This window comes from Peromyscus leucopus, chromosome 4 (genome assembly GCF_004664715.2).
Source record: "Peromyscus leucopus breed LL Stock chromosome 4, UCI_PerLeu_2.1, whole genome shotgun sequence".
Lineage (NCBI taxonomy): Eukaryota > Metazoa > Chordata > Mammalia > Rodentia > Cricetidae > Peromyscus > Peromyscus leucopus.
The window spans coordinates 3,977,245-4,030,972 of record NC_051066.1 but is presented as its reverse complement, the minus strand read 5'-3'; the positions used below and the strand labels follow the sequence as shown (position 1 = coordinate 4,030,972).

The 53,728-nt window shown below is 43.8% G+C and overlaps 1 protein-coding gene across 1 annotated transcript; it reads right to left on the bottom strand.

Annotated features, from left to right (window-relative positions):
• Positions 1-2,779: 2,779 nt before the first annotated feature.
• Rab14 (RAB14, member RAS oncogene family) lies at positions 2,780-24,663 on the bottom strand. Its single transcript, XM_028886090.1, has 8 exons — positions 24,309-24,663; positions 15,959-16,017; positions 14,872-14,925; positions 13,430-13,607; positions 10,150-10,216; positions 6,271-6,358; positions 5,900-5,930; positions 2,780-4,991 (listed from the first exon to the last, which is right to left on the bottom strand). The coding sequence occupies exons 2-8, from the start codon at positions 16,008-16,010 to the stop codon at positions 4,814-4,816; spliced, it is 648 nt and encodes a 215-aa protein (XP_028741923.1). The 5' UTR covers positions 16,011-16,017; positions 24,309-24,663; the 3' UTR covers positions 2,780-4,813.
• Positions 24,664-53,728: the final 29,065 nt, after the last annotated feature.

The following is a 53,728-nucleotide window of genomic DNA, read 5'->3' as shown; positions in this document are numbered from 1 at the left end:
AATCATGAATTGTTTTATGGAACTGTATATGTGAAAATGGAATTACTTATGGAACTGGTTTTGTCACAAATGGAACTGTTTAAACAGAAAAGTGTGGGTTTTCTAACTAGGCTTGAGATTTTGCTTAAAAAATTATAAAGAAGGGGGCTGGAGAGATGGCTCAGAGGTTAAGAGCACTGCTTGTTCTTCCAAAGGTCCTGAGTTCAATTCCCAGCAACCACATGGTGGCTCACAACCATCTGTAGTGAGATCTGGTGCCCTCTTCTGGCCTGCAGGGGTGTGTGCAGACAGAACACTGTATACATAATAAATAAATCAATCTTTTAAAAAAATTATAAAGAAAAGGGAGTTAATATTCCTTAGTCTATTTAATTTAAAAAATTGTTGAGTGGATTAATTTCATGTTTTGTTAGTAAGAAATGCAAATGGGGTATACTAAGAGACTACTTTTAAAGTGTAAAGAGTTTTATTAAGAAACTGCTTTTGCCGGGCGTTGGTGGCGCACGCCTTTAATCCCAGCACTCGGGAGGCAGAGGCAGGCGGATCTCTGTGAGTTCGAGGCCAGCCTGGGCTACCAAGTGAGCTCCAGGAAAGGCGCAAAGCTACACAGAGAAACCCTGTCTTGAAAAACCAAAAAAAAAAAAAAAAAGAAACTGCTTTTGGATGTTTTGTTAAAAGTTTTTGAAGTGTTAATTAATGGTTAGATTGAGAATATTGCTTTCCAATATGGGTTTGTAGGGATTGTATAAGTTTGGGTTTTTTCTAACTAGGTTCAAGATTTTGTTTTAAAAAATTATAAAGAAAAGGAGTTATGAGTGAATTAAGGTTGAATATATATTTGCAGAAATTATGTTTAACCTATTGATATTAATGCACCCTGGTTTTGTGGAGTTAAGGAAATACTTAAGTTTGAGAATACATCACAAGTTTTTCCTATGTTCTGTTAGCAAGAAAATTCAAATGATTTTATTAGACGTTAAAGATGTAATATTGAGAGAATTGTAACTATGGATAGCAATATTTATGTTAACTTGTTACTGGTAATGAAGAAATAAGGGATTCTTTAAGTTTGCAATTACAGTAAGAGTTTTTGGTTTAGAAAGGGCTGGATGCAGCCAAAGACTGCTGTAGTCACCTTGGACCTAATCCAAAAGAGAAATGCCATCTTTGAGTTATAACAGCTATGCAGATTGCTGTATGCTATTAATAACGAGTTTTTTTATATATATATTAAGAAAGGGGGACCTGTGGGAGCCCGTTTTCAAGTTCCTCGTGGCTTTACGCAGCAGGTTCGCATAGAGGATGATTAGGACCACGGGCCTGAGTGCAGGTGTCTGAGATGGTCTGCACTTGGCTGTGCTGGGGGAGGAGGCCTTTTGCTCCACTCCTTGGCGTCTCTATAAATACCCGGGGGCAGAGACAGTCAGAGCCCATTGGAATAGGTTCCAGGCCCTCTCGAGGCTATCCTTTATTTTCTATCTGTTCATCTCCACAATCTAAATACTTCTAATATTTCCTGCTGCTTGAACTCAAGAAAACTCTGGGGAGCTGTGGGGTTGGTGGGTAAACACCCCACACAACACAAAACTTTTGTATTCCAAGGAGTGCTTTCACTTTACATCTTTACAAAATGCTTAAAGGCATGGACTAATAGCAATTGTTGACATGGTTTGGGAACACAGTTTTCTGGGCCTGATCCAAATGAAGGTAAAGTACCCTCTCAAACTGCCACATGAATCCTTAGTCTCTATTCCCACATAAGTTGGAATGGGAATTATCTGGAGTTTTTGTTTTTCTGTTTATGGTGAGGGAACTTCAACCATCTATTTCTTTTAAGGCCACATTTAAAACAGATGTGCAGGTAAAAAAAAGTTCCCAAGCTTATTGAGTAGAGAAGGTGAGGTAATGAATGAAACCAAACACCTGATTTCAAAAAATTATCTTTTCCACAGCTGGGTGCTTGTCCTGTATGTGCAAAGTCCTGGGTTTGATCCACTGCACACACCAAAAACGTGCCTCTAAAAGAACTTTGGGTTTTTTTTGTTTTGTTTTTTGAGACAGGGTTTCTCTGTGTAGCTTTGCGCCTTTCCTGGAACTCACTTGGTAGCCCAGGCTGGCCTCGAACTCACAGAGATCCGCCTGGCTCTGCCTCCCAAGTGCTGGGATTAAAGGCATGCGCCACCACCGCCCGGCTCTCTAAAAGAACTTTGTACAACCTTTTACTAGTACAAAATGACCATCACCGACAAATTCTCCATGAGTTATTGCATCCAACACTATTACTTGAGAAAACAGCCCACCGCTGTGCTGGAGTACTGATGCACAGTACTAGTGCATCAGTAGTACTAGATGAGTACTAGTTCCCACCAGAGCGGTTCCTCTTCAGTGAAAGTAGGGACATCAGAGAAGCAGACCCACACAAGCTCTGGTGGGTTACAAATGAACAAATCCACTCTGCCCAGTGCTAGCACACTGATGTTGCAGGATGACAATCTGCTCCTCTAACGTCAGCTCCCAAGTTTATTACACAGCAGTTACACATGTAAATGGAATTTGGCCCCACGTGCAGTAAAGGGAGAACACTATTAACCACCAACATGCTGGCCTCAAAGATACAGGGATGATAATATACAGGGATGGGACTGCAGCTCAATTAGTTTTATGAGCTACACAGACCTCACCATACACTAAAGCACAATGCTGCAATAAAACCTTGACAGTTCATACCCAAATATTCATCTGAAGAAAGTCTTTACAGCTCAAAAATAATGCAACTACGTTCAGTTTAATCTAGATACAGGTACTTTATTTACAAATATTTAGATAATAGCATTTTGTTACATCAAATGAAGAGTACAGCAGTCTGAATAAATCTGTCACAGAAACAATCAAGACCCACTGTAACTGAGAGTCAGGGCATTGTACCTAAAGAAGCCAAAGTCTTTAGTTTGTGATTGCTGCCACCTTCTATCTTGACGGGTGATTTGTTTTGTTTTTGTAGATATATACACACACCAGCAGGTCATGGTCCCTGGGCAAATCCCTTGTGATATAACAGTTTAAGCAAATGGATCGCTCTAAGTCTTTAACAGAATATACCAATCGACTCCAGGAATCCTTGAAGTTAAACAAAGACAAAAGATGAATCCACAAAGAAACCGAACCCTATTTTCTGCACATTCCAGTTTTGGCTTTTATTGAATATCAACTATACAAAACTCTGGAACTACCGCATGTTTATAGTCCAGAAGATGTACTTTACATTAGTGTCTGGTAAAGGGATTTAAAATGTGAATGTTAAACACAGCATTGAGCTGAGAGCATTTTTATGTGACTTGCTTGGGCTTCCCTGCCTGCACTTCCAATGACCTCTTGATCCCCAGCTTCAACTCTGCTAGAAACCAACCAAGAGTGAAGAACTGAGTAAAGCAGATGCCGTCTAAAGGATGGTTTCTCTTGCGAGGTGTTCTTTTTGTGGCCAGACCACCCAGTGCAGAGCACTAACTTACTTCTTGTCAGCATTCCCTCTTACTAGACAGTTTCCGCCAACAAGACATAAAATAGCCCCTCATCCTATGAACACAAGGGATTGTATTAAATTATTTCACCATAGTGTTAAAAATGCACAATTTAAAATCCCTTAACAGCAGACCTGTGGTTCTGGCTATCTGGTCCAGAAGTTGACCATTCCAAGATAAAGGTATAAAAGCTTAAAATGTGCAATATTAGACCCAGCCTTCTTCCTTTTTCTATACAGTAAGGCAAGAATGCAGCCTGTAACACAAAATGTTTACAAAAAGAAAAGCAGGTTAGCACATTGTTGATTACACAAGAACAGTTAAGAAAATCGGCAGGTAAGCCACAGTGCAAAGACGGGACAGAATCCACTAGTGTTTCCGCTGATGCCAGGAGCTCTTTTCAGCATTAAGTCTGTCCCCAAACACTGCCAGCACCAACGAGTGGAGCCGGTGTTACATGTGAAACTGCAGTTGTGTCTATTTCCTCGTGTGAAATGGAAGAGAGTAACATGGTCACATATAGATCACACTGTACAAACTGGTATTTTATACTGTTCCAATGCCAGTAATCAATTTATTTTCTTCATTAAAATAATATACACAGAAGGTATTGTTAGTTTAGGTTCCTTCAAATTTTATACATATTTACTTTCTGTTAAAGAGAAAAGGATAAAATGATGTGAAAAAAAAGATAAAGCTATTAATTAAGCACAAGAAAAGATAAATGGGTATTTTTTTCCCTGTGCAAGGCTAAGACAGAAGCAAACCCCATCAAGAAAAATGCCACCCCTACAACAGGGAATTTATGCAACAAAAAACAAAAGCAGTTGCAGACCCCCTTTTCTTTACAATTGGAAGTCATTTCACAGCAATGAACTTTCTGGCTACAACAGACATACTTGAACAGTTTAAAGATGCGAGGGAGAAGGCTGAAGAGATCAAATTTAAACCGTACAGTGAGTGAGACAAAGCCTCGCCAGAGGGGAAGGTAAAAATCGAGTCCGCGTCAGTGCTCAGTTGAAATCCTATATTGGTAACAAACCTATCACAAGGACAATCAAAGGGGGAAGTCTAGATTTACCATGCAGGAGAGATTATTACTCTACTTGCCTTTGATAACCTGATTACATCTAGTTGTTTAGCAGTTTAGTATTGTTAAACTGTTTTTACAAGAGTTGTTTTTTCTTTTTCAATTAAACCCAGTAAGATGTACAGAAGACAAGGAGGCAGTAAAAAGTACTGCTTCCAACAGACAGATGTGAAAGGTCAAATGAAGGGCCAGAGCAAAGAGGTCACTAGCAGCCACAGCCTTCTCTCTGGGGCTGGGGTTCACTGGTTAGCCGTCCTCCCTGCGGGGCTGAGGGTTTGTGTTGTACCCCAGACTCAGCAGCATTCAGATCCAGGCTTCCGTCCTGAATGTTCTGATAGATTTTCTTGGCAGCCTCAAGAAAAGCATCTTCTACATTCTCTCCCCTAAGAGACAATCAACAACTTTATTCACAACCCACAGCTTTCTAGAAAACATAAGGCATTTACACTGACCTTCTGCTAACCTTTAGTGAACCGCCATGATGTCTTCCACTTAGCCACTGTCATCTAATAAGAGATTACCAAAAACTGAGCTAAGAGAACAGGATGGGAAATGGCTTTGGTGGTGAGCACACAACACAGCACTGAGCTAGTCTAAGCTCATTGGCATATTTAGTCTTCTACTCCTGCAGTGCTACGCTGTATATCACATGACAACTGGGATGGCCACTTCAGATGAGAGCACGTTCTCACCAAACATACTGCGGAGGACAGGATCCCAGGCTTTCCACTCTATAAACAGCCATGTGGAAACAATGCTATTTTTATCATGAAATGGACGGTGACATAGTTGTGCTTAATCATGGTCACACTTCAGTTCTCTTGGGACTGACGGCAGAGGTTAAGTAAACACAAACAGGTTGGTCTGCCCTTGCCTGGTGTGATACAGGAGGACTATGGCAGTGCTGGGATCAATGCGGGGACTCCAAGGACGATCAGAAATGGTCTCTGGGTCTCGTCAGTCACTGAGTATGTCCTTGAACCATTTCTTAAAGTGATCACAAGTGCTGGGTGAGCATGTTGGCCAACCTCAGCTGTGAAAGTCAAACACTTGTGAAATGTAAGCAGTTTCATTTATTAACCCGGGTTACCAACGGGCACAGTAAGGTACAACCCTCTAAGTAAAGAACTTCACATCTGCTTACTGCTTTTCCTGTCATGGCACTGCATACCCTCGCTGCACGGTACAATTCACACGCATGTCTACAGAGGCCATCCACTTACACAGCACATGGTTCTACTCAGAACCTGCATCTAACTGAAAACATGATCTACATTTTAGCCATACTTACGTTTTTGCACTTGCTTCAAGGAACAATAAGCCTAAAAATAAAATGGAGACTATCATGAGGACATTGCAGACTGCCAAGAGCACTCTCCAGTCACATGTGACAAGGCCCTCCCCCTCTGCAACTGTCAGTACTGCAGCCACAGTACTTGGGAAGAAGCCCTCATCTGAGGGCAGGGCAGAGCTGTACTGGTCATTCAGTAGCTGCACTACTACTAACATGCATCATAGAAACAAACACCGGATTTCCTCACTGAGAGTTCCAAACAGTCTACACTAAAAAAAGAAAAAAGAAAAAACTATCCAATAACTTGTATGATCAAAATCACCTTCCCTTTAATACTTTCCCAAGGATGAACATTGTCTTAAACCTACCGTTTTCTTCAGCAAACTGTTTGGCTTCTTCATAGGTAACATCTCTCTGTGCTTCCAAGTCTGCTTTATTTCCTATGAGAATTATTACCTAGTTTGTGAACAAAAGAAAAGATAACTTAGAACACAAATGACGATTAAAATTCTCAAATACAAAAGTCTTGACTATAGGAAAAAAGGAGCCCTAAGTACCCTGGACTGCAGACCCATAAAGGTCTGCACTAGGAAGGACTCTGGCAGCAAACTAGGCCAGGGCTTGACAAACTGCTGAAAGAGGAAAGGTGTATTTTCAGGTTTGTGTTCTCCAACAGCTTTTGCTGAACATTAGTGGAGTGTTTTGTTTTCTGATTTTTGAAACAAGAGTTTCTCTGTGTAACAGCCCTGGCTGTCCTGAAACTTGCTCTGTAGACCAGGCTAGCCTCGAACTCACAGAGATCTACCTGCCTCTGCCTCCTGAATACTGGGATTAAAGGTGTGTAGCACCACCACCCAGCCTTGAATATTGTTTTTATTGTTGTTACAGATCCCTTAAAAACAGAAAAGCATTCGGACTGATGGAAATGCTAGCTCTCCCCTCCCCCAACATGATTTGAGTGTATTTCTTATGGGATGCACTCTCATGGAAAGGACTTTCTTAATTGTGGATGTGAATACATTTCTCAAATAAAAGTTTAAAATTGTAAAATAGTTTTATAATAAAGTATTTACATTAATTATTAAAAAAAAAAAAAAAAAACAGAAAAGCAAACCATTCAAAGATAAGCTATTAAGTGAATACGGCCCACAAGCCAGTTTGTTCATACCTGGTCTAAGCCAAAAAATAGTATTAGTAAGAATGCCCTAGAATTAATTACAAAAGTAACACAAACATGATCATTCCCTGGAGAAGGTTTGTGGCTTTCAGATTCTGGAAAGATTCTGGGACCCGGAGGAAGCTTAAAGACCACTAGTTCAATTCCTTCTGGAGAACAATAATTATCTTCCCTTAAATGCAATTATGGCAAAGAGAGTTGGCAAAAAGGGCATTAGAACCCTAAGAGAAGGCAAGCTGTAACCTAGAGACAACACTGTCCTAACTGACACTATCCCAGGAGAGGTAGAAACTTCTAGCAATTCATCACCAATGTTTGTGTCTGTGTGTGGAAAAGCTGGGAATGGGGTACATATGCAACAGGTTCAAATCCTGGGTAAAATATCACACCCTATTGTCTACTTTGGAGTCACCTATACGAGTAAAATTCTGTTAAAATTAAAGACAATAAAGGTAGCCTGGGGAAACAAAGGGCTAGGAATCAATGATTTCAACAAAAGGGAGCTTCTCAACATTTTTTTCTACATAAAATTTGTACATGGTTCTTTCTTCCACTTTCAAATGTCTGGGTCCAGTGAACTAATCTTTCCTGAGTATCAATCATTTCCATACAAGTTAACTTGTACAACAAAGAACATTCTTTAAAGAGCCAGTGACTACTGAGAAGGGAAAATAATGCTCATATACAATTCATAGTCACTGAACAATAAAAAAATCAATTGCCGGGCGGTGGTGGCCCACGCCTTTAATCCCAGCACTCGGGAGGCAGAGCCAGGCGGATCTCTGTGAGTTCGAGGCCAGCCTGGGCTACCAAGTGAGTTCCAGGAAAGGCGCAAAGCTACGCAGAGAAACCCTGTCTCGAAAAACCAAAAAAAAAAAAAAAAAAAAAAATCAATTAAAAAAAAATCAAGCCTCGTATAGGGCCATTACAAGACAGTTACCTGGAGTGTGGGCAGAGCACTGACCTAGAAGGCACAGAGCTCTGGCTCTAATGCCCAGCACTCCACCCCACCGGCACCCTCCTCAAGAAGTGGGTTTTCTTCTTTCCTCTTTCCCAACTACATGTCAACCTACAGACTTCACTGCCCATCTGAGAGGCTATAGTCGACTAACAACAAAGAGCACAAAAGACTAACAACCACAAGAAATATATCATTTTTATTTCAAAACCAAAGGCAATTTCATAGAAAACAATAGTTTGAACTGGGCTTCAAGACATTTTTCTTCTTTTTGAAGATATGGTTAGATTTCAAAGGGTATAAATTGAAAAGACGTGGCTCACTACATTTCCATGGGCCCTCTACAATGAATTTTGTAATGAATTTTTAACAGTTTACTTGGGGGAAAAACAACTAGACTTGGCAAGCTACAATCATGATGTCTGATGCCCCTTTACCAGTACTCTTCAATGGCTACAACTATGGAGCCACAGTATACTCACAAAGCTGGAAAACTGACTTGTGTGTTGTGGCTGTATCCACGAGTGGTTCTGTGCAGTGTCACCACAGTTGCATGGTGTCACCACAATCAGGGCACAGAACTATCACATCATCACCAAGAAACTGTTCTGTGCTGTTTCTTCAGCTCTATCACCACCCACCCCATCACTAACCAACCCCTGGCCACCACTAATTTGTTCTCCATCAATCTACAATGCTGTCACTTTGAAATATGTCAATGGACTCACAGAATATCTAGACTTTTGAGACTTTTTAAACTCAGCCAAATTCTCCTAAGTCATTAGAGCAGATGCTGTTGTCACAATTCCTTCCTCCGTGTGCCAAGGGGTATTCTACAGTGTGGATGCGCCAAACTGTTTGCTGTTCACCTGTCTGTAGGCAGTGGGACTGCTTTCAGTTCTTCGCTATCACAGAAAGTGTGGTACATTTATCCAAAGGTCTGTATACACAGCAAGAGTGAGTTTAGTATGAATGGAGATGAAGCCTTAGACTCGACACAAATGGGCCTCTTACCACATGCAGGAGGTACAGAGAGAAGTGAGAGACCTGACCTCCCAAGTTCCTGCAACACCCTCCAGGGACCCTCAGACACCCTGATGCCTGCAACGCTAGTTTCTCCAGAAGGTCCTGCCCGACCTGCTCACTGGCACTGCACCAGTCAATGCATTTCTAATTCATCAGATTTCAGCAGATCTGAGACGTGTCTGTAAACCTGAAAGTTCTCTCTCTGCTAGACAATAACCCCTTGAGGACCAGAGACAATGTCTAACTTTGAATGCTGCGGAGTCTAGCATAGTAGCTGTCCTTTAACATGTCACTGTCTTCTCAGTCTGATTTAGAAGTTATAATTACTTAAAGTAAGTGGAATACTTAAATTGACGTTTTATTCAGATAATTAAGATTCACATGCAATTATAAAAAAAATCGTGAGAGCCCTTGCTCAGTTTCCTCCAATGGTAGTATTTCACAAACTTAATGCAAATGCTTCTTAAATTATAATTTCAGATTAAAACATCTCCACCTGAGAGTGCCACTTCATTCATAGCTTTTTTTTTTCAGATCCAAACATAACAAGTATAATAAAATGGAAAACTTGGAAACAACTAGAACTGAAAAAAGTTTTATTCAATGAGCTTAAGAATAAAATAAAGGCCTTTAATCCCAGCACTCGGGAGGCAGAGGCAGACAGATCTCTGTGAGTTTGAGGCCAGCCTGGTCTACAGAGTGAGTTCCAGGACAGCCAGGGCTGTTACACAGAGAAACCCTGGCTCGAATAAATAAATAAATAAAAGAGGAGAGGGAGAGGGAGAGGGAGAGGGAGAGGGAGAGGGAGAGGGAGAGGGAGAGAGAGAAAGAAGACAAGATAGACAGACAGACAGACAGACAGATAGATAGATAGATAGATACTTGGGGCTCCAAACATAGTTTCATGGCAGATCATCTGCTTAGCATACATGAAGCCTGGATCTCTAGCACCAAAGAAAATATGAATGAATGAGGGAACCGTCTCTTATTTATAGTACCCAAATAACAAAAGCTCACTAGTAAAAAGGGCTTGCCTGTTTGGGTTGACTGATTTTAAATTTCTTATACAGTGAGGTGGTGACTTACAGTGTTTGGATTGGTGAGATTCCTTGCATCTGTCAACCAGCTGCTTAAGTGGTTATATGTACTTCTTCTGTAAAAATTAAAATTAAAATTACAATTGCCATTTATACAGAAAAAAGAAGACAGTCAGATATGATGTGTCACACACTTGTAATCCCAGCAATTAAAAAGCAGGGGCAAGGCAGAAGTGACCTGAGTTCAAGGCCATCATGGCCATAAATGAATTCCAGATCAGCTTGTACTACAGTGAGACCTTGTCTCAAAAGACATGCAAGCAAACACTCGACTTTAATTGGAAGATCCAACTACAAGTATTTCTACTTTGACCAGATAGTTACTCCAGAGAATGACTGTAAAACAGAACCAACATAACTCTAAGAAATCTAGCCAAACTTTGTTTCGCTTTTTGAAACAAGGTTACACTATGTAGTCTGAGTCATCTTCCCTCTCCTAGATAGCCAACTTTATCTCAATCCTCCCAGGTCCTGGATTACAGGTGTGTGCCATCCTACCTGGCCATAAATTCATTATTTTTAAGTAGCTCAATATCCAACTATACTAATGCTAACACAAGTATTTAAAAGCATACACATAAACACACCGATATACAAGCAAGGAACATACAAAATTGAGAATCATGACTTGCAATTTAGTCAAAACTAACATTCCTTGAAATCATCCATGTTTTTCAATCACAAAATGGAGAAAAATACCAAAATGTCTAGCCAAAAATATACTGAGAAAAAAATATTTCTGTATCTACCTTCAAATTATAATTTTTCAGGCAGAAGTAAAAGACAGTCATACTAAATTAGTACATAATTCCTCTTTCTCAAATTGTCCTTTTCCTTTCTTTTTTCAGAGAGTGTTTCCCAGGCTGGCTTCCAACTTATGATCCACCTGCCTCTACCTCCTAAATGCTGGAATTACAGGCATGTAGGAACCATGCCCAGTTTACTAATTGGGAGTAAGCCAACGCACAGATCAAAAAACTTTAAAAAGGCATTTAATACATTCATCTAGAAATTCAGGCCCTCAGCTACCAGAAAGTTAGTTTACACTTCATAACTCTTATTTACAGCAGTTAAATAATCTGCAGATTCAGACTGCAACATTCTTCTACTTCATCTGAGCAAGTTTAAAAAGCAGTGTCAGCCAAGCAGTGGTGGCGCACACCTTTAATCCCAGCACTCAGGAGGCAGAGGCAGGCAGATCTCTGTGAGTTCGAGGCCAGCCTGGTCTACAGAGTGAGTTCCAAAACAGTCAGGGATACACAGTGAAACTGTCTCAAAAAACAAAAAAAAAAAAAAAAAAAAAAAAGGACTGTGTCACCTGCACTAGTTCAGTTGGCCCTACCACAGTGAATAAATCCAAACACAGACAGCCTCTGGATTAGGCCGTCAGCGCTCTACTTCTTCACTTCAGAATCCATGCACTGAGGTATTAACTGCATCCTGGCTGTTTGGCAAAACAACCAACAGGATAAGCTCCACTGTCATTTAGGAAAGTGACTTGTAACAGTCGCTGCTAATGCCAAAGCTAAAAGATATAATTAAAGCAGGAACTTATAAGTTGCAAAATGTCAAGGATCAATAGAAAAAATTGGTAGAAAATAGTGTCATGACTCTACTACCTACAAACCTACTACTCACCCACAAACCTAACACTTAAAATTTCACTTTTCAGTAAATTATATTGAGATACAATAAACCACCATAAACCCTTTAAAAATACAATTTACTTTTAGTATCACCACTATCACATTCTAGAACATTCACAGAACCCCAAAAGAAAACTCTAGTGCCCAATACCTGCCTATGCCCTTACAATCTTCTTCCTGCCTCTGCGTTTGCCTATTCTAGATAAATACAGACTCATAAGGGGCCTTTTACACTTCCATAGAGCATGTGCCAGGCATCCTTTACTACAGCTCAAAAGAGCTCACTGTGTGGATACAGCACCTGATGTGTGTCCATTCCTTCAGCTGATGAACAGTTCTGCGGCTCCATAAAGTGCTTTAGATCACTTGAATACACATCAATTTTATCATAGTATTACTACACTTAAAAAATACGTATAAAAGGAGAACAAACTGCATTTTAAGCATAATGTATGGGATTCTTAATCATGTTAAGTCTTCAGGAATGCAGTAGTAGTTCACAATGTTCTGCACAACAGTAGGTTCTTACAGCCTCCCCACAAGACCATTGATTGATCATGTTACCAACTGACCTGTAGAGTGAAGGGAACTAAGGCTTGTTTTACTGTTTTCTGATCATTTACTGAGGCTTTCTGTACTATAATTATAATTGGTCCCTATCAATATTCTGAGGTAGTATTTTCAAGAATGTCAAAAGTCAACAAAGTTACACAACAAGGGATTCCTTTACAGTAAAGGTCTCAGAGTCTTCATATGCTCAGGTACTCTCTGACTCTTCAGGATGAGATGGCATAAAACTTTTTCCCAGATGGAACAATCTCCAGCTGTCATTTGGTCCCACTCACTTGTCTCTACCTCCTCAGGAGGGACTCTTCTCTTCTTCTGACTGGCACTTTTCTTCTGACTGGCACCACGCATCATCATGAAAGGCGGCCAGTTCATTTCTAACTTACAGCAGACAACTGTTCAGGTCTAGGAAGTGCCAGTTTGCTACGTGCTCCAGAGTCAAACCTTTATATATATTCCTGTGCTGTGACTTCATGTCAAATGCTCTCAGTTTCCAGAAATAGCCATGGTGTCACAACTGAATCCTTGTACAGTGCTTAGGTCACTTCAACACATGGTAGAAAATGAATGAAGTAAATATTATACATAAACTATTACCTAAAAGTCAAAAAAGTCCTATCTATCAAAAAAGAACACAGGATCTGTTCCAGTCTATCATGCTTCCATAACAAAACTAAATATTTGACTCCTCACTTGGCCTCTCTGCAGTTGGTGTCAATTTTAACACAGAGACTGAATAAAGCAATTCCTCCATGCTGACCTGCCTTCCCTGAGGTCAGTTTCATTTAAAGCCGCCTCTCTGTGACAGCTGATGCTGCTTCTCAGACTGTGTTCTTCTCTCAGTCCCCCCATTATCATCATGGTCTTTCTTTAACCAACTTCAGGTAAAGAAAATCAGCATGTTATTTAAGTTTTCCACAGCTTTAGAGGAGAACCCATAAAACCCAGATAAATTGCTTAGTCACCTGATCACAAACTAAAAAAAGCCTAAATCTGTAAGAAGGAAGCCCTGCTGGCGAAAGTGGAGGTCTACTCCCAAGTGTGCCATCACCTTACCTGGTGATGTCATACACCATGAGTGCGCCCGCAGCTCCTCTGTAGTAGCTCCGTGTCACAGCTCTGAACCGTTCCTGTCCTGCCGTGTCCCAAATCTGCAGTTTGATTTTTTGGCCACTAACTTCAATTATTCTTGTACCAAATTCAACACCAATTGTGTGAGGACAGTCAGCCATAACTATGGGAGAAAGGAAAATACCCAAATTTCAGAAAACTTTGGTGGTAAGCAGCACAAAAATGCCGTAATCCCAATTGTATTTAGCTTATCAATTACAACATATGGCCTCTTTCTCCACCGTAAGATAAAAACTGTACTCTAAATCTCAGCCAGTCATAAAAACAGAAAGAATTCTATTAAGTATTCCAAAACTACTAATTATTGTGAATAAATGATATATACAGTGCAAAAAAAAAGTTTCCTGCGATAATACATTTTGGGGGTGAGGAGCTGGAGAGATGTCACAGTGGTTAAAAACATTTGCTGTCCTTTCAGAGGACCGGAGTCTAGTTCCCTGCATCACTAACAACTCACAACTGATCCAACACTCTCTTCTGGTTACCAGTTATGGCATACACATACATACATACAAACACACACACATGCATACATGCATGTGCATACACCCACATAAATAAAAAAAAAAAAAAGTTTAAAGGATACATTTAAAGTAGAATAAAAATGAGGTTATTTAAATTTAACATTCTACATACTTTTAAAAATAAATTCTACATTTGTACTATCAGGAAATCAAAACAGTCTGCCATGGTAGTGCACATCTTTAATCCCAACACTCAGGAGACAAAGGTAGGCAAGATCTCTTTGAATTAGAGTACAGTTTGGTCTACAGAGTCTAGTCCAGGCCAGTCAGAGCAGAGCAGAGCAAAACAGTGAGAGCCTGTCTTTAAAAATAAATAAAGATCAAAGCAAATCTAATCATACATCATGCATTTAAACCAACATATAAACATGCTGGTAGTAATACTGCATTTTATCTGTACCTATTAAAAAAATTATGGCACTTGGGGCCAGAGAGATGGCTCAGCAGTTAAAAGTTCAAACTGCTCTTGTAGACAAACCCAGTTTGGTTCTCAGCACCCACATCAAGATGGCTCACGACCACCTATAACTCACTCCTGCTCCGGAGGATCTGCTGTCTGAGCTCCAGGGCCACCTTCACATGCACACAACCCTACACACACATATATTCATATTCTCTCTCTCTCTCTCTCTCTTGCACACACACACACACACACACACACACATACAAAATAAATCTTTAAAATCAAACTTTAGGGAAAAAAATCATGGCACTTTTCCAAGTGTAAATATGAAGACAGGTTATTATCAAATGCATAAAGTATACTGAAAATAACACGTTTTAAAATGTAGAGAACGTGACAATAAAGCTACTCATCTTTTTTACCTTTTATATTGAACTTACATTTTTTTTCTGTAAATTGATGAAGCAAGCAAGACTTTCCTACTCCCATATCCCCTGTTTAAAAAAAGACAATGTTTCAGGTGCAATTCTATTTCTCAATTTTTACTCTTATAACCCCATGTAGTTACTGCTGCAGTGGACATATTACACACATCCCAGGTGTCTGACCATTTGAAGCACCCGCATCTCCCTCCTTTATAATGAATTCAAAAGACAAACGGACTATCCTAACTTTTAGAAGGATAGAGTTTGGTTGTAAATTACTGTTTAGTAAATAGCCAACAAGTTGAACATGACTTGTGACAGAAAAACTGATGTAATGGGACTTTTTTTAGTTTGAACTGCTTCCAGTTGGGTACCCCAAGTACACCCCGTTGGGCTATACAAATGAACTATCCCAAGGGCAAAGAGAAAGAAGTAATAAATTAAATTCTGGAAGCTTGGCTCATTATGTCTCCTGTTTTACCTCTACATTACAGGAGATGCCATCTCACAAGGCTACACAAACTTGACATCAAAGCAAAAGACATGGGCCTTTTATACATGTATGGCTTGTTTAGTTTTGTTTTCCAAACTGGAGGCCAAGTCAGGCCCACAGCCCGGCAGGTTCATAGTTCTACCACCAGCACACAACCCACCCAGCACCTGGGCTCTCACCTCTTACTCCAGAAACATTCATGGATAAACAGTGTTAAGCCAATTAGAGCAAAGTCTAGACATGTAAAGGAGACAAAAACACTCTGATTCTGAATCAGTGTTCTCTACCAATTGGAATACAGGGGGACTTAAAAATTTTTATGGCATTGGGTTATTTCAACACTAGCAGGAAATTAATTTCATCTCCAACACTAACAAGTTTGGAGGTAGCCCTAAAGAACAATCACCATCATTTCACTAGTGCCCAAAAAGAGACTAGAGAAATACCCAGGGTCATGATGCAAAAGGCATATTTATTTTCATCAAAAAGTTTTACTTCTGAAGTCAGAAAATCATATACTTCTGCAGCAGTATGTTTAAGTACTGGTGTATAAATGTTTCATGTGTTAACTTTCTTTGGAGGACAAGCATACAAGTTTAATAAACTTACCAATAATAATATACTTAAAGATGTAAGAGTAGTTGTATGGTGCAGTTGCCATGGTGGCACTAAAAACAAAGAAAACTATGTTACTTCAGAAAAAAGTACACACAAGTTATCTAAACCTATTACTGCTGCCCTTTCAAAAGGCAGATACATTGCAAACATACATTCATCCACACACCCTTTAAATATATTACACATATTAAGAAAGCACACTGACTACACAAAATTTTGATTCAAGTCAATAAAATTCCCAAACTGATCGCAAATTCTCTCTCAAATAAATGTTACTTAAATATTTTCACGTTATCCACAAAAATAGGAAAGAAAAAAAAAAAAAAGGTGTTCCAAAACACTCCAAAAGTTTCACTTTAGAAAATATCCAAAAACAAATATTCTGGAAATTTTTCAAAGAAGAGAATCTTTATAAATATAAGTCAAACATCACTCAACAGTTCCTGCTAACTGATCAAATAAGCTATGGCATCAAAAGTAACTACTAACATAAATACAAAATAACTTTCGTCCTCTACTTTAAATCAATACTTAGCAAAGAGTCTAAAGTCTAAAGAAAGAACAAGCATGTAATCCAAATCAAATGGATGCCAAAATTAGATCGAATCCCTTGAAGTTGTTGTTCCTATAGACTTTTAAAAAGGGAACATTACTGGCAATTTCACATAGCTCAACTCAATACATTATTTAATTATTAAAAACACATGAAGTGCCTTCTGTATACCATTCTAGGAGTTGAGAAATACTGCTATAAAGCTACATTTACACTTATGAAATGCAAAAGCTTATACATTAAGATATTTCCAAAGATCACAGCTTACTCCTTAGTCCTCAGGTAGACTTAACCTTAAAAATTAAATTTCTTTCCTACTTGTAATAACTTTTAATCTCAAAGGCACAATGGCATACACATTAGTCCCAGCTGATACTCAGGAGACTGAAGGATTATTTGAATGCAGGCTTTTGAGGTCAGTCTGGACAATAAAGTAACCTATATCTCAAGAACAAAAATCTTCCCAAATAACTCTCACATAAGTGCCTTAATGCATCTAACACTATGCTAGGTTCTAGAGAAACACATTCTAATACCAATAATAACATCTAGTGAATTTATTTTTTTCAGCCAAGCAAAGAAAAAATCATACATATGAGACTTATTAACTGTTCAAAATGTTTGCTTTCTAGTGTTTTTAATGAATATTTTGTGACTCATTAAAACTTTATTCTGTATTTCAAATAAAATTTCAACAAAATCAAATTAAACCTACCGGAAGAACATCTGCAATAGGTAAATAATCAAGGGAAAGAAATCCTTAAATGCAGAAAAGTAAAGAGCACCTAACATGGTCGTCTCTGCTGTCCAGACAACACTCAGCACAAGTTCATACCTTGCTCCCAATCCACAAAGCATGTTGGGACACATTTATAATCAGTCCTCCATATCATAGAAAACTCCCTTAACCAGTTCTTTCTGGAGGAGTTTTTCTAGTTAGATTAGCCAGGAACCTAAACACTAACTTTTACCCCATTTCCAGATGCTACTGGGACTCAAGCTTTAAAATGAACTTGGCCTTAACCAAGGTGGTGGCACAGGCCTTTAATCTCAGCACTCAGGAAGCAGAGGCAGGTAGATACCTCAGTTAAAGGCCAGCCTACTCTACAGAATGATTCCAGGACAGCCAAGGATACACAGAGAAACAAAGCAAAACAAACAAAAAAACGGTTGGCCTCAAGGTTAAACCTTGATCTAAATTATTTACCAGATCTCTGAACCAGCTACTAATTATGAGGGGACCCCAAATGAATGAATTTTCAAGGTTATTAAATTCTTAATTTCTTTTCTGTATGGAAACAGTATTCTTTTCCTCTAATGTTTTTAATTCCTAACATTCCTTTCCAAAGCAATCATTTGGTCACCTCTGAATTAGTTTCTCTTGCACTCTTCCCCTTGATTTTCCTATCTCCTTCCCCTCTTCTGACTAAAATTTTACATTCATACTTGACCTCCTTCTATTTTATTATGTTAAAATCCAACACTAAGGAGACAGAGGCAGGCAGTTCTCTGAGTTTGACGCCAGCCTATTCTACATAGTGAGTTCAGGACAGCTGGGCCTATGCAGAGAAGCTCTGTCTCAAACAGATTGATGAAGGGAAGGAGACAGACAGATAGATTAAAAAAAATTATAGGGCCTGTATATATAACACTAACATATACCTTAGTGTTGAATGCATGGTTAACATGCACAAGGCCCTAGCTTCAAGCCTCAGCACACAACACCCAGAAATTATGGCTTTTAAACAGTCCCAAAGCCAACTAACTTCAAGTGTTCTAGGAGCAATCACCAAACTGTAACTCAATTCTGATTGGGCAATTTGTATACATGCCGGCTGTCACACATAGCATTCTCTAAATATCAACTGAAATGATAAATGTTGAGAATGTTTTTAAATAATAAACATTAATATAGTAGTTTTCCAAATACTTCAGAATGAACACCAAAGCTGTTTCTTCACCACACTCATTTCTTGGCTCAGGTTTCCTTTACAATTACAAATAAAAAGCCTAGGTAGGCAGAAGCCACAGAAACAGTGCTGGGCATGTACCTCAACTGAGAGTGTCTGACTAGCATAAACAAGACCCAGTGGCACAGGCCTATAAATCCACCATTCAGGTAGAAAAGAGAGTCAGGTCAGAAGGTCAAGATCATCCTCAGCTACATAATGAACCTGAGGATAGCCTGAGCTACAGGAGACATTGTCTCAAAAAACAAACAAACAAACAACAACAACAAATAACACTAATTTTATTCATTTCTGTAGACAAAGGCAGAAAACTTCTTATACAAAAATCCGAAACTGGTAAACTTTAAATAATCCCATAGTTTGTTTATTCAAAGTCATGTATTTACAGCAGAGCTACATGCCTGGGGCTACACTGACCACTGCTCAAAGGTTTTCTCAACCTCACCTCTTGAACATAAAGCATGCTATTGATCAAGTAAACAAAATATTTTTGTCTAGCTTTGAAAAGAGGAAAAACTTCCTGTTATTTAAGGGCAAGTTTGCTTTAAAAGCTCAAAGGTCAAAGGCAGAGGGGGTGAGGATATGAGCAAGAACTGTTCTAGTTCACTCTGAAAGCACAAGTCCACTCAATGCTACAATTTCCACTCATTTAAAAAAAGAAAAGCTTGGCAATATTCTAGAACTTGTATCATGAAAATGCATTTTCTTCCTGTTTTATTCTGTGAAACAGTGTCTCATATCATCCAAGCTTGCCTAGGACTCACTTCATCATCCATTTATAATTCTCCTGCCTCAGCCTTCCGAGTACTATGACTACAGGAAATGCCACCCTTTGTTTCATTTTTTTTAATAAAAATTATTTGGATATAGCTGACATTAAGATCTTCTTTGATGCCTTTGGTTTTTTAAAGAAAAAAACAGAATGCTGCCTTTCCAACAACAAGCACCATTAAACATGTGATGACCAATATGTAAACTACACAATTGCCAGAGTTTCCATTTACTTAATATTTACCAGGCAATGCTCTTAAGTGTGACTTCATCTTTACTGCTGTCCTTATAAAACAGCTACTAGTATCCTCATTTTACAAATGAGGAAATGATCTCAAGAAGAAAGTAGTATGTCTAGCTCAGGCAGTTTGGGACAAGTCTATACTATATCCAGCACTGTTAACAACAGAAATTCCCTTTTAAAAACAGCACCACCCTACCTCCTCCAGGTGATTATGTACCAGGAAGCACGATGCTTTAAGGTACAGACCTTCATTCCTTTGCTTGTAATGTAACACTCTGAATAAGAAATATTAAATAAGTACATTTGGAGTATGCACAGATTTAAGAAACTACTACTACAGATAATTAATAATATTGATTTATTATTTATCTACTGTTAACACTGAGAAGGAAGACCAGAATAAATCATACAATGATCTGTTACATTTCTATATACTAATTCTTAATTCCCACAACTCTGTAAAGCTATTATTTTCTTGCTGAAATTGAAGAACTTGAGATTTGGAGAAATTCACTACTTTGGCCAATGTTCTAAAGTTAGTAAATAGCAGACCAAGAACTTGAGCCCAGAGGTATGACTCCAAAGAGCATGATGTTCTCTACTTAACTAACGTATTGAAGATGTGCAAAAGTGGACACATAACTGTCCTTGGCTATCAAAAGAAATCTTCACAAAATGCCCCATAAGCACTGGTAATTGTTGCACTTACGTATTCAAATAGCCACTTTTAAATATTAAGCATGCTTAATGTTGCTTTAACAAAGGATTTCTCAATTTTATCTCAATATAAAACGTACCTATATTAAGGAGATATGAAAGCTTTATTTGAAAATGGAATATACTGCCAGGCAGCAGTGGCACACACCTTTAATCCCAGTACTCAGGAGGCAAAGGCAGGTGAATCTCTGAGTTCAAGGCCAGCCTGGTCTACATAGTGAGTTCTAGGACAGCCAGGACTATAGAGAAACCTTGTCTTGAGAAAATAAAAAACAAAACAAAAAAACACCCAGATGAAATATACCAATGCATTAAAACATGCAACACAGTTGGATGGTGGTGGCAATTAGCTGTCTGGATGAACAAAAAAGAAACATGCAGCATGTTCTTTTCACTTAATGACATCATATATATTCCCGAGTCAATACATTCATAGCTAAATGGTTACCAAACATGTATTACATGTTAGTCATTGTTGTGCCAAACAAAATCAGATCCCTTCCTAAGTTATATAAATGACTAATTTTTTTAAAATTTATTCTATGAATATGAACATTTTGCCTGCATGTATAGTACGTGCACCACCCGAATGTCTGGTGGGGCACAGAGATCGAGAAGGGTATCAGATTCCTTAAAAAATGGAGTTATGGATGGTTGTGAGCCGCCATGTGGGTGCTGGGACTGGAACCTGGGTCATCTGCAAGAGCAGCAAGTGCTTTTATCTACTGAGATGTCTCTCTTTGGCCCCAAATGACTAGTTTTAAAGGTGCTGGTATAGACCTCAGAATAAAAAAACAAAGCACCCAATAATAAAGGGCATTTGAACTCCTTCTGTGTTTGTTTATACACTGTCATTCACTGTTCTATAGCTATTGTAGTCTATCCCTCAGGTTACTACACAATCTGTACACAACTAATTCAACAGCAGGGGAAAGCAGCCCACTAAATACTGCTGGTGATCTCAAGTCTTTACTATCACTCTCTAGTTTTAGGTTTTTATTTATGCATTTTGTTACTGGAGACAAGACTACTTTTGTGATTCTGACACCAACAATATGAAAACACCTAGTATCTACTAAGCACAAACCAACCACTACAAAAGGTTTTAACAATAATCAAAAAAAGGAGTAACATTGTTTCTGCCTTCAAGGAACTCAAGAATAATGGATGCATTCTTGCTAGAAGCCCCTGAAGTGGAATGTTACTCAACTTGTCAGCCAGGTGGACATAAAACTTCCATAGTTAATCTAATAATCTAATCAAATGGTCAATTTCCTTTCCATAATAGTATTATAACCTCTGAAAACAACCTGTCCATTTCTAAGACCAACTTTCCACAAGTCATTTAAGGATACACTTTTGTGTAAATTAATGTAAATAAATTTAAAAAAATACCCAAGTGCTTAAAAATGTCCAAAAAGACAAAACTTTCCCACTAATGATAGTATGCTATGAATAAGAAATAAAGTACTCTGCACCCTCTTTTCCCTAGAAGTACTTAACCAAAAACCTATGAAACCTGCATTTGAAAGGATTATAAGAGAAAAAATGTTACTAATGATGTGTCTGAGAATCAGCTGAGTATGGGAGGAGCTGTGTATAGCTAGAATAAAACTATTTATACTGCAGACACTGGGTAATATGATATTAATGCTCATTAAACTGATAATATACTGCTTTATTTCACAAACTTTAAAAAGTTTGAAATACAGTATCTCAAGCAGGCAGTGGTGGCGCACGCCTTTAATCCCAGCACTCGGGAGGCAGAGCCAGGCGGATCTCTGTGAGTTCGAGGCCAGCCAGGTCTACAGAGTGAGTTCCAGGACAGGCACCAAAACTACACAGGGAAACCCTGTCCCGGAAAAAAGGAAAAAGAAAAGAAAATGAAGTACAGTATCTCTTTATATAATCTAGTACTATGGGTCGTCTCCTGCCACAGCTTTTTTCACAGCTATTTGTTTTGTGTGCATGTGTGTGCACATGTGCACATGTGGATGTCAGAGGGTAACAAGCAGAAATTCATTCTCTCCTTCCACTACATGGGTTCTGGAATCCAACTCGGGTTGTCAAGCTTGGCAGCAAGAGCCTTTACCTGCTGAGCATCTTACCAGCCCCATGTTGCTAACATTTTTAATGACATAAACATCTCAATAGCTTAGCTTTAACATTTTTTTCTTATGTGTCTTGCTAAGAGTATGCAAATACAATACCTATAAAACTGTCAAGAAACCTCCAAGCTCTTTTGCAAAGTTGAAGTTTACAAGTATAAAATTTAACATGAAAAATAGAAAACAGATTAAAAAAATCCTTAATTCCAAGAAATTTTCAGTAGCTATTAGAATATAAGGTTTTTACATCTTTACAATAAATCCACTTACTGAGTGCCTAATATAAATCAGCTACTTCATAAAACAAATCTCTAATCCTACAAATTCACTTTACAAATAAGCAAACCAGGTCAGAAGTGATATAGTGATGGTTATATACTACTAAATGGACAGGTATTAAGCCCAGGGTCCACTCCAAAGCCATACTCCTTTCATTCAACAGATTATTAAACACTCTTATATGCCTAGCAATATCAGAGGCACTGAGGCACTTACATGCCAAACAAGGTATTAAGGGCTTTCTTGAAATTCTATTTAATCTTTGAAATAACTCTGAATTGTGGTCATGATTATTCCCTTTACAAATAAGGACACTGAATCTGGGGGGTTAGCCTATCTGGTTAGGGTCAATTAAATAACTAGGAACTGGCAGTTTGGTTTGGGCAATTTTACTTGGTCATGCCTGAGGACGTGTAAGTTAAGGTTTTGGAGTCTCGATGCCTTGGGTTCCTATTCCGGTCTGCCACTTCCTAGTTAAAGCGAATTCCCGAGAAAAACTGTTGAAAGGGAGAAAAGGGAGCTTGGATTATCGTGGGGTCAAACCTGTCCTCAGTGATCACATTTACACAAAAGGTAGTTAGAACAACATGCCAAGAACAGTAAACTTTCCAAGTTTCTAACCCTTGGCTGTGCAGCCACCAAGAACACAGCTTTCTTCACAAGTAAAGAGGAAATCCAACTCCACCTCTCCTCCAATGAGCATCTGCCAGTGTAGCGGCTGACACGATAGATTTTTGGGTGTTAACCGATATCACCCAGAACAAATAGAGGAAAAACAGAATTGAGTTGCCACTACTCTGAAACGGTCACGTCTTGTATGTTCAACCCTCGCTGAACGTAGTGTAGTACAAAATATACCAGCCAGGGTGGGGAGAAGCCAGTTTGTGTGTGCCGTCATTACTCAGCTACCTGACAACTTCTGGCCTCAGTCCGCCCCCCGCCCCTCAGAACAAACGCGAAAACTCTCAAAAGGCACTCGAAGCAGGTAAGTGTGAAGACAGCTAACCCCGTGCCTGGCACACGGAGCAGTGCCGACTCTCGAAGCAATCCCATTCCACCTGCTTTTCTCAAACGCTCAAGATGCCCCAAACTTTTTCCCTTCCTTCTTCTCGATGCTGTGGAGGCTCTACCCCGTGCCGGCTGGCCAGGGACTTCACGGGGACCCACGGGACCTCGCCACCAGACCCGCGACCCTATCCATCCCAGCCGGGGCTCCAGAGCGGCTGCCCACGAGGACACGGGAGCCAGTCGGAAGTGCCGAAGCGCCGCTTTCTGTACGGCGGGTGAGATGAGGCCTGTGGGGTGGGACTGCCACCACGGGCTCGTGGGTGGCAGGACGGCGACACGCGTGGGGAAACACTGCGGGAGTGGCCTGAAGCCCCGGGCCTGCGGAGGCCGCGGCTGCGTCCCGCGGGCCGGGCAGCGGTGGGAACACACCCTTCCCGCACGCCTCGGCGCGGGACTGCAGCCGGGGAGCGCGAGCCGGGCTGGGCGGCGCGGGGACGGAGGAGGGCGGCGCGGGGACGGCTCGCCCCACGGAGCGCTGTCAGGCCGGCGCCCTCCGCCGACCCGCCGGCCGGCCGCGGCCTGCGGGGCCCGTGCGGGACGCCGCCCGCCTCGCTCCCGGCTCGCCTCCGCCCCTCGGAAGGGCCGGGCCCGGAGGCCGGCGCCGGGCGGCCGCTGCGAAGGCCTCGGTTACCTGGGGGGTTGCTGGTGGCTGGGCAGCTTTCCGGGCGGGAGGGGGACGTCAGGACGAGGAAGCGGGGTGCGGACGCGGCGGGAGAGCGGCCGGGACCCGTCGGCCGAGGCCCCAGCAGGAAGGCGGGCTGGCCTGAGGCTGCAGACGCTCGGGCGGCAGTCGCGGCGGCGGCGGCTCCTGCGGCTCCCTCAGGATCTTCCTCGGGCTGGTCCAAGATGGCGGCGCTCCCTGCACAGGGTTTCCTGTCACCCTCGCAATGGGCCGGACCACAAAAGAAGGGGGGCGGATGCGCGCGCAGCCGGCGGAGCCCGGAAGAGGATGGCGGAGGCCGACCTGGCGGCCACGCCCCTTCCTCAGCCCGCCCCTCTGGCCCCGCCCCGCCCCGGCCGAGGCCCCGCCCCACTGGCCCTCACGCCCGAAGCGGGCGGGGGAAGTGGTCTGCGCAGGCGCAGGCGGGTGCCTCGCCGCCCCGGGAAGTTACTGCGCAGGATGGCGTGCAGTTTTCTAAGGGGTGTCGAGGTCCAGAAATGTCGCGTTTGGAGACGTTTTAAATCCCCGTATCTGTTTCTCACGGGGGCCGCTTCTGTACACTGGCTTCTGGGGCACACACGTATTTACTGCATTTATTCAGCATTTACCAACCGCTTGGAGACCAGCGGGAGCAAGAATGGCCAACACCCAGAGAGGCTTCTCCCTGTGCCGTATCAGAGGCTGACCAACCCACTTGTATTAATTAGGAGGTGGCCCTTTCTGCCTTGCTTCGTCTTGGTCTCTCCTAACCTTGCTTACAGACTCCTTCGACAGGAAAAGGGAAACACCACTCCCACCCTGCCCAGACACCTCAGTGAAAGCAACAGTTTTACTTTCTTGGTGTTAAGTCTTTTTCACCTTGTAGATTTTTCACCTTGTAGATTTTTCACCTTGTAGAACCTGGGTCGAGGTTTATTACATTTACGTTTAATATATTTTACCCTGCCCAATAATATATATTGAACCCCGTGCCAGCCCCCAAGAAAAAACCAGGAGGAAAAACATCAACTTTTTTGCAGAAGGCAAAGAGCGTGGAAAACAGTGCTGAGGGCGATTGGACTGTGGAGGCCCAGCTCAAGAAATATCAGAGGGGAAGAATATTAGTAAGTGGCCTAGAGATCATTCTTGTGATATTCTTGACAAAGAATATGGCTGCTTTCTTCCATTGTTATAAAATGTGCTGGAGGGTAAACTGAAGAGTTTTGTATTAATGGCATTGGTAGAGGAGCTTTCAAGACAGCCTAATACTGACTATCACTTTGTTACTAGCGGTCACTCTTATGTAGATCTACCGTGAAAAGGAGAAAGTGGGCAAAAAGAAATTCAGAATGTACAGTTTGAGGGGAAAAGGATCACCAGGAAACATAATGGAGCCAAGTCGAGGAGATAAAAAGTTTAAAGAAAAGCCTGCTGCTAAATGGAATAAAGGGAATAGTGACCTCAGGGCAAGACTCCACTCACCTAGCCTTCCAACTTGTGAAAAGAAATTAAAAACTTAAGCAGTAAAGGAGACCATCAACAACATTAGCTGATGCTAATGTGATTGAAAGAGAGGACCATGTTCCAGCCCCAGCAAGCAGCAGAACTTGGCAGTTTCAGCCACATAGTTCCGGCCTTAGAGTCAAGGATACAAGAAAGGAGCTGTGGAATCTCCCTCCACAGCTAAGGAAAGCAAGCCATTGAGGTCAGGCATGTGCTGGGGTGTTCCTGAATGGGGGCCAAGAAAGGCCATGGTGTGAAGCTGTAAAGGTGAAGCCTGGATTGTGTTGGAGACCCGGGATGGTGAACATAACAGGTGTGTGGGATACCTGCCAAGGAGATCTGCAGACCTGTTGTGAGCCACTGTGTGCATTCTGGGAATGGAAACTGGTCCTCTGTAAGAACAACTAGTGCTCTTATCCTCTGAGCCATCTCTGGTCCCATTCTTATCTCTAAAACATCTCTCTGAATTCATCACTGTATCCACCACCTACTTTACAAATGAAAGGGTATAATGTCATAAAGGCCTAAAGTCATGTAGGTGAAACTTTGCGTGTTGCAAGGAGCCAGGCAGGACATGACTTGAGAGTTCCTCCTCTGAGCTCTACCCTGCACTTCCTCCTTGGTTGCACTTGGAGATCCTGGACATTACTGCATCACTTTGAAGTAGCATAGAACAGAAACATTGTTGTGAATGAAGAATTCCAAGGTCACATGCTAAGCAAAGAAACTGCAGACCATTAAAGAGTTATTTCTTGTAACAGACCCTAGAATTTCTAAAGTTAAGGCCCAATGTAACTGATTGCTATATAATCGAGGGCTGTCTTGCCAAACATTTGTCTATGTAATGAAAGGTATACACACAATATTCATAGGGACATTGTAATGGCAAAGGACTAGAGACAAAAACAGAGCCATTACAGTAAATTATAGTACATCCATATTGTGGTATATTATGTAGCTCTTTAAAAGGCGACTCGCTTATGTAATAGACACTGGGAGGCATCTTTTCTGTTGTCCTGGCACTACTGCTATGGCCAAACCTAAAAACAAAAGTCCCCAAAGAGGCTATAGTTTACATCCAAAGAGCCACCAGTGGCTGGAACATGAACCTTCTAGCAAAGGATTGAATATTCTTCAAGATGTAGATCTTGTTCCAGGAACCTCCCATCCCCACCCACTCCACTGCTTCTCAACCTATTCCCCCCTTCATAGATGCTACCCACAGACACATGCTATTGGCACTACTCAGTGAAAAGATGGACTGGAGAGATGAGGGGGACATCAGTCTCCATGAAAAATGCAGTGGTGAGGGGCCCCCCTTCCATTCTCTCCACATGGGACTCCTCTTCCCTTCTAGCATTAAGGAAGGGCTCCGAATCATCAATGAAGACCAAGTGTGCCTGCAGAAGTGGGCACTGACCATCCCAGGGCATCTGTTCAGGCAGCAGACTTAACTGATCTAGTCTGCCCAATTGCTGCTTGCACTAGAGGAGGGAGGGAGCCGAGCAGGGGCTTGTGGAATGCAGTGTAAGTGTAGAGAGAGAGCAACTTAAACTGCACCCCACTTCCCACTCCAGCAATGGGATGCCATCCGAGGGCTGAAGCATAAACAATGGAGCCTCCTGGACAATACAGCAGATACATGAGGGTCGCCAGCTCCCAGGGTCGGCATCTAGGACCCCTTGGTACTTAGTCATTGCGGTACCCACATGGTCTTGTTTCACTTTTGTTTATGTATTCTTATTTTTCTTTTGTAAGGAAAAAGATATTATTTTACTCTGTATCCCATTTCAGAACATAAACAATTAGAGTCATTTTCAGATCTATTGTGCTTATTAAACCAGATGAATGCATCTCCTTGTTATTAGTTTTATAGTCCTAATTTTGTTGGTTAATTTCCTGTGTTTTCAATTTTTGGTTCATAAGCTTATATTGAATTGCAGATTTTTTTCTCCTCTCTCCCTTCTCCCTTCCCTCTCACTCTCTTCTCCTCTCTCCCAGTCTTCTCCCCTTTGTCTTTCACTCTTCTTTGGCTGATAGTGTTGGAGTTGGCACCAGTCCAGAATCAGATATTAAAGTACTGCTGTCCCAATGCCTTAGAAGATACTGAAGATAATACCAGAATTAGTACAATTTGTAATCTGCATTGTATACCATATGCCAGTGCTACCTAATTAAAAACAAATACATTTTTAATGTGGTTGATTAACTCTCAGGGATACCTAATTAAGTAAAAACAAATAGCAAAAAAGAATAAAACAACAATAACAAAAACAACAACGAACACACAACAATAACAAAAACAACGAACACACACACACAAACCTAGTTCATCTAAAGAAGAAATAAGTGGTGTGCTTCAAAATTTAGCAGACTGACAAGCAAGTTAAAATCAAATTCAGGGGACCCTTTAGTCTTTAACTGAATTGAAAAGGGATTCAGTTCAGTCAATAATCATAACTAATGGTGTGCTACATCAATACACCTGCTTTAAAAGTTGAAAAAGAAACATTCTATCCATTACCAAAGTGCTTTCCCATCTCCACATACTTTACGATGACTCTCAAAAATAAGATCCTCTGCAGCCATCATATATGATGATGTGACATCTGAAAGATGTCCCATAACAAACAAGAGAAGCATAGATGATTAAAGATCACACTGAAAATTTCTAAGAAAAACTCAAGCACTACAGCCTTAGTTTTTCTCTGACATTGATCGGGTCTGCACTTGGGTCTGACAGCTGTTTCTCTGGCTGACGACAGAAATGGGTGATTTCAATGTAGAGTCATATTCAGGGGGGATAAACAAACAGAGCTAACTTTGGACTAAAAGTTCACTCAGTGTGGCCAAATGAGCCACCTGTGACAGTCAGTGGGAACACATCTGCAGAAAAACAGACCCAGTTCTTTGATTGCACCCCACTCCGGAGAGGCACTACCTAGAAACAAGGAGAACAGGATGGCAGTTGAGGGTTTCTCTATTGCCTTGCACATTTAACTGAAAGTTTAAATGAAGATAAGGGATGTAACTCACGGGCCAAGTGCTTGCCTAGCATGGATGAAGCTCTGAGTTCTACCTCCAGAATTGCAAAACAGGAAGAAAAAGAAGTTAGAAGTGTGTTTGGCATGGCACAACCACCCCCTCTCCGCCCCCCTGATAACCCTGATGGAGCAAAGGTAGAAGCTGTGGAATATTCCTGCACACTGTGTGAATATATGTCACTATGGCTGGTTTAATAAAGACGCAGACTGGTCAATAGCTGAACAGGATAAAGTTAGCGGGAGAGCCAAACAGAGACTGCTGGGAGGAGAAGGGCGGAGTCTGGAGCACCAGCAGATGCAGAAGAAGCAAGATGGGCACGATGTACTGAGAAAAGGCACCAAGCCACGTGGCAGAGCATAGGTAAGAGTTACGAGTTAATTAAAAAAAAAAAAAAAAAAAAAACTCTTATATTTAAATGTTAGAGTTAGCTAGTAAGAAGCCTGAGCTATTGGCTGAGTATTTTTAATTAATATTAAGTCTCTGTGTTGGTTATTTGGGAACTGGTGGTCAAGAAACAAAAGTCTGCCTACAGGAAGTGTTGCCAGGAACACAGACAAATCTGCTTGAACGTACAGTTAGCCAGCCAGTTTTGCTCACAGACAGACGCTGGTTCTGAGACAGCAGGCCTTGTTCCTGGCAGCCCAGCAAGCAGCCTGAGCCCCAGAATGCTAGAATTATTTTCCCCTGTCACTGGGTACCCAGGGTGCTGATGTGAGTGGGCACCAGGTCACATGGTGGGCTGTGTAAGGTAAGAGCCTTGAGCTTAGCCTGGCAGTGGTGGCACACACCTTTGATCCCAGGCAGAGGTAGGCAGATCTCTGGGAGTTTGAGGTCAGCCTGGTCTACTAGTGAGTTCCAGGACAGCCAGGGCTACACACAGAAACTATCATGAAAAACAAACAAACAAAAAGGAGCTTTGAGCTTAGAAAAATCTATTTATTGTTGTTGCTGTTATTATTATTGCAATTAACACTACACTTCTCTGAGCCTCGACTATAAAATGGAATAACAGCTCCATTGGCCCAGAACTATTGCTTAGAGAAGTGAGGAAGAAGAGTATTCTGACAGTGTCTGGAACTCTGAGCATTCAGCAAGTCCTCACCCTTTTATTTGTCCTTCACTGATTTCCTCAGACAACGAGTTAAGTGAATGTTTAAAGATTTATTCTTATTGTTTTTAATTACGTGTGTGTGCGCCCGCGCGCGCGCACATGTTTGCACTCACCCAAAGAGATTGGAGATGTTGGATTTTCCCAGAGCTGGAATTACAGGTGATTGTGAGCTGCCCAGCGTGGGTGCTAGATTCTGAACCTGGGTCCTCTGCAGGAACAGTGTGTGCTCTTAACCACTGAGCCATCTCCCCAGTCCCAAGTGTGTTTGTTTCTTGGTTTATATGTATGAGAACTGGAGAGATGGCTCAGCAGTTAAGGACACTTGCAGCTCTTCCAGAGGACATGAGTTTGGTTCCCGGTATCCATGTCAGATGACTCACAACTGCCTCTAACTTCAGCTCCAGTAGATTCTGCTACTTCTGGCCTCTGTGTGCGCCTGCACTCATGTGTACATGCCCACACACAGACACAACATTAAAAAATAAAGTTATGTGTATGTGTCTGTGTGTGAGCATGTATATGAGTGCAGGCACACACAGAGGCCAGAAGAAGGCATTGGATCACCAGAACTGCACCCAACATGGCTGCTGGCAACCAAATGTGTTCTAGCTAGTGGGTTTAGCCCCGAGACATCTTGCCTGTGCCCTCCAATGCATGTTTGGGCCTCTACCAGAGCCCTGTGCCCCTCGCCCCTCTCTCATGTCGGGAAGCAGCTCCTAGGATCCCATTTGTGTTAGATAGGAAATTTGGGTTCAGATGCTACAACCAAGAGCCCCCAAGATGACAGTGACTTGCAAGAGGTAGAAATGTATTCTCTCCCTCAACACTGGGCAGGAAGACCAGATTGACATGGCAGCTGGAAGGTGCCTTGGTTGTTCTGTTGCTTCTTCCCAACTCTCCCAAGGAAAAAAATGCTCTGTCTGTGCTTCAAAATACTTAGTGTATCTTCCCCAAAAGTTGTACAGGCCACTTCTGCTCACATCCCACGGATGAGTCACCTGATCACAAGGCAAGATAACTCGCAAGGCTGGCTGGGGACTTAGTCTCCCGTCCATGAGACACACCCACATCTGCCATTCTGCGCTTCTTTGCCTAAGAGGGCATTGAGAGTAAAATAACTTAAGGGAGCTGAAGTTTAAGCCCAGAAACCATTGAGCTGGGGTAGGGGGTAGGGGGTGCAAGGTGGTCATTGGAATGAGCTGGGGGTGGTGAGACCATCCTAATGACCTGGATGGGGGTGCAGTCATTAGAATGAGCTGGGGGTGGTGGTAAACGGTAGGACTTGAAGCCTTCCTTTCCCACCAGGGTAATTCCCTCTGCCTCCCCCTTTGTGTGCAGAAGTCGGTGGCTTCTCTTCGAGTTGCCTGAGTCCCTTCATTGAGGAAATGAAACATCAAGAAGCAGAGAGGCCGGGTTGCCCCTCTCATTACTGATACAGCTTGGTTGAAGAAGAGGACATTAGATCTAGGAGCAGAAATGCATGGCAGGCGAACCCCAGACCTGGGGCTGCAGAGACCGAGGCCAGGTCCCAAAATGGTGAGCAGAATCCGGGACCATGCTGAGCTGAGCATGGCCAGGAATTCTCACATTTACCAGACAGATCATCTTTCATCTCCCCAGGAGGAGATGAAGGCGAAGAGGGCCATCCTCAGGAAAAAAAAAAAAATTCTTCTCAACAGAAAGAAGAACTAGAGAAAAGGAGTTCCCCTCACCATCCCGGTGAACAGAGTAGGACCTAGAAATCGCAGACCAAGCAAGTCTGTAGGAAAAAACACAAAGTGCAAAGGCCAAGTCAGGAGCTCAGCTTCTGTCTTTGCAGCTCTAGGTGAGGGCTTCATGCCCTCGTCTGCAAAAAGCGTGGCGGCATCAAATCCCCTCAGTGGTGGCGAAGCTGGGATGAGAGGTACAGCGTGAAAAGCTCTTAGCGCTGGACCTGTAGGGAAAGAACATTTACCTGCTCTCGTGGAATTCGATAGAGATCAGAAGGGTGTTCAGAGAGAAGCATAGATGGGGGAAGAGGGAAGTTGGGGAGAATGGGAGGTAGGTATCTATAGGCTTGGCTGTCTGAGAAGTTGGCTGACATGGGACAATCTCGGCAGGATCTTCCATATCCCATGGCATGCACACACATGCAAGCACACACACACACACACACACACACACACACACACACACACACACACACACAAAGAGCCAAGATTAGTTCTGAATCTGTCACAGCTCCCTGTCTCAGGAATGCATTTTACTTTTTCAGATGTTAGGAGAGGCTAGGTTTTGCTGCATGACAAGTGAAACCACACCCCAAACTCAGTGTTCATAACACTACAAACATTTCTTGCTCACCCTTGCACCCATAATGTGTCAACTGCTCCCCAGTGCCACGCCATTTTTACTCCCGGCCACGGATGGCGCACTCCATTTCTGCACTGTTGCAGACATCTGGGAAAGAGACCAGCGGGCACACTGAGCTGCCAGCTCCTCTCCAAAGCAGCACACATCACATTGTGGGGCCTCAGGCTGGGAGCGAGGTCGTATAATTCTGTAGAAGGATGAACATAGGAGACAGTATTCCAGTCTACCACAATAGACTCCATCCTCATCCAATCACAGTCATGAGCCAAAAAAACAGGTGGTTGCTAAGAGCTGCCCTCTGCAAAATGACAGAAAATGGTGAGAATCCATGGGAAGTACAGATATTTGGGGAGTCTGTAAACTGTAACATTCCAAACTCCTAAGAGGGAGTGTCCTTACCACTCTGAGTATTATAATAGTGTTAGTTCTCTCTCTCTCTCTCTCTCTCTCTCTCTCTCTCTCTCTCTCTCTCTCTCTCTCCTTCCCTCCTTCCCTTGCACACACATACTCCTGCACACACATACCCCTACACTCACATACCCCTACACACATATAAACCTGCACATATATACACCTGACCACATATACCCCTGCACATATATACCCCTGCATACATATACCCCTGAACACATATACCCCTGCACACACATACCCCTGCACACACATACCCCTGCACACATATACCCCTGCACACACATACCCCTGCACATATATATCCCTGCACATATATATCCCTGCATACACATACCCCTGCACACACATACCCCTGCACACATATACCCCTGCACACATATACCCCTGCACACATACCTATACATACACCTATGCACAAACACATACACAGACTCATAATATGTACATATATGTATACTCACAATGATTAAAATGGCAAATATTATAATGTTCTACCCCCAAAAAGTATATTGTAGCAAAAAATAATTTAATTTTGAAAAATACCCCCAAATCTTTAAGCTTTAGGTAGTTCAACTCACATAACCGACCATGTAGCCACTATGTAATTCATGGTGCTTTTGTAGCCTGGAAATACTGATAAACAGTAGCTTCCGAGTGTACATGCTGCTAGTTAGCTAGGGACTGGGGGTGAGGAGATGACCTGGATCAACCATGATATGAAACTGGGGCTTTGAGGGTCCTCTGAAGCCAGCTGAGACCCTGGGGAGGCTCTTTCCTTCTCAACCTCATTTTCCTTATCCACAAGGTTTTCCACAGGTTCAGGTTGATGATCCGCCCCCCTCCCCGCTTCCCACTCTCAACAACTCTTTAATGGGAAAAAATAATAATACACAGCGACCATTTTGAAGGATTTATGGCTTGGTGGCTTTGTTTTAAAAACAGAGAGAAATCTCCGTGGGCCCTGATGTTCTCTGCGCTCTGCTGCTAAGGCTGTGCGGTGCAGCAGGAGAGGCCCTGGGCTGGCGGGGCCTTCCCTCTGCTGTGAAGAACGACTGGCCTCAGACTTGGGCCCTGGACTCTTCAGGTCTGCTCAAGCCCCTCTGTGCCCATGTTGTGTTTTTCTGCTCAGGCCCTTTGTAGTACCGGCAGACCCCGAAGAGACTGTGGACACAGTCTTTTTTAAAATCCGTTTCTGCATGCTGATAATAAGAAGAGATCTGGGCCGCTGCACAGCAAGCCCTTTTGGACTTTTTATTTACTGCTTCCTCACATTCTACCTGGGCAGCTCATCAGTTCTAAGGCTCCAGCAAGCTTCTCAGCTTCTCTAGGCCTCACCTAGTTTCCTCACCTCGAGTTCCCTTGCCTGTGGAATAAAGGTGGGGTGCCTAGTTGGTTGGTCGTAAAGGCTCCTGCTGGAACACCTAGGCTCAGGTTCCACACTCTGCTCTCCTTTAGAAGCCAGCTGCACCCCGTGAGGAGGCCCACAGCAGCCTCCAGGGCTGATTCAGGCCACGCCTCAGTCCAGTCAGGACCCAGGGTGTTGGTACCTGCCCAAATACAGTGTGTGCTCCTCTGACAAATGAACTCTTGCGGAGAGAACTGATTGTAATGCATTGCTGCACATCCACCTTTTCTCATCGCTGCAGCCCAGCAGGAGTCGTTCACAGGAGCAGAGATTTTCTTGGCTCGCAGTTTTAAGGAAACCCAACCCATTATGGGGGAGGCATGATGTGAGGAAGCTTGCCTCACTGCCTGCCTCCCAGCAATCTACTTCCTCCAGACCCCAGAAGCTCCCCTCACTCCCCAAAGGGCAACACCAGCTGAGAGCTGAGTTCAGACACATACAAACTGTTGGGTCCAGGGGGACACACAAAATAATGGGGATACAAGCCACAGTCTAAAACCAGAAGCTAAACTTTATTCCAAAAAATCACTGCAGATCACAAAAAGCTTATCAGCTAGCTGAGACCACAGCCAGAGTTTGGGATTCTGTAACTGTGGCGATTGGAGGGGGGTTATGAGTCCCTTTTTATAGTAAAGAGAAAGCATTAGGCATGGACAAAAGAATTTTTATGATTTCTTAGTTAAACTTTAAGAGACAAATTGCTTTTTAGGTTTTACAATTTTCCATTAACAAGGTTTTAGGGGGTTTCAGCTAAACAATATTTGTATATATCCCTGCAGCCCTTCCTGACTCAGGTAACTGATGTTTGTCCAAACCTGCAGCTTCTCCTGACAGCTCGGTTCCCATAGCGGGGAATACAAAACAATGCAAGGCAGGTTGTCACGTGGAACTCATTAAAAGTGAACTTTGGTTTCGGTAGTGGGGGGGGGGTATCGAGAATAGCTAACCCCAGGGCTGCAGAGAGCAATCTTTAGTAAAAAGCTAACATTTGGGTTGCTGACAGAGCTGCCCACTGTAAACCGAGGATGGGTCCAGTTAAGGTTAATCTTTATTTACGGCAAAGCTGATGGCTGTCAGCTTCCATCTCTTAAGTTTACAACTTTTTACTCCTATAATCCTATCTTATTCCTATGTTTCTTTCTTGTTCCTCTATCTCTGGGCCCTTCACAAACCACAGTATTCGCTCATGCCTTGTGCTTGCCAGAGAACTTTTCCCACTCTAGAGACGAGAACAAAGGAAAAGAGAAAGCGACACGAGGAAGCTGAATTTCTTCCTGCCGACATATTTATTCCTGGTTTTGTGTATTTTATGTTTGATTTCTTCTGATGAAAGGCCAATTCAGGTAGGCGCGCTGCGTTCATCTGGTGGACGTGGTGGAAAACCAAAACACAAAACAAAACCTCTGTTTAGTCAATAGCTGAACCCGGCGCAGCTGCCCTTCACAGAACAGGTACCTAGTCTTCGTGGAGTCGCAGGTGTGGGACAGTAGCTGAGGCCACTGCTTCCCACTACTAAGAAAAACACCCTACGCCTCTGCTGCCCTGAAGTCAAAATGGAAAACCCAGGGGAGCAGGGCATTTCAGGCCTTCTCCACAAGAGGGCGGAGAGTGTCCATGCCAGGCCGCTCTGCGGCCAGCCAGCCCTGCCTGTGGCCACCCGCCCGTTCGCGTTGCAGACGCACACCTTGTTTGGTAGCTGTGTTTCCCTTCGTTACTCCAGCCCAGGAGTCAGTGAGGAATTTTCGGAGTCAGGTGGACTTGGATTAAAATCCTGGCTCTGCCATTTGCTAAAATCTTGGCAAGTTAGCTCTCATTCTGATTAATAATTAGTGACTTCCCAAGCCCGGGAAGCATAGAGTTATAGACACGCGGCACACAAAGAAACCTGCCTTCCAGCTCACTCAGTGAAGCCCCTACATTTCATGCATCAGGACCCAGAGCTCCAGGCTTGAGTCAAGCCCATGTCTTACTCTCTGGGCGTGAGAGCACCCATGAAAGGCAAGGATCATTCATCAACGAATGAAAAGCCAGGAAGTCCTTTTGTGCCGCGAGCTCAGGCTTTCTGTTAGAGCAAAGACGGGGGACCTCGTTCATCATCCCGCTTCCTCCGCAGTGACATGCTTGGCTCTCGGTTTCCTCATGGCGGTGGTGGAAAGCATAGCGTAGAGATTAAAATACTCCCTGCCCCATAGCGTCTTGTGCACTTCCAAAGAGAGCATGACCATCACGCTCACACAGAGCCCGGCACGCTCACACAGAGCCCGGCACCGCACAGGCATGGGATAAGTGTTAGTTCTGGTTTGTTTAATTTCCAGTGGCCAGCTCCTTAAAGAAAACTGAGCCCTTCCCCACCCACCCCCAGCAGGAACCATCAACTGTGAAGGGCTATGCTTCAGCATCCCTGTCACAGTTTTGAGGAGTTCTCCCCAATGGCTTCCTGTCTAGAGTGGTTTTTTTTAGGGGTTGGGGGAGAGGTTGTCACAGAAGCCTTCTGTGTCTCTCATCCTCAACTGCGACTCTGCAGTCATCAACACCACTGCAAAAGAAGCTTCCTTGCCCTTCACAATCAGCAGAGCAGCACAGATCATGGACTGCCCCACGGGTTCTGGAATCAGCATGGTCTCCAGTGGCAGTACAGACCACAGACATCAACACGGCCTTGGTTCTCTTTCTGAGTATGTTCTCATCCCTAAAGTGAAGACTGACCATGGGGTTGTGGCAGTGCATGAAATATAACATTTATCCACTTTGGTGGAGCAAGGAATGGCTGTTTCTAAGAGCAAAGAGGACTAAGACTGTATTCTAACCTGTTCTGAAGACTGTTTCTTAGAGTTAATTGCCAACTTGACAGGACCTGGAATCACCTGGGAGATTGTTCATTCAGGTAGGAAGGCCCATCTTAATTACTGGTGGACACTTCCCCTCATTAGGGAGTCCGAGGATATTAAAATGGGGAAAGCAAGCCGTATGCATTCGCCCTCTTTCCTGACTGTGGATGTGATGGGACCAGCTGCTTCCGGCTCCTGGATTTCCCTGGCCTGATGACTTGTCCTCTGAACTGTGGGTGAAAAGAAACCCTTGTCTCCTTTAAGGTGCTTTATCGGAGTATGTTACCACGGAAACAAGGAAGACACTAAGACAATTTCCTTAATTGTGCTACATCTTCCCATTCTTACTGACACTACCAGCAGCTAGTTCAAGATTAAGTCCCTGGTGACTCTTAGGTTCCCTCTCTGACAGCTATTGCATTAAAAAGACATTTTCTTTTCTCCCTGGACGTTGGCTACAGCATCAGCATCTCAGGAGGGAGAAGCAACGTTGTGTGGCTAGAGACTCATCCCTCAGAGTGTCCTGGGCTCCAGCCGGAGAAATGTATATTCCTCCTGGTATTCAATTCCTAGAGTTTCTGTACTACAACTGGGCAGGTTAAAACCACAGAAATGGCTTCTCCTGCAGCTCTACAAGCTGGAGGTCCGAAAACAAAGTCATCAAAGCGGGCCTCTGTCTGGCACTGACCAGGACATCTAGCTCCTGGTAGTGGCCGTCGGTCTCAGCTGTTCCTTGCAGAGATCTAATCTGCTTCTGTTGCCCCCGAGCCATCCTTTTCCTTGCTCATTTCTGAGCTGGGGCAGTAGCCACACTGGATGAACCGTCCAGCCTCCTCCTATATGAGAATGCTTTACCTCAGTTACATCTGCAGAAGAGATCACAGAATGCGTGGCTGAGAACAGAAGCCATTTTCTCACAACTCTGGTGCTAGAAGTCCAGGTCAGTCTCCAAGGTTGGTTTCTTCTAAGGGTTGGCCTTTCCCCCTTAGCTGCTAGATGGAAATCTATCTTCCTGTGTTTCACATGCTCTTCCCTGTGTATCTCTGTCCTGGCTTCCTCTTCTTAAATTAGAATGCACCCTTATAATGCCATTTCAACTTATCTCTTTGAAGACTCTGTGATGGTTACTGTTCTGTTTGAGAGAGAACCTCACTTTGTAGCCCCAGCTGTTCTGGAACTCTCTATGTGGATCAGACTGGCCTTGAACTCACAGAGATCCCTCTGCCTCTCCCTCAGCCTCCTCAGTGCTGGGTTAGTTTTTAATTATCAGCTCACCACAACCTAGAATGATCTGGGAAGAGTCTCAGCGAGGAATTACATAGATCGGTTTGGCTTCTAGGCACATCTGTGGGAAAGACCAACCCAGCCCAAGGTGGGCAGCACCATTCCCTAGACAAGAGGTCCTGAGCAGGGCAAGAGGAGGAGGCTGGGAGAAAACAAGCAAGGATGCATTTATCCTCCTTTCTCTTGGCTGTGGGTGTGAGGCGACTATTTGACTTTCCCCAAATGACGGACTGTAACTTGGATTTGTAAGCCACATAAACCTTTCCCTCCTGAGTTGATTTTCTTTGCCAAACTCTTTACCACAGCAGCATAAATGACAACAACATAACCTACCACAGAATACAGTTACATTCTGAGGGACTAGGGGTGTGGACTCCAGTTCATCTTGGGAGAGGGGTGAGGTGACATGATTTTATCTATAACAGTTATTTCTTTACATTTTTAATAAACTCAAATAATATATAAATGCATTATTATTGTTATCACTACAACTTCAAACAGAATGCTGAAGTCCCCACCCCCATCCCACTCCATCCAGTTCTGCTCCTAAGTCTTTGTGTGATGAGCACTTTACAAAGATGTGGCTTTGGTATGTGCCCCCCCAACCCCCACTGTGTAAATATTTCGTATTGTGCACACTCCTGTGTAAATCCCTGTCTTCTACATTCTTCCTATGTATGCACCACTCTCCTCCTTACCTTGACCTAAAGATTAGCTGTGACTAACACGTTCAGAGTAGTTGTTGGGATGTTAGAAGGTGGAAGCATGGAGCATATAGGTCTGCTATGCAATTTCTAGCAGTCACCCAATATTTCAGTGTCTCCTTGTCCTTACATGTAAAATAGAGGACAGCAATTGTGCTGGCTAGTTTCATATCAAGTTGGCACAAGCTAGAGTCATCTGAGACTTACTGGGATAAAATACCCTGGAAATGTAGCTTAGCATTCAGGGAGTCTGTTTTAGCCCTCAGTTCCAAGTTATGATCCATCATAGTGGAGAAGTCACAGTGGCCAGCCCTTGAGAGAATTGATCATGTCACATCCATAATCAGAAACAGATCGATGAAGGCATGCTTGTGTCCAGCATTCTTTCTCTGCTCCTGTGGTTCAGGACCCCCTGCCCAGGGAATGGTGCCACCCATAGTGGGTCTTCCCACATCAATTAATGTAATTAAGATAACCTTCCCCAGTGGCTGGAGAGATGGCTCTTGCAGAAGATCAGGGTTCAGGTCCAAGCACTTGCATGGCAGATTACAATCAGCTGTAACTCTAGTTCCAGGGGACCTGTCACTCTTCTGATCTCCAACCAGGAATGCATGCAGTGCACATACATATGTACAAGCAAAACACTCATACACATCAAATAAATCTATTTTTTAAAATGTAGTCTCCCACAGACATGCCTATAGACCAACTTGTTCTGGACAGTCTCTTATTAAGTCTCCCAGTTGGAACTACATGTGGTGGTGCACACCTTTAATCCTAGCCCTTAAGGGGCAGAGGCAGGCAGATCTCTATGAGTTTGAGGCCAGCCTGGTCTACAGAGGGAGGTCTAGGACAGCCAGAGCTACAAAGTAAGACCCTGTTTGGGGGAATGGGGGAGCTCTTTGCTGGTGATTCTAGATGGCATCAAGTGGACAATTAAGATTGACCACCACAGCATGTTTAACTTACAGAAGAGTTGTATGTTTGTAACCAGCTTCAGAGGTCATTAACTGTGGTATTCTAGTGACAGGAAAAGAGATCTGTGCCCTGGAAAGACCACAGGTAGACTTCATGTCCTTACTCCGCTGCTCCTCCTGTCCCTCCATAGAAGTCTTTCGAATACCCCAGTTCCCCAGGATGTTATTTGGAAGGGGTATATGTGGCCATCTAGTTCCATTTTTAAGGGTGCCAGCCCTTGAGTAAACCTCATTTTCTTCCAGTAGACTCTTGTCTTTCTTGCCTTCTGAGTGGAAGCAGATGGACTTCAGTCCAGTAGTGTTTGGAAATCCACCAACATTCTCTGAGCATCCCCCCCACGGGAGCACCAACCCCTGGTGTCTTCACTCAGTCTAATTTATTTTTACCCCCTCACTCCTGGGACTCTAGCCAGGGCTTGTGGATGTTAGGCAAGTGACCTCCCACCGAGCTACATCCCCTTCACCCCCACTTTACTTCTTTGATGTTTCTGAGAATCCCAAAGAATGCTTTCATTTTCCACAAATGCACAGGTGAGAACAAGCTCTTCTTGGTCATGAGTTCCTCTGTTGGCTTCTATCTGTTGCTCCCTCTATGTCTCTTCATAAAACCAAAGACTGGATTCTTGCCCCTTTTCTCAAAGTGCATCCAATAGGTTCAGACTGAGGAATTTTCGCCAAAGCCTTTCTGATAACATCACTATTCCTTAGTGTCCTCCCCTCAGAGATCACAATGGATAAGGCATTTCATTTACTTCAGTAATCAGAGGCTCAGGGAAGTTAGTCAGCCAATGGATGGGAGAATGTAAGACTAAAGTTATGTTTTAAGTTTTAATTACTGTGCCTAAGAGATCCATAAAACAAAAATGCCTCTGACCTGCAAGCCTCTCGCCCCAGGACAGGAACTTCCTGAGATGCTGGAGGCTGTTGCTCACGTGAGATAACAAGCCACATGGCTTCACTCCCCTAAACAAGTTTGGTTGACTCCCCTGCACCAGATCTAGATGTGCCTGATCACACGGAGGGGGAGGTGTTGTTAATCCCACCAGTCGAGAATGAGACCACTATTACAGTTTAAAGTCAAATTCGAAACAAGCGTTAATTAAATACTGGCCAGGTTGAGTCACATTTTGCAGGGGCTTAAGAAGGTAAACCCATAAATCACCACATTTCCCACAAGGTCCAACCAGGGGCAAGCATACATCATGGTGTACTTCCTGCCTGCATGCCTCCTGCCTACATTGGATAATCATGACGCATTTCCTGCCCACATGTGATCAAGCACATCTGGTGTGGATAGGACAAACTTGTTTAGGGGAGTGAAAACATGTGGCTTGTTGTCTCCCATAAACAGTAGCCTCCAGCATTTTAGGAACTACCTGTCTTTGGGCAAGGGGCTTGCAGATAAGAGGCATTTTTGTTTCATGGATCTCTCAGGCATAGCAATTAAAACTTAAAGTGTAACTTTGGCTCTCACTGTTGGTTTTTAGCGGTGCTCTTACCCTGCGAGGAAAAGTCACGGAATATAACAAAACCCACTAACAGAGTTTTATTGAGGAAGGGAGAAAGGGACAGATGTGTTCAGGCCTGCTGAAAGGACACATGAAGGAAGGGGCTGGTGGGGGCGGGGGACATGGTGTCTGCCTTTTAGGACCACCCTGCACATGTGCACATGAGCCCACAGCGCCGGCTACTCCGCGCATGCGCATAGATCACATGGTCACACCACGCGCCATTTACGTGACCACACAGTGCATGGGTTACGTAGGATGCATGATCCAATGACTAGGTGGAAATTACTAAGTGTCCCGGGGGACATGCATGATCATGGGGGCGTGGCTGGAATTCCTATCACTCACATTATGTTGGAAGTACTTCAGTATGTATGCTTTCTCCTGAATGTTAGAACCTGCCCTGTGTCCTGACTTCATCTACGTAAAGCCCCCTTTAAGAGGAGAAATCCCCTCCCCCTCCTTCTTCCCTTTTCTCTCTCTTCACAAGGCTGCTCGCGCCTGCACCTCCACACCTCCGCTTTCCTTTCTCTCCTTTTCTCTCTCTCTCCCTCTCTCTTTCTCTCTAGTCCTCCCCTCCCCCTTTAATAAAACTTTCCATGTGGATGCCATGCCTTCATGGTGTGAGTAACTTTCCCCACACCCCCTTGGCCACTGCCCACATGGCATGTCTCCTCGGCTCAAAGCTGCCAGGGCCTTGCCTTTCCCTAACACTGATTGGACAAAGGTGGGAAATACACAGCCTTATGGGTTTGCTTTTTTAAGCCTCTGATTCCTCACCATTTTCTGGGAACCCTGGAATATCCTGGCCAGAGTCCATCATCTTGTTTAGTATTTAATTAAAGCCTGCTTCAAATTTGGCTCAATAATTGTAGTTGTGGCCTTATCCTCGACCTGTGTGATTAACATGGCAAAAGCGTTTTTCTGAAGTTGGACTGCTCTCATTGGGGAACCCTGTCTAATTTTAGCTACTCCACACAAAGCGTAAGTAACTGAGCCACCAGAGAGGTAGTAATCCCATTTTCACTTGCTTTCAAAGTTTCTGATTAGATCAATGAGAGCATCAGGTTATTTCTAACAGACTTTAAACATTCCCTAACACCATGCCCAATCTCATTTCCCAACAAAGATGGAGCCTGGTAACAGTATCCAGGTAGAATTTAATCACCTTGTTTGGTTGTTTGGTTTTCTTTGGATTTATTTTCATGGAAATGATGCTGATTATCATAAAAATTGAAGTGGCTTTTTTTTTTCAGTTGAGAAATTTGACATAGCTATATAAATGTTAATAAAAATAGCTATGTTATTAAAGTGAATAAATTTCTACAGAAAAATGCCGAGTAAACAGCAGCGTGACTAGCTCACTGAAATGGTAAAGACTGAGCTGGGGCCCTTAAGGCTAAAGAAAACCAGCACATAATAAAGGCGAGGCGGCCGTCTCTCAGTGCTCAGCACGCTTCTTGTTTGGGGTATCCTAAGAGGCGCCTTGGCCCAGTCCAACTCCAGTGCCAAAGCCAGGTAATGAGTTCAGCCCTACCCTTAGCTGCCCCTTTGTGTGAGACTTCTCTATTTCAAGTGGAATTTCCATATCCTTTCTCATAACAGTTGCCCTCCCATCAAGTTTTTCCCCAAAACAAACAACAAAAAAGCAGCCAGCTTCCCCCAACAAGGAGTTAAATGCCAGGCTGCTTTGCAAGAGTAGTGTACTAAAGGCCTGGAGGAAAATTGGGTCGTGAGGGTGGTCCCCCTTTTAGACCCAACCCCAGACGTGGAGTGGCACACTCCACTCTCCTCACCTCTAAAGAAAAGCTCCCCCAATCTCAGCCTTGGCCTTCTTATGCAAGTTCGCGGCATTCCTGGTCTGACCATGGCAGTGGAGGGGAAGGCTGGCCGGACTCTGGACACTGGACGCCGGACTCTGGACGCCGGACTCTGGACGCTGGACTCTGGACGCTGGAGTTGCACTGCTATAGTGACTTTCAGTTCTTTGTCCTTGCTAAGGGGTGGGTTCCCCTTCTGCTTGAAATTCTCCCTCAATGGAGTCGATGTAAAATTGTGATTCTGCTGTAGAGTTTACTCCAATCTGAACATGAATGTCCAAGGCCCTGGAAGGCGTCACTCAGCGATACAGCTTGAAAGTCCTGGCGGCAGGAGGGCTGTGTTGCAGTCACAGTGAGGAAACGGATGTAACAAGTCTTTCTTTCCTCCAGCCAGCTCCCAAATAACGAACAGAGACTTTTTAATTATGAAAGCTCGGCCCTAGCTTAGGTTGTTTCTAAGTAGCTCTTACAACTCAAATGAACCCATTTCTATCCATCTTCATGCTGCCTCGTGGCTCGTGGCTTTACCTCTCCTCCTTGTCCCACTCCCTCAGCATCCAGCTGACAACTCCTGCATGCCTCCATCCTCTCTTCTTCCTTTCTCTCTGCCAGAGGAACCCCCTAGCTCTCCTGCCTAGCTATTGGCTATTTAGCTTTTTATTACACCAATCACAGCAACACATCTTCACACAGTGTACAAATATCCCCCAACAGACGGATGCTGGTGCGCAGTTTGCATCCTTTTTTCTCTCATTTGGCCCAGGATCCCAGCTACCCACATTCAGGTGTTGTAGATGTAACCAACCGTCTTATTAAATAAGAAACACAGAAACAATGTAAAAGAGAAAGCCAAGAGGTCAGAGCTCAGAGCTAAAATCTCACCCTTCCTCCTCCTGTCCCAGCTTCCCGAAAGAGAGCTATATCCTGTCTGTTCGTTTTTTTTTTTTTTTATAGTATTTTGTTCTGCCTTCTCATTGGTTGTAAACCCAAACACGTGACTGCCTCGTCACTGTCTGAATGTACAGCCCCCTAGGTCTTAAAGGCATATGTCTCCAATGCTGGCTGTATCCCTGAACACACAGAGATCTATGGGATTAAAGGCGTGTGCCACCACCGCCACACTCTTGCTATGGCTCTAATAGCTCTGACCCCCGGGCAACTTTATTTATTAACATACAATCAAAATCACATTTCAGTACAATTAGAATACCACCACAAGGTGTGTCTTTCCTCCTAGGTTACATGTTTCCCAGGTGACTCCAAATTTTTCAAGGAGACCATAAAGATTAACCATCACACAGGACAAAAGGAATTCAGGACATACTGTGTCTTTCTAATGTGTCACATCAGAAAGCACACAATGTCCACTTCTCATGGGGGACCCTAACTGAATTGGTAGTGTCCACTTGATGTCCTCGTTGTTCATACCCTTCTCCTTGTAATTAGCAAGTAAATTTAGAAAGAACTGCTTTGAGACTGTCTGATTGTTATGTCCCTAAACAACTTCTTGTGTAATGATCTTTGCATTCATACATGATCTTACCTGAATCGATTGTCACTATAGTAGTTGTAAGACAGTATTCTTAATTTCTTCTCTCCTTGCTCTCATTAGAATAATAACGTGATCAAATGGTGAGTTCCTTTTTTTATTCAGTGTATAGTAATCTTTTGTGGTCTGTCTCAGTCACCATTCTATTGCTGTGAAGAGACACCATAGCCATGGCAACTCTTACAAAAGAAGGCGTTTAGTTGAGGGCTGGCTTACAGTTTCAGACGCTTAGTCCATTATCATCATGGAGGGGAAATGATGGCGGGATGGTGTGGTGCTGGAGAAGTAGCTGAGAGAGAAGTAAAGATTAGAGAAGGTGGCCCACCATGGGCTTGTCAAACTTCAAAGCCCACTCCCAGTGACACACCTCCTCCAACAAGGCCACACCTCCTAATGCTTCTGATCCCTCTCCAATGGTGACCAAGCATTCAAATCTATGATCCTATGGCCCCCGTTCTTACTCACACCACCGCAAGTTTTGTGTTTGAATCATCTCAAGTTTGACTTGTAGAAGTTGGCATCTGTGCGCTTTCACGGGCTCCAACAGCCCTGAGCACTTCCTTCCTTTCTGTTACAAGATATTCCAGGCTCATCTTTACTCTTCTAAAGGAGAAACAAAGGAGGACCAGAGAGGAGATGTGCAGCATGAATCTTAAAGGGTCTTATTAATAAAATTAAACTTGAGGCCCGTTATTGGGGTGAATGCTGGAAGATCAGAGAAGCAGAACAAGCCACAGCTACCTCACTTTGCCAATTCCTCAGCTGATCCTGTTTCCTCAGACTGGAAGCCTCTGAGTCCTTATCCAAATGAATCTCAGCTGAACTGCTGCTCAGAAGCCTGAATGCTTAACCAGCCTAGTTCCTGGTTCTCACGCCTTATACACTTTTCTGCTTTCTGCCCTCACTTCCTGGGATTAAAGGCTCACTTCTGGGATTAAAGGCGTGTGTCACCATGCCTGGCTGTTTCCAATGTGGCCTTGAACTCACAGAGATCCAGATGGATTTCAGCCTCTGGAATGCTAGGATTAAAGGCACGAGTGCCATCATTTTAGCCTCTGTATCTAGTGGCTGTTCTGTTCTCTGACTCCAGATAAGTTTATTAGAGTGCACAATATTTTGGGGAACACAATACCACCACAGAGATGCTGTGTCTCTTCACAATATTGGGGGGGGTGAGGAGCTCAAATATTATGCTTTTAAAAGTCACATGTTCCCAGGAAAGTGACTTGTGGTGCAGAAGGAACATTGTCAAGACATGTAGGACTGATCCCAAAGCCAGACAAAGCCTGGACCAACCGACTGCACACGAAGCTTGTCTGTTAATGGAATATCTGAATAATAACTTTGAACTTAGGTAATTAGCAACACATCTAGAGGATATTATGTTCACTGAAGAAGCTGCTATGTGTAGATAAGAATGGGTTTTAGAAGTAGGAAGAACCTTGCTTTCCTTACACACTGGGGCAGATTCTTCCCTGTGTCTCTGCATAAGTCACTTTTCCCTGATGAGCCCCAGCCTTTCAACCATGAAACCGGGTAATCATACCCACCTCATAGATTTAAATGGAGTCATTCAAAGGAAGTGCTTAGTGTAGCCATTGTCACATATGAAACACCCAATAAATGAAAGCTACCTTTACCAAGAGTGCTTCTGTCAACAATGAAATCCTCGAGGGCGGAATGCAGCTTCATGAGAGACTCACCAAGTTTCAGGGGAGGTCTGACGGTCTCAAGTCTAATCATTATAGCAGTGCACACGTGCAGGTGTGCGGACCCCTGCTGGTGTGCTTAGAGGCCGAGATCTAGTCTTCAGGTGATCTCTCCAATGCTGCACACAAGACCCGCACCCAGTGGGAACTTGAAGATCATTTGCATTTGAGGGGCTGAGGGGAGGAGTGTTGTGGAATATTCACGTGCACTGTAAAAATGTGTCTCTACCTAAGGCTCCTTATGATTGGTTTAATAAAGAGCTGAATGGCCAATAGCTAGGCAGGAGAGGATAGGTGAAATTTCCAGCGAGAGAGAGGAAGAGGAGGAGGAATTTAGGTGCATGAATTTTGCCAGAGACTCTGAAGAAGACTATGGTACAGAACAGAGGTAGCTGAGCCACGTGGCAGAATGTGGATTAATAGAGACAGGTTAATTGGAGTTATAAGAGCTAGTTGGAAAAAAGCCTAAGCTAAAGCCAAGCTTTGGTAATTAACATCAAGTCTCCATATCCTTATTGGGGAGCTGGCAGTCCCACAAAAGATAGTCTGACAGGAAAGTTTGCTACAGAGAAGCGCCAATGAAAACCTCAACCTCTCAGGGTTTTTTTGCTGTGATTAGCATGTGCAAGACCCTGGGTTCGAGTCCTAAAACCACTAAGTAAAATAAAAACTGAGAAAATCCTGTGATTCAGAGACAGGTGGAAAGGGCGAGAGATTTGGACTTGGAAGGCTGTTGTCAGCTTCAGGGATTTCAAACAAGTCCTGTTCCCACAGTCATGAACTTCATTTTGTTCTTGTGTAGACCAAGGCTAATAATCCCTGTTGGTAGCACGACACAAAGGTCCTTGCACCCACAGATCTCCAGAGAAATCAGGAAGGTTAAACAGGCAGCATTATCTTTCCAATGGGAAAGCTATAAAAAGCCTGTTCTTCCATCCAGAAAGCTGGGAGTTGAAGTGATTCACTGCCTGATGGGCTGCCTTACCTGTTGGGCCATATCGAGCTCCCACAACCAGGACCAGAGGTGGCTAGCAAGCTAAATGACCCTTATATTATCTGTATAGCCAGAAGCTCCCCCAAGCTCCCAGACTAGGACCAGAGGTGGCTAATAACCCAAATGACCTCTACTCTATATGTATGACCAAGACCAGACCCTTCCTTAGGTCCTTAAGCTAGAACCCACCTTCCTTGTACATTGGGGATTGTATTACACCAGGAAAATTTTTTTCCAAATTGTACTTGTTTTAAATATGCTGACAACGAACCTCCTGGCGTCAAACTCCCTGAAGTCTTGATCCAGGTTGATGCAGTCAATCTGAACAGAGTTTTCATCCCCACCTCTTGGGGGTTCACTTCCCTGCCTGCTGTGACAACCTGCAGGGTCCCCCTCAGGTCCCTCTGTAAACATTACAGCATCCATGCTGTGTTCAGGGAACTCACATTCCCATCACAAAGGATAAAGGGCAAGCATGATTACATTCTTCTTCAACACAGGACCTATCAGCAGTCCATGAGAAGCCAAATCAGAAGTCCACTGGTCCAGCTCTCCCGACCTCCACCCCTGTCTTCTGTGGAGACCAACACATTAGTTTAGGAGCAGACTCTAATATTGCTATTTTATTTGTTGTGGTAAGAACACAACGCATGATTTAGTCTTTCAACTTATTTGTGTGTGTTCAGTATACCCGATGCAATGTGGTCCAGCAGCTCTCTAAAACTAAACCAATATTATCATCTTAAGCCAAGGACCTGACTGGAAGAACTCTGCCCAGGCCTGGATTTCCCAGAACAGCGACCAGTGACTAAACACTCAAATCCAGGAACTATCTATCACCTCTGCTTTTTCTTTTTTTCCTTTCAGTTTTTTAATTTATTATTATTGTGTATCTGACTTGGGGTGAGAGGCATGTATGTGCTACGGAGTATGTGTAAAGGTCAGAGGTCAATGTTGTGGAGTCACATATGAAGGAACTCCTCACATGAGTTCCTGGGAATGAACTCTAGTCGTCAGGTCTAAGAGGCAAGCAGGTTACCAGCTGAAGCCATCTCACTAGGCCCTATTTTTTGTTTTTTGAGATGGTCTCACCATGTAGCCCAGACTGGCCTGAACTCGTGACCCTCTTTCAAGTGCCCGGATTATAATTGTGCCACCATCTCGGCCTCTGTGGTGCTTTGTGTAACAAATGCCATAATCTCAGGTATTTGAACACTTGCTCACAGGTTGGTGAAGCTGTCTGGGGAGGTTTGGGGTGCAGCTTTGCTGGAGGAAGTAAGTCACTAGGGGAGGGCTTTGGGGTTTAAAAGCCTTCGCCACTTCCAGTTTGTTCTCTCTGATGTGGGCTCTTGGCTCCCTGCTTCGGCAGCTACATCCCTTGTTGCCGCGGCTGCCGTCCCGGTGGACTTGGCCCTCTGGAACTGCAAGTTAAAAGTAACTCTATGAATTGCTTTGGTCATGGTGTTTTGGTCACAGCAACAGAAAAGCCTCCTGTTTTAAAGGGGTGCTTTATGCCCCTAGGAGAGAAACTAGCCAGATGGCGCCTCAAACATGGCTGCATCCCTAGGTAGCAGCTTTCCCCGAAGGGCTTTGTGGTGGATTTAAGATGGTTGTAACTTTCTTATCTCTTCATGTTCAGCGATTAGCTTTGCTTCCTCTTGCCTGGCTGTGAGTTCACCTGAGGCTTCGTAACAAATACTCTGTGGTGGAAAAGGAGTTTTGTTGGCTCTGAGTTGACAAAGCAGGCAACTTCCTCTTCCTCTCAGAAACCTGAACAACCCCCCACCCCCTACCCCAAAGACCTCTAAGGTCCTGCTGAGGACACAGACCACAAGAAAAGTCCCGAGGAACTGGAGGCACACATGTAGAGGTCACCTTTGATGTCCAGCTCAGCCAAACCTCCGAACCCAGCTGACACCAGACTGCAACCTCATCAGAGACTCAAAGCCAGAGTCACCCAGTGACCCCAGCCAACCCACCAAGTGGAGAGAGGACAAGGCGAAGCACAGTAAACCATCAAGCTGGGGGGAGCTTGTTACACCGTAGTAGGTTAACACAAGAAGCCCCGAACCCAGAGCCTACCAGAGCCCAGAGTCTCAGGCTCACACTCCCTTCAGCAGGTGGGTTATTTGGTGTCATTCTGGGCAGTTTTACTTCTTGATTCCTGAACCAATTGCATTGCCAAAGATTTAGCTTGGTTAAATCCAACAACAGGAAACCCCAGACAGTGGAGCTTTAAATAAGCCAAAAGTTTCTTTCTCTCCAAAAATGTTGGAACACTGATCCAGCGTGCCAAGGACACTGGTCTTCTTTTCACTCTGCTCTGCATGACATCAGCCTTGTGGATTAAAACACTCAGGCCGCAGGGTGGAGGAAGGGGTGAGGAGAACAGAAGGCATTTTCTCCTGAGGGGGGCTGTTTAAAGCCGCCCTATGCCACTTCTACTGCATGCCATCAGCCCGAGCATCTCTCCTCACCATGCCTACTTGAAAAAGAGGCTGCAAGATGCTTGCCATGCACCAAGCTCTAAATCCTGCCACTTTGGATAAGAAGGCTGCAGGGCGGCTCTTGGCAATATCTGCCTCCCTGCTGTGTCTGGGAAAAGGAGAAAAACGGAGTTTTGCATATGGAGTGTTGACCTGGGGAAGAGTACAAGCAGTTGTCCCCCAACCCCAGGGTGACAGAGGATGGGACTAGAGCAAGCCATAACATGTGAAAAAAGCCAGTTGGGAACCAGGAAGAGCACATGAAAAGCCTCCAGATGTGGTGGCTCATATCTGTAATCCCAGCACTCCAGATGAGGGACAAGGCAGAAAAAATGGCTGGAAGCTTGCTTAAACTGTGCTGTAGTGGGTAGCTGTTCCAGCTTTGACCTGGAAGTACTACCCCCATTGAGGCTTCAAGTAACTGTCCTGCCTACAAGGCGGGGCCGAGAGAGGAGCCCTTAAGACCCGAGATCCAGTTGTGCCTGCTCTCTTGGTTCCTAGATCCTGGACACTGGAGGTAGACCGAGCAGAGTTTTCCAGAGAACACCGCTGGACTGCACTACACCTTTCCTGGACCCTGTAACTTATCCCTTTACTTGTAAGTTACCCCACAAAATAAACCTTCCTTTTAACTACGTGGAGTGGCCTTAATACTTCCACCAATACTGTACAGCAATAGAAACATGAAAAACCTCTGACCTTCTGTGTGTAGAGGCACTTGCATACCCACACTCACCCACACATACCGGAAATAAATAAGAGAGAGAGAGAGAGAGAGAGAGAGAGAGAGAGAGAGAGAGAGAGAGAGAGAGAAGGAAGGAAGGAAGGAAGAAAAACAGCCAGCTCACAGGAGACTGGACATACTTCTCTACTTGGGCTACATGCAATAGAGCGTCCGCAAGAAGAGCCTGTGGTACGAAAACATGACAGCGGCAGATGCAGACCAAAAAACACATGCAAGGGTCCTGAGCCTTACGGCCTGATGCTTTTTCCCATTCTTGAGTGTGCTGTATCTTTCTTAATAAATGTCTATTTTTGTTATTGTTGCTTGAGATAGGCTCTTACTGTGAAGCTGTGGCTGCCTGCAACTCCTTATGTAGACCAGGCTAGCCTTGAACTCACATCGATCCTCCTGCCTCTGCCTCCTGAACAAGAGGATGAAAGCCAAGTGCCCCGCCCAGCTGTCTCTCTCTAATTGCACAACCTCACCGAATTGCCTCGGTGTAATCCTTTGTCCGGGAACACATGGACCTGGACAGTGCCGTGGGTGCCCTCAGAACTCAGATCTGTACCTGGAACACTGAGATCAAAGGAAACTTGAAAGAAGCCCTTGGACTTGACAGGAACAGGGCAGCCGCAGGCAAAAGTTCCGAGCGTCTCCTAGAAGATTGTGCTACCATGTCTCCTGGTCGGCCACCGTGTCTCTCAAGGCACACATTCATTTTTTTAAAAAATTACGTTTATTTATTTTGTGTGTGTGTGTGTGCTTTGTGTGTGTATTTGTGTGCCACAGTATATGTGTGGAGGTCAAGGGAAAACTTAAAGGACTCAGTTCTCTCCTTCCATGTGGATTCAGGGATTGAATCCTGGTCATCAGGCTTGGCAGCAAGCACCTTCTGACCATTGTTGACCCTCAAGACACACATCCTTACACAAGACAGTCTGGCTGGCCTTTGGTGGAACCAGGGCCTCTGGGAGAATGGGAGTGCATCAGTAACAATCTTCCTAGGACCTGATGGAGTGTGTGTGTGTGTGTGGGGGGGAGGGCAGTTTCTTCCGCAGAAGGAGATCGGGATCTGTACCCCCAAACAATGCTGTTGAGTCAGGGGTGGGGTGGGGTGGGGTTGGAGAAAGCATCGATGTTGGCTGCACATAAGAATTCATTTGCAAAAGCCTTCCAAATCAGGCAGCTATGCCTCTAAATATGGCTCTCACTAAGGAATCCTTTAGTCATCTGGAAAATGCAGAGCTGGGGAAAACTCAGCTCTGTGGAAGTAGGAAAGTGGGCTCCTCTTCACTGCTCAGCGCTCACAGATGGTTTTCCTTCTATCCCCAAAGCGAAAAGCTCATGGAAACCAGAAGATTCTACCACATATCAAGTCACTGGCTGCAAATAATAATACAAAATCAACCAGAGAAAAAGCAAACAGAACCAAAAATACTATTCAACTTAGCTACCAAATGGATTTGGAGAGGGATACACTATCAGGAAATGGGAAGAACCAGGCTGGGTGGGGCTCAGTGTGACGAAGTGTGTTTAGCATGCAAGGTCCTGGGTTTGATCCCCAAACAAATAAATATACAGAAAAGAGTCTTTTTGAAGATAAAAAAAAAATTGAATTCTACTGGGAGACATTAAAGATGAAGAATGGAAAATCTTGAGAGGATGAAGATGACATTTCTTCCTAAAAGAGCTTTCAGGAGAGGGGGAGTCCTTCCCATGTAAACAAACAAGATAAACTCTGAGTTGAGCGGTTGCTTTGCACAGCCTCTTTCCCCTGGTCTTCAGAGCCGATCAGGAAGGCATGCTAATCACATGCACCCCAGTGAGAAGGCTGAGAATAGCTGTGATAGGACACAGATCCTAGTAAATGAACATTTAGATATTATCTGTCACAAAACAGGGGAACAACACAGGCCCTTCCTTCATCGGGCTTGAGGCCGTTGTTGCAAGTGGACTGGCCGTCTGGAAAGCGGCTGTGTGACTCATAAGTGTTCGGTGGGGCTCTGGGAAAGAAGGGGGCAGATCTGGGAAACCAAAACTGATGGTTCCCCTCAAATTCCACTAGTATAAAACATTTGTTTAATTGAGAAGCCATTTTTTCCCCTGCAAATAACTCTTGAGGTAGGTGCTGTTGACTGCCAGCCCCAGGGTGGGCCTTTCTCTCCTGCCCTACAATCCTGATACAGTCCAGGGTCTGGGGCTTGGGGCTCCAGACACAACGGTCCAGTTTTCTACAAGGTCAAGAAACCCTGTGCTTTGTTTTGTTGTTTGTTTTTTGAGACGGAGTTTCTCTATGTAGCCCTGACTGTCCTGGAACTTCTCTGTAGTCCAGGCTGGCGGCACAGAGATCCGCCTGCCTCTGTCTCCCAAATGCTGGGATTAAAGGCGTGTGCCACCACCTCCCAGCTAAGGAAGCCTAATTACTGTTATAAGTGGTTGGTTTAGGAATGGGCACATGAGAAATGAGGACGCTGTGCTTCAACGCCTCTGGGAAATTTTTCTCGTCCTTAAAAGTAGCAGGTATCCCTGCAGCCACCTTTAATCTCAGCAATCAGAGGCTGTGAGTTCCAGATTAGCCTTGTCCACAAAGCAGAATTAGAGCCAGGCAAGGCTACATACTGAGACTCTGTAAAAAAGATAAACAAGTAAAGATAGACAAGCCATGTCTTTGTTCGGTCTTTTGCTCTGCCCTCTATGTTTGTAAAGGTAGAGTCTCTGGCTATGAATCCCCATGAAGCCCACATAGGCCTTGAACTGAGGACACTCCTAATGCTGGGGTTACAGGCTCGGGCCAGACCACACCACACCCAGCCTCAATGCAGACAGTCCCTCCTGAGGAAGGGCATGCTCACTTTTATTGCTACATAACACATTTCCACATATTTGGCTTAAAACAACACAAGCGATTCAAGGTCCCAGAGGAAGTCTCACTGCTCTGTGTTCCCTCTGATGGGTCTGGAAGAGAACATGTCCCTCAAGTTTTGTAGCATGTAGAGTT

What these genes read in the sequence shown, in the direction of transcription:
- Rab14 (XM_028886090.1), bottom strand. Translation starts at nt 16,010, where the DNA reads ATGGCAACTGCACCATACAACTACTCTTACATCTTTAAGTATATTATT. An exon ending in ATGGTGTATGACATCACCAG is followed by an intron (nt 10,217 to 13,429) that starts GTAAGGTGATGG and finishes TAATTTTTACAG; the next exon opens with AAGAAGTACATATAACCACT. An exon ending in ATCTCACCAATCCAAACACT is followed by an intron (nt 6,359 to 10,149) that starts GTAAGTCACCAC and finishes TTCACAAACTAG; the next exon opens with GTAATAATTCTCATAGGAAA.